The sequence below is a fragment of the Ovis canadensis genome, chromosome 7 (genome assembly GCF_042477335.2).
Source record: "Ovis canadensis isolate MfBH-ARS-UI-01 breed Bighorn chromosome 7, ARS-UI_OviCan_v2, whole genome shotgun sequence".
Classification (NCBI taxonomy): domain Eukaryota; kingdom Metazoa; phylum Chordata; class Mammalia; order Artiodactyla; family Bovidae; genus Ovis; species Ovis canadensis.
Genome location: NC_091251.1, coordinates 38,096,300 through 38,168,388, shown reverse-complemented (window position 1 = coordinate 38,168,388; position 72,089 = coordinate 38,096,300). Strand labels below are relative to the sequence as shown.

The window sequence follows — 72,089 nt, the reverse complement described above, 5'->3', positions numbered from 1 at the left end:
TCGCTATGTATACATTGTTGTTATTGTTGTTCAGTCATAAAGCCATGTCTGACTCTTTGTAACCCTGTGGGCTCATCAAATCCCATGAATTATTCCTTTCATAGCTGGAAGTTTGTTCCTCTAATCCCCTTTACTTATTTCATTCATCCCCTTAGCACCCACCCCATCTGGCAACCACCCATTTGCTCTAAGAGTCTGCTTTTATTTGTTTATTTTGCTTTTTAGATTCCATGTATAAGTAAAATAATATGGTGTTTGTCTTTCTGTGTCTGACATTTCACTTAGCATGATAGTATCAAGTTCTTGCAATGGCAAACTTTCTTTTTTTATGGCAGGGTAGTGTTCCTACATATACAATCACATCTTTTTTATTTCATTTTATCAATGGACACTTAGGTTGCTTCCATAACTTGGCTATTGTAAATAGTCCTGCAATGAACATAAGGGTGTATGTATCTTTTCAAATTAGTGCTTTCAATTTTTTTTTCAGATAAATTCTAGGTATTTATTTTGGAACTTGAAATTTCCAGGTCACATGGTAGTCTTATTTTTTTTTTTTAATTTTTTGGGGAAGATCCAGTGTTTTCCACAGTGGTTTCACCAGTTACATCCTACTAATATTGCATGAAGTTTCCCTTTTCTCTAATCCACAATGATGCTTGTTAATACTGCCTTTTTGATAATAGTCATTTGACAGGTGTAAGGTGGGTTTTGGTTTGCATTTCCCTGATAATTAGTGATGTTGAACATAGTGTTGTGTTGTCCATCTGTATGTCTTCATTGGAAAAATGTCTATTCAGATTTGACCTTTTTTAACCCAATTGTTTTTTGTTTTGTTTTGTTTTGTTTGCCATTGTGTTGTAGAGTGCTTTATTTGTTTTGAATTATAAGCCCTTATCAGATAGATTTGCAAATATATTCGCCCATTCAGCAGGTTGTCTAAAACACTATTTAATCTATATTCATCTTTACTTTCCAACAATCTTATGATCATCAAGCTTGCCATCTATTGAGGTAAACAAATGAAGAAGGCAATATTATGTGTTAAGCTATTATAATTAAGTAGACTGCCACAGAGTGAGGAAACTGTAGAAATATATGTAATTTTTAAACAAGAATATTGTCTGGGATGAATAATAATTTATTTATATTTTTTTGCTCATTTTATTTAGTTTTCTTCTCTTATTCAGCTGGACAAGACTTCCAATAAGACACCAAACATTAGTGTTGACAAGAAGCAGTTTTTGTTATTTCCAAACTTAGGGACATGGTAGAGGGATTTCCAATATTTCAGCATCAACTATATGCTATGATGGAGATGTTTTGCATTAATCACTTATCAGAATGAGTAATTTTATTTCTAAATCTACAGCTAGGAGTTTTATTATGAAAGTGTATTTGATTTAATGAAATGCTCTTTCTCTATTTATGGAGATGTTTGTATGATTTTTCCTTTCTTAGCCTAGTGATTGATTTCCAATTGTTAAATCAACCGTGCACTTCAGGTATAAAATTAATTTGTTGCCATATATTGTTCATGTCAAATTTATACCTGCTTCATAGAAGAATTGGGGAATTCATCTATAAATTCATCTAACCCCTGGTCTGAAACCCTTTCTCTGTACTTTGTAAACCTCTTAGAAGAAGAGAAAATGCAGAAGAAATACAGAAATGACCTGATAAGTCCCCCTGAAAGCATGCTAATTGGGCCCCTTGATGATATTTCTATTGAAAAGATAATGGGGTGCTTCATCTATGGAATCCTTTTAAGCAAGATACACTTGTCCTGTCTAGGTTGCTAGTGACAAATCAGCCTATAAATTTATTTGCTAGAATTGAGCTGGAAAATGTCAATGAGCTATGCAATTATCAAATTAAAAGTTGAAGGTGCTTCATGACCAGTATAAGCTCCCTTTGTAAATCATGTTCAGTTCAGTTCAGTTCAGTCGCTCAGTCGTGTCCGACTCTTTGCGACCCCTTGAATCGCAGCACGCCAGGCTGTTCTGTCCATCACCAACTCCCAGAGTTCACTCAGACTCAACGTCCATTGAGTCAGTGATGCCATCCAGCCATCTCATCCTCTGTCGTCCCCTTCTTCTCCTGCTGCCAATCCCTCCCAGCATCAGAGTCTTTTCCAACGAGTCAACGCTTCGCATGAGGTGGCCAAAGTACTGGAGTTTCAGCTTTAGCATCATTCCTTCCAGAGAAATCCCAGGGTTGATCTCCTTCGAATGGACTGGTTGGATCTCCTTGCAGTCCAAGGGACTGTCAGGAGTCTTCTCCAACACCACAGTTCAAAAGCATCAATTCTTTGGCGCTCAGCCTTCTTCACAGTCCAACTCGCACATCCATACATGACTACTAGAAAAACCATAGCCTTGACTAGACGGACTTTAGTCGGCAAAGTAATGTCTCTGCTTTTGAATATGCCATCTAGGTTGGTCATAACTTTCCTTCCAAGGAGTAAGCGTCTTTTAATTTCATGGCTGCAGTCAACATCTGCAGTGATTTTGGAGCCCCCCAAAATAAAGTCTGACACTGTTTCCACTGTTTCCCCATCTATTTCCCATGAAGTGATGGGACCGGATGCCATGATCTTCATTTTCTGAATGTTGAGCTTTAAGCCAACTTTTTCACTCTCCTCTTCTACTTTCATCAAGAGGCTTTTTAGTTCCTCTTCACTTTCTGCCATAAGAGTGGTGTCATCTGCATATCTGAGGTTATTATCATGTTATATGTATGTTATTGTTTGATTCTTCAGTTGTTTAATCTGCTTCAAGGTGCAACTTAACATTGGTATGAAAAACCTTGGGGACTTGGGGTCTCAGAATTCTCCCTGCATGACCTTTGACTACAGCTGCCAGCATCCTTTGAATTGTTAATAATCTTGACAGTATTTTAACAATGTCAAAATTAATAATTTTATAGTATTTCAGACAATCTTATTCTGTTCTTTTACAGGGACATAAGTGTTGCTTCTCTTTCTCATCTCAGGAGAAGTTTATGTAGAAGATGTTTCCTTTTTCATACTGTGCAGTGTTCATCAGGAAAGTCATTTAGGCTGCACTTTTCTGTGTGGAAAGCTGTTTCAGTCAGGGATCAGTTGGCAAAGAAGAAACAAGATACTTGAACATAATTTAATATAAAAAGTAAGCAGGTATAATATTGCCAACTAGAGGTCTGAGAGAGTAAAAAGAAAACTTTATTAACATGAAGGTAACAATTGTAGGCAGCAGCTACTGCTCACAGGGTGGGGAACAAAGTTTAAAAATTAAAATGATAGAAATTAAGTGATGTAGGAAAAGATTCCTATGGAGTGAAACTCCCTTTTTGGAGGGATTATACTTACCTCCTACTTTTTCTCTGAACTCAGAAGTGTGGCATGTTAGATTCTGAGTCTCAGATATTTGAAGATAGGGTGCCAGCTTGCTGGTGCTCTTACCTCTGATGGAACAGAATGAGTCTAGTTCTGAACCTGCCAGGAGCCAGGGTGAGGAACGCCACCCATGGCAAAGATCATGAGGAAGGAGGCTTGGCATACGCAAAGGCGTGATCAAGCCTCAGGAAACCACTGTTCCTGAGCATCTACCCCCAAAACCAGGGTCTGCCTACTTTACTGTTTCATGCTCTCACCTATACCTCTGACTTTATGGGGGGCTGAACCCCATTACCTCTCTCAGAGAAGGAGTTAGCTTACAGCTCCAAGTCAATAAAAATTCCTGGGCGTGACAAGAGTGTTTCAACTTACGAACTCCTCTGAAGGTTATCTACCCTGCCTGTACGGGTTCATCCAGCCCCATGTGATTGTTTACAGCCTCCCAATGGTGAGAGGCATGAGATGTTTTAGACTTACTAAAGGCAGATTCTTTTGGGAAGTTAGAAATTATTAGTATAGTGAGTTGGTTAGCAATTATATTGAAGAGTTTTTTCATTTGTTGTGCCAATCAGTTCAGTTCAGATCAGTTCAGTTCAGTCACTCAGTCATGTTCGACTCTCTGCAACCCCATGAATCACAGCACTCCAGGCCTCCCTGTCCATCACCAACTCCCGGAGTTCACTCAGACTCGCGTCCATCAAGTTAGTGACGCTCTCCAGCCATCTCATCCTTTGTCGTCCCCTTCTTCTCCTGCTGCCAATCCCTCCCAGCATCAGAGTCTTTTCCAATGAGTCAACTCTTCGCATGAAGTGGCCAAGGTACTGGAGTTTCAGCTTTAGCATCATTCCTTCCAAAGAAATCCCAGGGTTGATCTCCTTCAGAATGGACTGGTTGGATCTCCTTGCAGTCCAAGGGACTCTCCAGAGTCTTCTCCAACACCACAGTTCAAAAGCATCAATTATTCGGCACTCAGCCTTCTTCACATCCAACTCTCACATCCATACATGACCACAGGAAAAACCATAGCCCTGACTAGATGGACCTTAGTCGTCAAAGTAATGTCTCTGCTTTTGAATATATGATCTAGGTTGGTCATAACTTTTCTTCCAAGGAGTAAGCGTCTTTTAATTTCATGGCTGCAATCACCATCTGCAATGATTTTGGAGCCCAGATAAATAAAGTCAACCACTATTTCCACTGTTTCCCCATCTATTTCCCATGAAGTGATGGGACTAGATGCCATGATCTTCGTTTTCTGAATGTTGAGCTTTAAGCCAACTTTTTCACTCTCCTCTTTCACTTTCATCAGGAGGCTTTTTAGTTCCTCTTCACTCTCTGCCATAAGGGTGGTGTCATCTGCATATCTGAGGTTATTGATATTTCTCCCGGCAATCTTGATTCCAGCTTCTGTTTCTTCCAGTCCAGCGTTTCTCATGATGTACTCTGCATATAAGTTAAATAAGCAGGGTGACAATATACAGCCTTGACGTACTCCTTTACCTATTTGGAACCAGTCTGTTGTTCCATGTCCAGTTCTAACTGTTGCTTCCTGACCTGCATACAGATTTCTCAAGAGGCAGGTGGTCTGTTCCCATCTCTTTCAGAATTTTCCACAGTTTATTGTGATCCACACAGTCAAAGGCTTTGGCATAGTCAATAAAGCAGAAATAGATGTTTTTCTGGAACTCTCTTGCTTTTTCCATGATCCAGTGGATGTTGGCAATTTGATCTCTGGTTCCTCTGCCTTTTCTAAAACCAGCTTGAACATCAGGAAGTTCACGGTTCACATATTGCTGAAGCCTGGCTTGGAGAATTTTGAGCATTACTTTACTAGCGTGTGAGATGAGTGCAATTGTGCGGTAGTTTGAGCATTCTTTGGCATTGCCTTTCTTTGGGATTGGAATGAAAACTGACCCTTTTCTGTCCTGTGGCCACTGCTGAGTTTTCCAAATTTGCTGGCATATTGAGTACAGCACTTTCACAGCATCATCTTTCAGGATTTGAAAGAGCTCAACTGGAATTCCATCACCTCCACTAGCTTTGTTCATAGTGATGCTTTCTAAGGCCCACGTGACTTCACGGTCCAGGATGTCTGGCTCTAGATGAGTGATCACACAATCAGGATTATCTGGGTCGTGAAGATCCTTTTTGTACAGTTCTTCTGTGTATTCTTGCCATCTCTTCTTAATATCTTCTGCTTCTGTTAGGTCCATACCATTTCTGTCCTTTATCGCGCCCATCTTTGCATGAACTGTTCCCTTGGTATCTCTAATTTTCTTGAAGAGATCTCTAGTGTTTCCCATTCTATTGTTTTCCTCTATTTCTTTGCATTGATCGCTGAAGAAGGCTTTCTTATCTCTTCTTGCTATTCTTTGGATCTCTGCATTCAGATGCTTATATCGCTGCTAATTCCCTGCCCTGGGTGTGACAAGGGTGTCTCAGGTCAAACCTCTCTGCTGACAGACTAGCTTGTGTGACAGGACTATCCATACTCCAGGATTATCCATACTCCCATACACATGATTGTTTACTACCTCTCAACCATAAACAGCACAGAGAGTTTGGAGTATTTTGATAATCTTAATTAGCATAGGGCTTTTCTCATTGTTGAGTCAATGATTGCCGCCAGGCCTCCATATCCTTAGGCACCTGGGAAATATTAATCAATGTATTTGGAATATAGAAAAGGAAATATAGTAGTTTTTGATGTTAACAATACTAGGCTTTTTGAGTTAATGAATTTTCTCTTTTGTAATAGATCACTGTACTTTGTTATAAGTCACTGTGTTCTTGCTATGCAAAAATGTAACTTTATCACTATCTTAAGACTAAATAGATCTTAAGGGGAACATTGGTGAAGGGTTTTCATTTGTTGGGCTGATGTTTGCTACTAAATCTCCATATTCCCTGCCCTTATAATGAATATAAGTAGTATATAGGAGAAATAAGTATTAACCCTTAAGATTAATCATGCTAACCTTTGGTTAAATAAATTCCTTTCTTGATTGTAACTCACTACACCCTCACCCTATAGGAATGAAACTTTATTTGGAGGGTGGTGTCTGGTTTCAGAAAAAACACCCTTGAAAGAAATGTTTTTTGGTTATCAGAAAGAAAGGATCATAAAATGTCAGCAGGCCTCATGGCCAGAAGATGATGTAGAACTGTAAGACCTTTTTTTTATACATTTATATGAAGCACCTGATCTTGATAAAGGTCAGGACTGCTGACCCCCGCATGACTCTGTATTCATCCCTATGTGTAACAAAAGGTATATAAGCAAACCTAAAAAATAAAGAAATGGGATCAGTTTCTGGAAAGACTGATTCCCCCATGTTGTTCTTTCTTGCTCCCTGTTTTTCTGGCTGAATTCCCATCTGGAATGTGGGTCCTCACCAAGCCTACTAATTTTGCCTGGGCTTCTAAGATCGGACCAGGGGGGCCTCAGTGCCTCCTCTCCTTTGGGAGAACGGAAAGACACCTGCGGCCTACGTAGGTGGTGATTGGTATTCCATGTAAACCAAGTTATTCAGCTTCTTTTTCTCTGCTAATTTTCAAATCCCTCTCTATCTGTAATTAAATAAGTTATTTCCAAGGACGCTGACTCCGTCCCCACCTTCGAATCACCCTGGATCCACCGGGGCTGGACCCCGGCATAAACCTGTAAGAAAAGCTGCACCCTGGGTTCAGCTCATGCTATAGGAAAGAACTATTGGTATAGCGACTATGGTAATGCTCACAAGCAGACGGAAAGCCCAAAAGAGCAAACAGGAAGGAGTCCTTTTATCCTTTTCTAAGAATACACAGAAGAACTGTACAAAAAAGAGCTTCATGACCCAGATAATAATCACGATGGTGTGATCACTCACCTAGAGCCAGACATCCTGGAATGTGAAGTCAAGTGGGCCTTAGAAAGCATCACTATGTACAAAGCTAGTGGAGGTGATGGAATTCCAGTGGAGCTATTTCAAATCCTGAAAGACAATGCTGTGAAAGTGCTGCACTCACTATGCCCACAAATTTGGAAAACTCAGCAGTGGCCACAAGACTGAAAAAGTTCAGTTCTCATCCCAATCCCAAAGAAAGACAATGCCAAAGAATGCTCAAACTACCGCACAATTGCACTCATCTCACACGCTAGTAAAACATGCTCAAAATTCTCCAAGCCAGGCTTCAGCATTACATGAAGAGTGAACTTCCAGATATTCAAGCTGGTTTTAGAAAAGGCAGAGGAACCAGAGATCAAATTGCCAACATCTACTGGATCATCGAAAAAGTAACAGAGTTCCAGAAAAACATCCATGTCTGCTTTATTGACTATGCCAAAGCCTTAGACTGTGTGGATCACAAGAAACTGTGGAAAATTCTGAAAGAGATGGGACTATCAGACCACTTGACCTGCCTCTTGAGAAATCTGTATGCAGGTCAGGAAGCAACAGTTAGAACTGGAAATGGAATGGCAGACTGGTTCCAAATAGGAAAAGGAGTGCGTCAAAGCTGTATATTGTCACCCTGCTTATTTAACTTCTATGCAGAGTACATCATGAGAAACACTGGGCTGGAAGAAGCACAAGCTGTAATCAAGATTGCAGGGAGAAATATCAATAACCTCAGATATGCAGATGACACCACCCTTATGGCAGAGAGTGAAGAGGAACTAAAAAGCCTCCTGATGAAAGTGAAAGAGGAGAGTGAAAAAGCTGCCTTAAAGCTCAACATTCAGAAAACTAAGATAATGGCAGCTGGTCCCATCATTTCATGGGAAATGGATGGGGAAACAGTGGAAATAGTGTCAGACTTCAAATTTTAGGCTCCAAAATCACTGCAGATGGTGATTGCAGCCATGAAATTAAAAGACACTTACTCCATGGAGGGAAAGTTATGACCAACCTAGATAGTATATTAAAAAGCAGAAATATTACTCTGCCAACAAAGGTCCATCTAGTCAAGGCTATGATTTTTCCAGTGGTCATGTATGGATGTGAGAGTTGGACTGTGAAGAAAGCTGAGCGCTGAAGATGTGATTCTTTTGAACTGTGGTGTTGGAGAAGACTCTTGAGAGTCCCTTGGACTGCAAGGAGATCCAACCAGTCCATTCTGAAGGAGATCAACCCTGGGATTTCTTTGGAAGGAATGATGCTAAAGCTGAAACTCCAGTACTTTGGCCACCTCATGAGAAGAGTTGACTCATTGGAAAAGACTCTGATGCTGGGAGGGATTGGGGGCAGGAGAAGAAGGGGACGACAGAGGATGAGATGGCTGGATGGCATCACTGACTCGATGGACATGAGTCTGAGTGATCTCTGGGAGACGGTGATAGACAGGAAGGCCTGGCGTGCTGTGATTCATGGGGTCGCAAAGAGTCAGACACAACTGAGCGACTGAACTGAACTGAACTGATGTATTAATATGATACATGTGTCCATATATGTATAGATTTTGCAGGGGCTGTCCTGTAAAACCTTCCCTAGAAACCTACAGTGAGTGAATGAGTAATTGTATTGTGTATGTTTTGTTTTAGTTTTTTGTAAAAGGCCATAGAGATTTTCCTTTAGTTTACCCTTAACTTTGCATTATACGATATTCATAGTGTAGCTATCAAATTAAATGTTATAAAAAATGCACAAATGAGCAGTGGTAAGTGCTAAATAGAACATTATCAATACTATTCAAGTTGTCTGGTCTTCTTCCAGAGTCCATCCATCTGCTAGCTGGAGCATTTAGCTTTGATCCTCTCAACTTGTAGCTTCCGTATAGATTCCAATGCATCTGCTCCAGGTGTTCTGTATCTTAGCCACTGGGTCAGAGAATTGAATCCTAAGCTGACATCTTTTTTTTTATATACATTTATTTTAATTGGAGGTTAATTACTTTACAATATTGTATTGGTTTTACCATACATCAACATGAATCTGCCATGGATGTACACGTGTTCCCCATCCTGAACCCCCTCTCCCTCCTCCCTCCCCATACCATCCCTCTGGGTCATCCCAGTGCACCAGCCCCAAGCATCCAGTATCGTGTATTGAACCTGGACTGGTGATTCATTTCATATATGATATTACACATGTTTCAATGCCATTCTCCCAAATCATCCCAACCTCTCCCTCTCCCACAGAGTCCAAAAGACTGTTCTATACATCTGTGTCTCTTTTTCTGTCTCACATACAAGGTTATCATTATCATCTTTCTAAATTCCATATATATGCGTTAGTATACTGTATTGGTATTTTTCTATCTGGCTTACTTCACTCTGTAAAATAGGATCCAGTTTCATCCACCTCATTAGAACTGATTTTAATGTATTCTTTTTAATGGCTGAGTAATACTCCATTGTGTATATATACCACAGCTTTCTTATCCATTCATCTGCTGATGGACATCTAGGTTGCTTCCATGTCCTGGCTATTATAAACAGTGCTGTGATGAACATTGGGGTACACGTGTCTCTTTCCATTCTGGTTTCCTCGGTGTGTATGCCCAGCAGTGGGATTGCTGGGTCATATGGCAGTTCTATTTCCAGTTTTTTAAGGAATCTCCACACTGTTCTCCATAGTGGCTGTACTAGTTTGCATTCCCACCAACAGTGTAAGAGGGTTCCCTTTTCTCCACACCCCCTCTAGCATTTATTGCTTGTAGGCTTTTGGAGTGCAGCCATTCTGACTGGTGTGAAATGGTACCTCATTGTGGTTTGATTTGCATTTCTCTAATAATAAGTGATGTTGAGCATCTTCTCATGTGTTTGTTAGCGATCTGTATGTCTTCTTTGGAGAAATGTCTATTTAGTTCTTTGGCCCATTTTTTGATTGGGTAATTTATTTTTCTGGAATTGAGCTGCATAAGTTGCTTGTATATTTGTGAGATTAGTTGTTTGTCAGTTGCTTCATTTGCTATTATTTTCTCCCATTCTGAAGGCTGTCTTTTCACCTTGCTTATAGTTTCCTTTGTTGTGCAGAAGCTTTTTATTTTAATTAGGTTCCATTTGTTTATTTTTGCTTTTATTTCCAGTATTCTGGGAGGTGGGTCATAGGGGATCCTGCTATGATTTATGTCGGAGAGTGTTTTGCCTATGTTCTCTTCTAGGAGTTTTATAGTTTCTGGTCTTATGTTTAGAGCTTTTATCCATTTTGAGTTTATTTTTGTGTATGGTGTTAGAAAGTGTTCTAGTTTCATTCTTTTACAAGTGGTTGACCAGTTTTCCCAGCACCACTTGTTAAAGAGATTGTCTTTAATCCATTGTATATTCTTGCTTCCTTTGTCGAAGATAAGGTATCCATAGGTTTGTGGATTTATCTTTGGGTTTCTATTTTGTTCAACTGATCTATATTTCTGTCTTTGTGCCAGTACCATACTGTCTTGATGACTGTGGCTTTGTAGTAGAGGCTGAAGTCAGGCAGGTTGATTCCTCCAGTTCCATTCTTCTTTCTCAAGATTGCTTTGGCTATTCGAGGTTTTTTGTATTTCCATGCAAATTGTGAAATTATTTGTTCTAGCTCTGTGAAAAATACCATTGGTAGGTTGATAGGGATTGCATTGAATCTATGGATTGCTTTGGGGAGTATACTCATTTTCACTATATTGATTCTTCTAATCCATGAACATGGTATATTTCTCCATCTATTAGTGTCCTCTTTGATTTCTTTTACCAGTGTTTTATAGTTTTCTATATATAGGTTTTTTGTTTCTTTAGGTAGATATATTCCTAAGTATTTTATTCTTTTCATTGCAATTTAAGATTTTATATTGTATTTAGTTGCATTGTGTAGCTCACCTGCATGCAGCATATTCTGATAAATTCTCTTTTCGTTTTTATTCTATTAAATATTTTCTAATTTTCCTTGTTATGGTGTCTTAGATATACATCATTAAAAGTGGACATTTAACTTCCAGATACATGGAGTTTTTAAAGATAGTTAATATTAATTTTTCATTTTGATATTAATTTCTCATTTAAATGCTTTCTTCTCTGCAATCACCCTCTGGATTTCTTCAGTATTTTAATTTAATTGAGGTTTTCAATGGCTAAGTCAAGGATCTCTCTTAGTAAATGTCACATTACACTTGAAAGTATGTGGGTTATTTTCAAATATCTTTTGATATTGATTTCTAACATAACTCCACAGTAATAAGAGAACAGACTTGGTATGATTTATTTTTTTTATTTTTATTTTTTTAATTTTTAGTTTTTTATTTTTTAAATTTTAAAATCTTTAATTCTTACATGCATTCCCAAACATGAACCCCCCTCCCACCTCCCTCCCCAGAACATCTTTCTGGGTCATCCCCATGCACCAGCCCCAAGCATGCTGCATCCTGCGTCAGACATAGACTGGCGATTCAATTCACATGATAGTATACATGTTAGAATGTCATTCTCCCAAATCATCCCACCCTCTCCCTCTCCCTCTGAGTCCAAAAGTCCGTTATACACATCTGTGTCTCTTTCCCTGTCTTGCATACAGGGTCGTCATTGCCATCTTCCTAAATTCCATATATATGTGTTAGTATACTGTATTGGTGTTTTTCTTTCTGGCTTACTTCACTCTGTATAATCGGCTCCAGTTTCATCCATCTCATCAGAACTGATTCAAATGAATTCTTTTTAACGGCTGAGTAATACTCCATTGTGTATATGTACCACAGCTTTCTTATCCATTCATCTGCTGATGGACATCTAGGTTGTTTCCATGTCCTGGCTATTATAAACAGTGCTGCAATGAACATTGGGGTACATGTGTCTCTTTCAATTCTGGTTTCCTCGGTGTGTATGCCCAGCAGTGGGATTGCTGGGTCATAAGGTAGTTCTATTTGCAATTTTTTAAGGAATCTCCACACTGTTCTCCATAGTGGCTGTACTAGTTTGCATTCCCACCAACAGTGTAGGAGGGTTCCCTTTTCTCCACACCCTCTCCAGCATTTATTGCTTGCAGATTTTTGGATCGCAGCCATTCTGACTGGTGTGAAGTGGTACCTCATTGTGGTTTTGATTTGCATTTCTCTAATAATGAGTGATGTTGAGCATCTTTTCATGTGTTTGTTAGCCATCCGTATGTCTTCTTTGGAGAAATGTCTATTTAGTTCTTTGGCCCATTTTTTGATTGGGTCGTTTATTTTTCTGGAGTTGAGCTGCAGAAGTTGCTTGTATATTTTTGAGATTAGTTGTTTGTCAGTTGCTTCATTTGCTATTATTTTCTCACATTCAGAAGGCTATCTTTTCACCTTGCTTATATTTTCCTTTGTTGTGCAGAAGCTTTTAATTTTAATTAGATCCCATTTGTTTATTTTTGCTTTTATTTCCAGCATTCTGGGAGGTGGATCATAGAGGATCCTGCTGTGATTTATGTCTGAGAGTGTTTTGCCTATGTTCTCCTCTAGGAGTTTTATAGTTTCTGATCTTACATTTAGATCTTTAATCCATTTTGAGTTAATTTTTGTGTGCGGTGTTAGAAAGTGATCTAGTTTCATTCTTTTACAAGTGGTTGACCAGTTTTCCCAGCACCACTTGTTAAAGAGATTGTCTTTACTCCATTGTATATTCTTGCCTCCTTTGTCAAAGATAAGGTGTCCATATGTGTGTGGATTTATCTCTGGGCTTTCCAGACTTGGTATGATTTAAACACCTTGAGTCTATGGAATTTTTGCAGCTTGTTTTATGTTCCTGGTTATGTTCCTGTATCTCTTGGTTTATAGTCTATGGTAACTTGAATAGAATTTTTATCTTGCTGTTGTGTGAAAATTGTACAAATTTTAATTATGATGAATTGTTTTGTGTGTTTTTCAGGTCTACTATATCATTCTACTTTCTATTTATTCTGTTAATTTTTGAGAGTTTTATATTGAAACTCCAGCTAAAAATCTTAATTTACTTAATAATAACTGTAATATATAGTAGAACGATATGTAAATTTGTCCTCTATTTTCCAAGTCTCCTGTAAATGTGTTATCATATTTTTATAATTAAAAAAATAAAACCTCAGTGGAAGCTAAGAAAAAAATTGTTTTTACTGTTATCATTAGATATCTTTCCCACTTAATAGAGAATGATGGTATTTCATAATGATCTTAATTTGCATTTCTTAGCTAACTAAAGAGGCTGAGTGTGTAGTCAGTGAAATAAATACTTGTTCAAACTGTTTGCCTATTCTCTAAACCCCATTGGCTTCTTTATCTTTTTCATTTATGTGTATGAGATTTTCATATTTTTGTATAAATTTATTTTGGGGGCATTTTTCTCATCTTACATAATCTTTGCTTTGAAGCAATAAATTATTAGTTCTTTAATGTAAGAAAAACAATAATCATAAAAGTCATTTATTAACATAAGAAATAATGTATTGTAAACACTTCTCCATGTGTAATTTAAGAGGAAAATTTTGAGGGAAACCTCTACCTTTAAACCAAGAGTTAACACTTGAAGACTGAAACTTTAAGAATTATGATGCGGAATGCAAGTGCAATGTATTATAGTTTGAATCATTTATTTGTTTTTCTCAGTGGAAGCAGATCACTCAAATATCTTTAGTATATTCTCAAGCTAAGTGAGAGTGGATAAATCATGTGTTTTTAGAAATCAGAATGATAAACTACTGAAAGTGGTTTAATAATATACAAAGTGCTTAGAATGGTTTGGGGAACATAGGTAATATTTAGTAAATTCTTAAAATTATTATTATTTTAAAACTATCCTTATCATTATTGTTATCACTGGGTAAATTTTTATCCTGTACAAAGAATTACTTAGGAAACATTTTATTTCCTCCAAATGGTAAGAATTTTAATGTTGTATTTTAATATATTTTCTTAGTGGAATAAATCACAGCATACATTTGGGAATATTTACAACATATTTCCAGTTCAGTTTATAGGTCAGAATATGTCCAAATTGGGGAGCACAAGGTGGAATTGCTGATTACATGAAAGATCTAAAAATTACACCTTGAATCCATATACTAACTTATCAGTATCTTTATGGCATTCTTAATCTCTTTATTTCTCAGTGTATAAATGGCTGGATTCAAGAGAGGTGTGATTACTGTGTAAAATACAGCAAGAAACTTGTCCACCCAAGTGATACTAGGTGGCCACAGATAGATGAAGATGCAGGGTCCAAAGAACAGCACCACCACTGTGATGTGGGAAGTACAGGTAGAGAGTGCCTTTGATGCCCCATGCTTGGAGCTAAGACGGACAGTCACCAGGATGTAGGTGTAAGAGATCAGCAAGAGAATGAAGCAAGTTGTAGCCAAGACTGCACTGTCAGCATTTATCAACAGTCTCAGAGTATGAGTATCCATGCAGGCCAGTTTGATCACCAGAGGAATATCACAGAAAAACCTGTCCACTATTCTGGGTCCACAGAAGGGAAGATCTAAAATCATAGCTAGCTGACTTATGGCATGCACAAAGCCAATGATCCATGATGTCAATACTAGCCAGATGCACTTCTGTCTGTTCATGATGCTAGAGTAATGGAGTGGCTTGCAGATGGCTACATAACGGTCATAGGCCATTGACACAAGCAGTACCATCTCACCCCCTCCAAAGAAATGCACACAGAGGATTTGGCTCATGCAACCCTCAAAGGAGATGGTTTTATTATCGTTTAGGAAGTCTGTGGTCAGTTTAGGAGTGGTCACTGAGGAAAGGCAGAAGTCAACAAATGAGAGATTGGCTAAGAGGAAGTACATTGGAGAATGGAGATGAGAGTCAGTGATGATTAAGAACACAACGAAAAGGTTGCCCAGGACGGTCATCAGGTAGAGTGCAGAAAATGGCAGTGAGAGGAATTTTTGGAGATTCCCTGAATCACAGAGTCCATGAAAAATGAACTCAGATACCACAGACTGGTTTGCTTCTTCCATTTAGTTCATTTCTAATGTGACCAGAAAAAGAAATGAATTAGGAACTTCTAGAAAGAAGAACTTAAGGTTTAGGTGTAAGAGAGCAGATAAATTCTTCTTAGGTGCAGTCTTAGCATTATCCTGAGCTCAAAATTGAAAATAACATTTTATGAATTTATGGAAGGGCACAATCCTCTGACTAAATAAAGAAGCTAATTAAATGTAGAAGGACAGGTCAAAAACTTTATCCATCAGAAGTACAGTTCTTAGGGGTTATTAAAAACAAATATTCTGATTAAAAAGTTTAGTAGTAATGTATTTTATGAACAATTTCTCCAAGGCTTGAATATACCTTTTCTGCAGGGAGAATGCGTTGTTCTGAAATCTATTTAGAGGTTTTTTTATTTTTCAGAATCTATCTTGGGCAATGATCTAATGTTATACTTCTCATTATATTATATACTTTTTAGAAACAAAACAATTTCTAAGTTGATATGTATAGCAGATTGAATTAAACCAAGGTCTTCTACATACTCAGGGAGAAACTGTTCATCAAATGACTTCAGAAAAGATGTTTGTGTTCCAAAAGAACCCCTAGATGCTGACTACACTTTTACAGTGCAAAATATTTTCATGCGTTTTGATCTCTCCATGAAAGAAGATATCCTTAATATTACATATTCCTTAGCCTAACTCCATTTATTAATGCACATCGGCTGGTCCTTTGCCTTCACTGGCAACAGAAATTTCTTATTTCAGGGTAGCCTAAAGGACAGGCCAATTTAAACTACTTTTACTCCTGACTGCCCCTATGGGGGAAAATATATTAATAAATTCTAACTTCATTTGTACTTACACTATTCCTTTGCATAATTTAAATTGACCTCTGTGAACTGTGGACACATATATTTTCTATTTTCTATAAGCCTGAAAGCAAAGCCTTTATTTCCTTCCTTCTCCCCCTCTCTCTGTCCATCTGTCTCTCCCCACGTCCTTCCTTTCTCCTTCTTTATTTCTATTTCCCCTTCTTTAACGTCTCTTCATTTCTCTCTATATATTGTCCTGTTGTCATCTTCAGTCTAGCTACTAATGTTGACTCACTAGCACTTACTATTTACCAGGTAAGCACTTTAGAAACCTGTCTATTTTGTTAGTTATTCCTTCTATAGGACTTCAAACATTTTATATTTCAACCAGCTGTGTACAAAATTGCCTGTTTTTTTTTTTTTCACTTGTTGCCAATAGAATATTTTCTCAGTGGTAACGAGAAATGACATCTAAATGTAGATTTCATTTCTTACTGTGAGATTAAGCATCTCTCTCCATCAACACACACCATTTTAAAGGACTATTTGTCTTTCTTTTTGTTTTAACCTCCTGCTACTCTTCTGGGCACATTTTTACTTTGGACTTTGCTTTTCTTTCCTCAGAAAAAGTATGACTATTTTTAAAAATGAAAATCAGCATATGGATTATGGACTGTCACCATCTCAGTATTGAGTTTAAAATTATTTTACTTTGTTATTTTGGTAAGAACACAACATAAGATCTATGTTATTTTGGTGGGAACACAACATGAGGTCTAATAAACTATGTATATACATGTGTGCTCAGTTGCTCAATCATGTCGGAGTCTTTGTGACCTCATGGACTGTAGCTACTAAGCTCATCAGTCCAGCGTACTTTTCAGACAAAAATACTGGAGTAGGTTTCCAGACATTGAAACCAGGTCTCTTGCATTTCCTGCATTGGCAGGCAGATTTTATACAGCTGTGCCATCTGGGAAGCCCAAGAAACTATGTACACACATTATTTTAGCAATCGTGTTTCTTGCCCTTTTGTAGATGTGAAATTTGATTTTCCTACCTTAAGTTCGAAAGTTCTAAAACTAGAAAACAAACAGGTTTGTCTGACTCCAAAGCTTCCAGGATAGCTTCCCTACCAAAAATGGTTTCTATAGGAATCTTGAATTTGAGAAGACTAAGGAAAGTAAAAAAGAATTCTGAAATAAGATATTTAGTTCTTCAAAGAAGTGACTGAGACACCAGCAAATGTATATAGCCAATAACAATAGGAAAAGAAGTGAAGGTTTACATTAGTATAAATTCAGTTTTGTTTGTCTTTAAATCGTAGAGTACTTTGCTCTATTGATATTTGACTGAGGCTTTTTTCCATTTACTACTTTGATCAATGGTAGAGCAAATAAAATATAAAAGGAATTAGAAAATGTTAATATAAGTTGGGGGCTTCCCTGGTAGCTCAGATGTTAAAGAACCTGCCTGCAATGCGGGAGATCTGGGTTGGGAAGTTGGAGAATCTGTGGGAACTGATCTCACTAACTTGGGCCTCTAGGAACTTTTAAGATTGTAGAAAGGCAGTGTTTTTTGTTAGTTTGTGAAAGTGTTGTTAGGAATCCCAAAGTCCCAGGATTGATTGAGAAAACCTATAGTCCTTACTATAGGCACATTAACTAAATAACATCTTTAGAACAGTAAGCTTCATAGATAGGTATGAAAAAATGCTAAAGGGGGGGTGGGCGGACATCAAGTCAGAATAGAGGAGAAACATTGAATGCGAAAGTTCAAAAATCAGGTAGATTGGGATATACTTACCTTATACAGATCACCTCTGAAACCAAATCCTTTTCCTAACTGAGAAGGCTTACTCTAGATTTTTCTTTTAGTCTGAAATGAAATCCAAGAAATTTTCTGCCATTTCGCACAGCGTTGGTGAGAGTGCATCCTCAATGTGGCAAATGTACACTCTAAAGAGTAGCCTCTGAGTTTGGAAACTTTCCATATCTGTGTTTTAATAAAGCCAAATATTTGAAAAGTCTCTCCCTGTCATGCTCCTTGGGGATCCTTAGTCTTCAACTTTCCCTGAGGAAAAGTTGGGCTTTGCGTGCAGAATAAAATAATGCACCCTTATAAAAGCTAAAGTTAGTTCAGTTAATTACACCTAAAATTGTAAAAGAAGGAAGTTTAACAGAGTCAAATATTCTGAATTTAGGAGGATATAACTTCTTTCCTTTTGTTCTGCATCTACCCTGTCATGAAGAGAACTAAGATGCCAAAATCTGCCAGTCCCAGCAGAAGATAAATGACTTAGGTGAATGGGCAGATGACAGGAAGCTCACCCTCACCTCATCATTTTGCAACTATGCTCATGACTTAGGGGCTTACTTAAACTTCTGCTTTCTGGGACTTGAGAAGAATAGTAGGTCTCAATGTTCTCAATGCTACCTTGAGCAAAGTTCTGAATGTTAATGGTTTGTGTGTTAACCATGTTATAAGCATTTCTGTATGTGATGAGAGTGTTACTGAATTTGCAAGACCCTCTGCCTACACATCGAGGCCCATCAATACTAAACATTAGAATTCCGAACAGAGAAAGGTTTATTACAGATTCATACAAAGAGATGGGTGGCTTATGCCCTAAGAACCCCAAAGTTACCAAAAGCTTTCAGCAAGCCCCTTTAAAAACAAAAGGTGAGGGACAGGTGTGGTTAGCTGTTGCAGACTTCTTGGGGTCAGATCCTTTGTCCTTGAGGTCAGCTCATGGTCAGGTAATGATGTTCCTGTAAATTTTCATCTCTACCAGAAGAATGTTATTCTCTGTCCTGACCAGAAAGGGCAAAGTCCTAAGGCACAACCTTCACCCTCCAAGGTCCAGGTCCTGACTAAGAGGAGGGAGAGCTCAGTTGGCAGCTCCTTCAGGGCCAGGTTCCCACATCCTGCCCAGCTGTCATCCCTAAGGGAGCCAGGCACCCAACCCATCTGGCCCTCAGTCTCCTCAGGCTGCACAAATGGGGAGACCAGGTTTCACAGACTGCAACTTACACAGATGGCTGTGCAAGTTGGAGAGACAGGGATGAGGATGAGGTTCACTGCTGCCTCAAGGCTTGGGCCAAGCTAGTGGAGGGTCTGTGAGAAGGCAATGGCAACCCACTCCAGTACTCTTGCCTGGCAAATCCCATGGACGGAGGAGCCTGGTAGGCTGCAGTCCATGGGGTCGCTAGGAGTGGGACACTACTGAGCAACTTCACTTTCACTTTTCACATTCATGCACTGGAGAAGGAAATGGCAACCCACTCCAGTGTTCTTGCCTGGAGAACCCCAGGGCGGGGGAGCCTGGTGGGCTGCCATCTCTGGGGTCGCACAGAGTCGGACATGGCTGAAGTGACTTAGCAGTGGAGGGTCTTAATGAGGGAGCCCCATGGAATGTAGTCCCTAGTCTGTTCCTTGGATCCGCCAGCTCACCTGCTGGCCCAAGGCTGGATAAGCTGGAGGGCCTTCCTGGAGAAGGCCTGAATCTGCCTCTTATCTCACTGTCCAGCTGATGACCACCACACCACTGACCCTTGACTGCATTATTTCCCCAATGGTCCCTCATTGACAGTTAGCTATGAGCAGGGCCCACTGCAGTGCTGACCAATAGCTGAGCAGGACAACTAACAGTGGCTCATAAGACAGTTGGTTGCTTGTGGCTGGGGCCACTTAGGCACCCAGCAAGGTCTAAGCAAGACCTGTTGCCTAGTAACAGGTGCAGAGTAAAGAGACACAGCAATGGCTACCTACTAAGGGCTGTGCTCATCCAACTCTGTTACAAGAAGACTGTGGATGCTTTTTAATTTACTACTTTATTAAAGATATAATATACAGATACAGCATTACTTATAAGCGTCGAGCTATTAATGATATATGTTCATGTATATCATTAAGCAGTTATTAAAGTACCACTTCTGGAGAAGGCAATGGCACCCTACTCCAGTACTCTTGCCTGGAAAATCCCATGGACGGAGGAGCCTGGTGGGCTGCAGTCCATGGGGTCGCTAAGAGTCAGACAAGACTGAACAACTTCACTTTCACTTTTCACGTTCATGCTTTGGAGAAGGAAATGGCAACCCACTCCAGTGTTTTTGCCTGGAGAATCCCAGGGCCTGGGGAGCCTGGTGGGCTGCCGTCCATGGGGTCGCACAGAGTCGGACACGACTGAAGCGACTTAGCAGCAGCAGCAGCAAAGTCCCACTTCATCTGTCCCCTCCAAATCTCATCCACTCTCAGAGGTAACAAATATCAGTCTTGTAGTGCATCCTTCTGTTCCTATTCCTATCAATAGTGATAGATGTACATATCAATGAATGCCATTAGAGATATTTTTCTTTATCTTTTTTGGTTGGAAGTTTTGATTTTAAATAAATTAAAAGTCAAAGACCATTTTACTAAATCCCAATTTATTTCCTTTCCCTTATTGTCCCTACCTCTCTCCTCCTTATTTGCTGTCTCAATTTCTCCCTCTCAAAGTTTTGTTTATCTCTTTCATTTCTAGATCTCAAAATATTCAAATGAATATATTTGGCTTACCACCCATTTTGTGCCCTGAGGTCTAGAATCCATAACCATCCCAGTTTTTGAGAACACATAGAGTCAACACTAATTCAGTTGCTTGGGTACTACCACACACCTTTTAGGTATCATCTCACTAACTATGATGACATATAGAGCTGTTTACAAAGGAGAAAACAGGCAAAAGAGGCTAAGTGACGTTCCTGGGTCTTATTAAGTGAAAGACCAATGAGAGTTTTGTAGTTACACGTATATTGGGTAACCATTGCACCATGATGCATTATAGTCTCATTTCACATCATATTCTCCTGTGTCTCTTTTACTCAACCACACACAAAATCGCTGTCTATGAAACTATTGGTTTCTTTTCTGTCTCTGTATTTTCCTTTTTCCAAAATAGCATAAAAATGGAATTGTGCAATTTGTTCTCTTTTGCATTTGGCTTTTCTTACTCTGTACTTGAGATTCATCCATTTGATGCATATATTAGTCATTCATTTTCACTGATAAATAGTATTGCATTGTATGGATATCCCCAGTTTAGTATATTAAGAGTTGGCTCCAACTTTTCATGATTAAGAGTAAATATTCTTTCATAGATTTATATATTTAACTATTCTATTTCACTTCAGTAAATACCAAATAGTGGGATTTGGGGGTCATCTGGTTAGTTGTTCATTTAATAATGCAACTCTTCCTAAGAATCCTACTTAAAAAGGTGAAATGGCCAGTATCCATATGAAAAAAATATTATATAACTGTATTTATCATTACAACCTGTTTAAAAGTTTTTTCTAATTTAGTCTTTGTTCACTCTCATAGTATGTAAAAAAGTAGTTTTCTGCCTTCAACGTTGCCAGCAGATGGCAAAGTTTGAAAAGTGAGACTGGAATTAGAAAATATTGGAAGTCAAATACTCTAATTTTCTCTTGTGAAGTCAAAAGGATATATTGGATGTTTTCATAGATTATAGTCTACTCACTCCTGGACACTTCAGATGAAAGAGATCCTGCTGCTGCTGCTGCTGCTGCTAAGTCGCTTCAGTCGTGTACGACTGTGCTACCCGAGACAGCAGCCCACCAGGCTCCCCCGTCCCTGGGATCCTCCAGGCAAGAACACTGGAGCGGGTTGCCTGAGTGCTGTGGATTACACCAAACCCCATGCCTGCTTTATTTTCTCAACGCTTTCCTTGAAAGGTGTTATGTGATTCACAAATGACAGAGTATTAATAATACCATAAAATTAATTCATGTTAGTAGACAGATAAAGATTACTTCCACACTTCAAAGAATACTGTAGCAATTCATTTTTTAAAGGACAGGATTTTTCAGGTTGGAGAAATAAAGCTTCCAAGAGTTTATATTTTTATCTTCAAATATGCAAGATAGAACTCTCCCTAAAGAAGTGTAAAATATGTGGAAAGCAAAAGAAAAATCAGGCAAAGAGAACCTGACTGTATTTTACATGCCAAGAGCTCCCTTTCAAATTGCATGATCTAGTCTTCATAATAACCCCATTAAAATGGATCTTATGTCGAAAGGTTATATCTCAGAATGTCTTGCAAGAAGTCACAGGGTTGAGAAATCACGTGACTGGGGTGGGCATCTAAGCTCCTCTGATTCCTCCTTCAGTGGTGCCATTCTGATATTGTCAATTCTAAAAGCTTAATTCTGTTTCCATGAAAACCTTAAAAGGTTTTCATAACTTCTGAGGCTTCCCTCTATATTCCTGAAAAAAACTATTAGCAAACAATATCATTGGTAATCAATTCCCAGTTTGGAAATTTCTGGGAATTAACATTTTATATCTCTGTCCAGGATCATCTCCTGTTATAGAATTGTGAATTCTTCCTGAATCTCAATATCTAGCTCTTGGACTGTAGAGAAGGCATACCTTTTGGTGCAGGAAGGACATTTGCTCTAGGGAGTCAAAAAGTTCCAGAACATAGCTGAGAAGAACCCCTTAATGTTTCTGATAACTTGAAAAAACTTCCAGAAAATGCAAGTTAGTATATATGGAAAGTTGATATTGACATAGTAAGAAAGCTGGTTTAACTGTGAGGGAGGAAGAAAGGCAAGGAGGAGGTTAAGAGATTGTTGTAGAGCATAAGATATATAACATTTGGAAACGTAATTATTTGGGATCAGATTCTTCATGGATAAAACTGATTTAAAGTTCTATTTAGGACCTGAAATACAGTCAGCTTGCAGGAATACAAACAATACATTGTCTCCTTTGAGAAATATTTATGGGACAGTGTTACTCTTAATGTGAATTATACTTATGGTGGAGAATAGCTTCCAGAGCTCTGTGAGTAGGTAGAGCAAGGGGATTTTACATTTCTATGTTTCTCTAAATTGAAAGCATTATCTGATAGCTTACCTTTTGTATCACATTCAGAGTCAAAATTTCGAAGTGAATTTAATTGTAACAATTCTAGTAAGGGAAGTAAAGTAGAATTTTAAAATGTTCTTTGGTTCATTTGAATTTTCTGTAGGTATGATAAAATTCTTTAGCTATAGTCTGTGCAAGCTTATTGTGGTCTATAGCTACAGTTTTTGTATTGAAACTATTTCACTTCCTTTCTTGAAGAAATAAGTTGGCTTTTGTGGGTAGCAGGTGGTGGTCATCTCTAGGGACTGATCTCAAAATCTGGTCATGGCTTGCAGAACCATGCCCATGGCTGAATGGTCCACTTCTAACTCTGTTTATGGGAATTGTAGAAAGCAGAGAAATATTTTATATCACTGATTCTCTGTGCCCAATTACTAGTTTGGGGTCTATTGCAATAAAAACTTTAATTACCACTTATCTAAGTAACAAAGCATTAATGGGAGGCTGCTTTTAAGTTTGCTTTTATTGGAGATAGTTCTTTACTGTCAGTACCAGAAAGCCTATTTCACATCTTTTCTCTGGTTACCCAGATACACAATATTCGCTATAGGGTATTCTTGGGATGCCAACAAATTAATACATCCTCTAATCATGAACAAATACTCCAAATACATTGTCCTTCAGCTGGGAGAATTCTAAGTCATAGAACCTATAGGGTCTCCTGGAGGACCACAATAAGCTTGCACAGTTATGTTAACATATAAGCATCCTTCCCTTTTCAGTATCATTTCTTCAGTCCTTCACTGGTGCTTCCAAAAATCAGATCCCAAATAAACTACTGTGATTAAATTTTGTCTTTGAGTCTTCTGAGGGACAGCAGCCTAAGTAACTAAGTAGAGTTACACAAAATATATAACCATTCAATGTGATGGTTCCCGACATTTCCCAAACCAAGCTAATTTACTTACAAATTTTATAAGATGAAGAGATTTTATTATGTTTGTTATTGTCAAAATAGTCACACTTTCAATTCAAAATGTTATTTAGTAGATATTCATGCTATTTCGGAGGAGGCGATGACACCCCACTCCAGTACTCTTGCCTGGAAAATCCCATGGGCAGAGGAGCCTGGTAGGCTGCAGTCCATGGGGTTGCTAAGAGATGAACATGACTGAGCAACTTCACTTTCACTTTCATGCATTGGAGAAGGAAATGGCAACCCACTCCAGTGTTCTTGCCTGGAGAATCCCAGGGCCGGGGGAGCCTGGTGGGCTGCCATCTATGGGGTCGCACAGAGTCAGATATGACTGAAGCGACTTGGCAGCAGCAGCAGCAGCAGCAGCATGCTATTTTAAAAATAATAAAATAATTACCTTATGTGGTAGATGGATATTTTCCATGGTAGCAAATGTAATGAATAAATACCACACAGATGTAGCAGAATTTTGTTCAGTGAGGTAGATGATACATCCAGTTTTGTCTATTTTAGGTGCTAGGTACCTAAGTAGAGGTGGCACTAGTGGTAAAGAACCTGCCTGCCAGTGCAGACGTAAGAGATACGTGTTCAATTCCTGGGTCAGGAAGATCCCCTGGAGGAGGGCATGGCAACCCCTTCCAATATTCTTGCCTGGAGAATCTTCATGGACAGAGGAGCCTGGAGGGCTACAGTCCATAGGGTTGCAGAGTCAGACACGACTGGAACAACTTAGGTTGACTCGCTTGCCTGAGTAGAGAAGTCGAAAAGACAGATGGATTATAGTCTTCAAGCTCCAAAGTCATATCTGATCAGCAAAATTTGACATGTCTTTTGATCAATCTTTTTATGGCTACCTTTATCTCTTTGTTCCGTAATGTATATATAATGGGATTTAAGACAGGGGTGAGAGCAAAGTCAGCAATGAAGAGGTATTTATCAATTGATGATCTGGGGAAAGGCCAAACATATAGAAACATGCATGGAGTGAAAAAAAGAACCACCACAGTGATGTGAGCTGACAAAGTGACAAATGCCTTGGATAAGTCTCCTGAAGAACGTTTCCAGACAGTGACCAAAATGAAGATGTAGGAGAGGATTAGCAGGAAGAAGGTGCCCATGCTCATGAAGCCACTGTTGGCAGCAACAATAAACTCAAATTTCACTCCATCTGTGCATGCAAGTTTTATGATCCTGGGAAAGTCACAATAAAAGCTGTCTACTTTGTTAGGACCACAAAAAGGCAAGTTTATAATGAAAGCAAATTGAGACATAGCATGAATCACCCCAATTACCCAGCCAGTGATTACAAATGAAACACATATTTTAGAGTTCATGATGTTCAAATAGTATAGAGGCTTGCAGATTGCTGTGTACCTGTCAAATGCCATGGCTATGAGTAACACCATTTCCACTCCTCCCATTATGTGGATGAAGCATATTTGTACCATACAACCTTGGAAAGAAATTATCTTGTATTCATTTAAGAGGTCTGTAATCATCTTGGGGACTGTGGTAGAAGCAACCCCCACATCAATGAAGGACAAGTTTGCTAATAAGAAGTACATAGGAGAATGTAAGTGATAATCAAAAATTACTAAAAGCAAAATGAAGAGATTTCCCAGGATGATCCCTAAATAAATCAAGGAGAATATCAACGTGAGAAAAACTTTCATTTCATAAGAACCAGAGAGTCCAAGCAACACAAACTCAGAAACCACAGAATCATTTGGTCTATCCATTGACTTGGGCAGAAGAGCTGATTACCAAATCACCTGGGGATAGAAAATGAAAAGTCATAATTAATAGTACAAAAGTAGACTTCTTATTCATCCTACTCATTTGTATTTTAATAAATCATTTAACTAGAAAAAAAAGAATATGGAAACATTATAAGAAGAATGATTACATCAAAATTTATGAAAATTTGAATGAAAGTAAGTGTGGTTACTTCTCTTCTTATTCCATTTTCAGATGCATAAAATTTTTTTTGCTTCTCAGGTTTTGGACATTTTCCATGATCATCTACCTAGGTGTGCTCTCATGTGAATAAATTTAGTCATTTCTGACACTTTTATATCAATGTTCTCACACAAAATTGCAAGGTACCCTTAGCTGAATTTATTTCACTGGTTAAATAGGAATCTTCAGATTGAAATTGTTTAATGTGTGTTACCTTGCTTCACCTGTGTATGTGTGTGTGTTTTGTTTTTTTCTTTTTGGCACAATTTATCAAGGAAGTAAGGTGTCCAGATAGTGATTTTTCATATTTGATTCATGAAACATTATCATAGTGCATATAGACCTCTATAATTCAATAAAAATATTGATTACAAAATACCTATTAGTAGAAAATGTTAAACAAATTAACAGATGACATTTATCAATATATCCTCTATACAAAGCTTTGCACTAAGCTCATTATCTCATTTAAACCTCATAGAATTCCATATAGAAATGCAGTTTTATTAGACTAATTTTACTAATGAAGTCTGCAGTGGACCAAGTGTCAGAGCCAGGACTTTTATCCAGAGCTATAGGATAACCATGGAAGTATGCACTTCAAGGCTAAAACCTTCCCTAGATCTTCCCCAGGTCTTCCCCATCATTCATTGTCATTGTCATTGCTCAGTTGCTAAATCATGTCTGACTCTTTGTAGCCTGCCAGGCTCCTCTGTTCATGGAATTTTCCAGGTAAGAATACCAGAATGGTTTCCATTTCTTTCTCCAGGGGATCTTCCTGACCTAGGGATGGAATTCACATCTTCTGCGTCTCCTGCATTGGCAGGTGAATTCTTTACCACTGAACAACCTGGGATGCCCCAAGGACCCATCAATTAAACTTAATTAAAAGTTTGTTTCCTTCTACCTACTAATGTAGTTCACAACTTAAAAAATATCAGATCAAATCTCTAATCTAGTGTCCCTTTCTAATCATTCTTTCCCTAACTCGTCTTTGGCTCTTTTGTTCATCAGTAAGTCGAAACAATTCAGTTTCCAAGATCCCTTATCTATAGAAAAACCCCTGGGATATGAATGCATTGCCTATTAATCAATTTTCAGTCACCATTTTCCTTGATCTCCTTGCAGGATGCGATACTGTTTATCACAAATTTGTTTATGTAACTCCCTCTACTGTTGGCTTCTTGGCTTTTGTAAAGCTAACCCTCTGCCATTTATTGCCAGCAGAAATTCCATTTGCTTAAGTATTGGACTGAAGTCTAAATTTTAGAACAGAATAGCCCTATCTCAAATTGCGAGCATAATATATGATTTTTCTAAACTAGTCACTATATTTTTCTAAACCAGTTACTGTTGCCATGAATTAGACTGAGATGGCACACGTGACCTAGAGCTAACTGTTCAATGAGATATAAATAAATGGGTGTTCGGAGGGCTTTCTTTCCCCAATGAAATGACAAATGTTCATGCAGAAAAAGTCCTTATGATCTATTTTTTCCCCTCTGCATTTAACTCAAAGGACATGACTAAAGGCGCAGCAACTGCAAAGTTCTAAAGCCTGTAAAATGCAAATAATATAGTAAAAATTAAGGGAGAATCTGGCAACCAAAGGGCATATTGAATCACTTAAAGCCAGCAACAGTCTCCTTTCAGATTTATTTTTGTAATGTGATAGAAATAAATTCCAAGTTGTTTGATCCTTTATAAATCAGGTTTTCTGTTAATTTGTTGAACACAATCACGCTGTGTCCATGACAGTCCTCCCATAATTATTCACTTAATTTTCTGATTTCTTTATGCCTCTCACTAACTCAGTGATCACTTCTCCTCTGCTCATTCTTAATTTCTGGTGTGACTCAAAGTTTTTTAATAAGCATTTTTTAAATTCAATATCAGTTTACTCATTTTAACAAGTACCTGTATTTTGAATTCTGAGTCTATAGCTTCAATTATACTCCAGAGTAATTTATCCAAAACTGTATATACAAATGAAAGCCACACCTCCATCTTTGAGTTGACATGTCAAAACTGAATTAATAATGTTGTCATTTACTCCAACACCTTTATAATATTGTTACTGTTCTTCCAGGTGCCTCATTGAAATGCCTGTGTGTCACTCTCCTCTGTCCTTTTATTTCCATCTCCACTTGTATAATTTTTATTCTCAAGTATTTTTAAGCTACTTTCTCATTTCTGTTGTCATTTTTCCTTTTGTTTCTAATCTACACATTTTCCCATCTTGATATTTGAATGATCTCTCTGATTTGTTGTCCCCAAGACTATCTCTTTCTATAGTCTATTTTCAGAGCTCATTTATCTAGAGATCAAGTATTATCACTTAGATTTTCTACTTAAAGCTTTTGGTGAGACTATCAAGAAAAAAAATGATTGATCCCACAACATAACACCTAAAGCCCTGAGAGATGAGAAAAATTTTATCTGAGAGTATTTTTATTGAAATTTTAGGAAAGTGAATGTACTACTTACTGAATAAATTTTAAAAATGATTTACATAAAAACTCAGTAAATTAGGAAGAATTAATTATTTTGAACAAACTGCTTTTAATATAATTTTTAAACCAACAATCAGCATAGGCATGAAACATTAAAATCAGGAACACAAAGAAGGAAGGCCACAATAACATGTTTCATGTACCATAGATGAGATTAAATCAAATAATACTATTGAAAGATAAGTATCAAAATTGCAATTATTTGCAAGTTACACAATTGTCCATCTCAAAAACCTAAGACAATTGAATAGAAACTATTAAATGTAGTAAAATATTTGAATAAAAGTGATGCTAATAACTTGATAAAATATGATAACAGAAGACATCATTTATGAGGGAAACAAATAAGCAATTTATGCATTTTACTGAGAAACAAACCACTCTGGAATACTTGAAGCCTTGACTTAAATGGAAGCTAAAAATAATGCTAACTTATAAAAAGACTCAAAATTATAAAAATATCAATTATTACTAAATTATTCTGAGCAATAACTGCAGTGCTCATTAAAAGTTCAGTGGAAATCTGGAACATAACAAAGTGCACCAAACTCCATTTAAAAAGCCCAGGGAAATGTTGAAGAGGGAACAGAATTGGAGTTAGAGGAGAAAAAAGAATGCTATCTGGAAAATATATTGGAACATATTATAAACCTCTACTAATTAAATGACGATCAGTTTGAGTAAAATTGAACAGATAAATGAACAAAACACAGTTAAGAATGATATACAAGTTAGGGAATTTAGTATAAAGGAAGAGGACATTACAGTTATGCAGGAGAATAAAAGTTTACTCAATAAATTCAGAGTACTCAATGGTTGTTAAACATGTAGCTCAACATTGGAAATATAAAAGTGTATTTTACTATATATGTTACCTAAAAGTAAGTTGTGAATGAAGAACTTAAATGTAAGGCTTAAACACAGTAGTAAAAGGATTACATTTTAATAAAGTATGTCATAGTTAATTTTTAAACTTGAAGTTGAAGAAATTTTTATATTTCCTAAAAATTCAGAAAGCAGATTCCAATTTTGTAGTTTTTTTCCTCAACAGAATAAATAAACTTGTTGCTATGGGATTCAGAAAGCAGTATGTTTTATTCTCAGCTGTTGGGAATGTGAAGTGGTATAAGCAATCTAGAGGGCAATGGAGTAACAGGGTAAAAAAAATGTATATATTTGTACTGTGACTCAGTAATCCTATGTCTTTGAATGAATTAAAATAAATGAACAAATGGGCTTCCCAGGTGATGCTGGTGGTAAAGAACCTGCCTGCCAGTGCAGGAGGGTGTAAGAGACATGGGTTCAATCCCTTGGTCAGGAAGATCCCCTGGAGGAGAGCATGGCAACCCACTTCAGTATTGTTACCTGGAGAATCCCATGCTCAGAGGATCCTAGCAGCTATAGTCCAAGGGTCGCAAAGTCGCACAAGACTGAAGCGACTTAGCATCAGTTCAGTTCAGTTCAGTTGCTCAGTTGTGTCCGACTCTTTGTGACCCCATGAATCGCAGCATGCCAGGCCTCCCTGTCCATCACCAACTCCAGGAGTTCACTCAGACGTCCATTGAGTCGGTGATGCCATCCAGCCATCTCATCCTCGGTCGTCCCCTTCTCCTCCTGCCCCCAGTCCCTCCCAGCATCAGAGTCTTTTCCAATGAGTCAACTCTTCGCATGAGGTGGCCAAAGTACTGGAGTTTCAGCTTTAGCATCATTCCTTCCAAAGAACACCCATGCACACATGCAAACATACAAATAGCTGAAATATATATTTTACTTAACAGCATTTCTTACAATACAAACTTTTTTAGAACAAGGTTTTAAGTGGATACATTTACACAATAGAGGTTTTTAAAAAAGATTAGTGTACACTAAGTTAGGTGTGACTTCCCTCATGGCTCAGACGGTAAAGCGACTTACTTACAATGCGGGAGACCTGGGTTCGATCCCTGGGTCGGGAAGATCCTCTGGAGAAGGAAATGGCAACCCACTCCAGTACTCTTTCTTGGAAAATCCCATGGACAGAAGAGCATGGTAGGCTACAGTCCACGGGGTTGCAAAGGTATACATTAACTAACATATAAAGATATATTGATAAGAAAGCATTTATAGAGAAAACAAATCTTTATATTTTCTGCTCATTCAGTCATTTCCTACTCCTTGAGGCCTCATGGACTGGGGCCCACCAGGCTCCTCTGTTCATGGAATTTTCAGGCAAGAATATTCCTGGAAGTGGGTAGCCATTTCCTTCTCCAGTGGATCTTCTCAACCAAGGGATCGAACCCACGTCTCTTGCATCTCCTGCATTTGCAGGTGGATCCTTTACCATTGTGCCACCTGGGAAGCCCATTTTTATTTTGGGGGATATGCAGATGGCATTTTGCATTAGTATCTGCTCCCCAAATTCTAAAGGTGGTGGGATTTTAAATCAATTTAGGCTTGTTTCCTTATCCCCAGCTTGTTTGGTATATTTTTAGAGATAATCTTTTTTTGTTTTCCTAATATAAAAGCCAACGTATCAAAATTAGTTGAGGGATAGGAATATTTATATTGGAGCCATTTCCAACACACAGTATAATGTGGATTTAGGAGCAAACTGTCTGTATCCCTAGATCCTCCATTTACTAGCTGTTCTAGGGTGAGATACTGAACTTTCTAATGTGTTAATTTTTTCCTGTTACAGACAGAAACTGAAAGTCACTAACTTATTTTTGAGGACTATATGAGTTGAAACAAAGCAAAATCAGACAATGCTATGACATATGTTGTTTAGTTGCTAAGTCACGTCTGATACTTTTGCAACCCTATGGACTGTAGCTCACCAGGCTCCTCGGACCATGGGATTCTCTAGGTAAGAATACTAGAGTGAGTTGCCATTGCCTTCTCCAGCTATGATATACAGTCAGTGCTAAATAAGTATTATTTGTTATAGTGTATTTGTAGGTGTGTGCTGTCGCTTCTGGAGAAGGCTATGGTTACCCCCTCCGGCACTCTTGCCTGGAAAATCCCATGGGTGGAGGAGCCTGGTAGGCTGCAGTCCATGCGGTCACTAAAAGTTGGACATGACTGAGTGAGTTCACTTTCACTTTTCACTGTCATGCATTGGAGATGGAAATGGCAACCCACTTCAGTGTTCTTGCCTGGAGAATCCCAGGGCCGAGGAAGCCTGGTGGGCTGCCGTCTATGGGGTCGTACAGAGTCGCACACGACTGAAGTGACTTAGCCTCAGCAGCAGCAGCTAAGTCGCTTCAGTTGTGTCCGACTCTTTGTGACCCTATGGACTGTAGCCCACCTGGCTCCTCTGTCCATGGGATTCTACAGTCATGAACACTGGAGTGGGTTGCCATGCCCTCCTCCAGGGGGGATCTTCTTGGCCCAGGAATCGAACCTGTGCCTCTTCTGTCTCCTGCATTGGCAAGTGGGTTATTTACCTCTAGTGCCACCTGGGAAGCCCGTTATATTGTATAGCAAGTGCTAGGTAATTTAGATAATTTTCAGAAAACCATAGGAATAATGATTGAATTCCTCTGGTAAAAATAAAGGTAGTATCCTTTTTTATATTGTGTCAGTAGAAATAGAATAGCCATTTTATTTTTCTGATCCTAATGTTCAGAGAGAAAAAGGATGAAAAAGTCAAGATATTTCACATACCATGCCAATAAAGAACCGTAGCATTTTGAATAATATTTTACATTCATCTTATAATGTATTTTTAACTATGAGAATAATACCAAAAGGATACAAACAAAATGAGTAAATATCACTCAGATAAAATGAGTCAACAAAGAAAAAAAGGACAGAGGGAGAAATCGATTGTGGAGAGTAAAGAAAAAGATACATAATTATGAAATCAGATTCTGTAGTTATAAAAAGTAGGTCCACTGACCTGCCCACGCTCAAATTTCACCCTCAGCAGATTCAAGGGATTGAGAAACACTGAGAGATTGTCTCCTTTTCAGATTCATCATCATTGCTTAAGATAAATAGCTATAAGTGACTCTTACCATCAATGCTGAATCTATTAGCATGACTGGGAATTAATTACCAATTTCTGCTTCGTGTATTACTGCCCTTTGCCTTTCAGTAGCAAAGGGGTTTCTTTTTTGTGACTGTCTTATACAATAGACATGTGAAAGCTCCTTCCACTCTTGATTGTCCTTGATGGGAGAAAATGTAAACTCAAAGTTCATTTGGTCATGAACTATTAATCTGTATTACTTTTAATGATTTCTGTGGAAAACATTTTTTTTCTCTATGCCAGAGAGTTAAGTACTTCCTTCTTACTTTTCTTCCTTCCTTCTTTCCCTCCCTCCTTCTTTCGTTCTGCCTCCTTAACCCTCTTTCTTTTCCTTCTTTTCTTCATTCCCTTTCCCTCCTTTTCTTTCTTCATCTCTCTTAATACCTTCATCTCTCTCTTTTTCCTTTACCTTTTTCAAGCCTGGAACTGGATGATTATGATGTTGACTAACTAGTACTTGCTATGTACTACTCACTGTGCTTAATACCAATATTATTCTTTTCAATAAGCACAGCACTTACTGCAATTTCATAGATGAGAAAGCTTGATTTTTCCATTTCATAATCTATAAAGTGACAGAACTGGAGTATAAATGGAGGTCTGTCTAACTCCAATGTAACTTCTTTATTAGAAATGGCTTCCAATTTCTAAAGACTAAGAAAATAATGATTTCTGAAATAAGACATTTTGCCCTTTGAATAAGTAACCCAGACACAGACATATGTAAAGGCCAATAACAGTAAGAAAAGTTGTTCACATTTATAGTAAAATAATTTTAACTTCATCCTTTATCTTCACTGGACTGTACTTAGGCCCCTATTAGTGGTAAGGACTGAGGTTTTTCTGTATTTATCACACTGATCAAATGGTTGAACAAGGAAAATGCAAAAACAATCAGATGACATCAGGATAATTTGGAGAGTCTGTAAGAACAGATGTTTCTCAACCAGGGTAGCTGGGAACTGCTAAGATTATAAAAAGCAGAGCTGTTTTTTAGTATGTGTTAACCGCTGTTGGTAATCCAGAAGTCCCAGGGATTAGTTAGGAGAAAATGCAAAATTCCCCTAAGCACATTAACTGCATCACACATTTAAAACTAAGTTATGTAAGGATGTGTGAAAACATACTTAAGAAAAAACAAAGAATTTAGTCTTAAAATAAGGGAGAGGCATTAGTGAAATTTCAAAAATCAGTTAACTGGGATATACTTACTCTGTAGAGATCACATCAGAAATCAGATTCTTGTCTCTGTCTGAGAAGGTTTTCTCTATGTTCTAGCATGAGTCTGAAATGAAGTCCAATTAATTTTCTGTCATGACCAGTGCTGGTGGGAGAGCACGCTCTCAGTGTGGCAAGTTTACACTATAAAGTGTAGCCTCTGGGCTTAGAAACTTCCCGTGTCTGTTTAAATAGAGCCAAGTATTTGGAAAGACTTTTCCTACCTGCTCCTTGGGGATCTTTTGCTTCCTGCTTTCTCTGAATTGAGTGTATCATGTAGTTATGCACTATTTTTCAAGTTACATCAGTTAAAATATTGCTAAAAGGTTATTGCATGTAAAAAAAGGAAGTTTAAAATATGTCTATTCTGTTTTTTTCTTTTGCCCTGTATCTACCACGTCATGAAGTAGAATAAGATATAAGCTCTGGCTCCAGCAGAAGTTAGATGAGTTATGTACATGGGCAGGTGACAGGGAGCTCATCAGTAAAATGTGCAACTGTGCTCATGACTTAAGGACTGCTATGGACCTCTACTTCTTGGTCCTGCAGAGGAATAAGTCTCAACAGTCTCAGTGCTTCCTTGACACTGAAAATGTCCATTATTGGCCCTTTGTTTCTTCTCCCTCTTTACTGTCTGGCTTTTCTCCCTCTCCAAGTTTTATCTCCTTAATTTCTAGAGCTCCTGAAATACGAACACACTTATTTTGCTTTACCAGACATTTTGTGCCTTGACCATCTCAGTCTGAGAACATTAAGACTCAACACTTATTCACTTGTTTGGGTGTTAAACACAATTTTCAGGCGTCATCTAATTATAAAGACACTTAGATACATGAACAGAGGAGAATACAGGCAAAAAGAGGATAAATGATTTTCCCTAGTCTTAGACTCTTAATAACAAAAGACTAGTGAGTGCTAGTACTGAGGATAGGATGCTGGTTTAGAGCAGAGTTCGGAGTATGACTTGTCTGGAACTTGAAAAAACTTTGTAATGCAATACAGTATTTCTGAAAAGCTGGTAATGTTTTATTTATTTTCTTGGGTGTTAGTTGCTTGACCATTTTCATTTATGAAAATTCACATTGTACATTTACAATTTCCTTGCTTCCTACTTTTCCAGCTTATCATTGTCTATTATTTCTGCCACTGTCTGTCTCAGAAGTAACAAGCTCATTCTAGAATGAATAGCAATCTGAAATGAGCCAGTTTGAGACTATGTAAGAACTATAGGTTCATAAAGCAAAAGGAAGTGATGACCTTGTAATTTGTCACCACACAATTTTGAAATTACAGCAAAAACATGCTATAGGAGACTTCTGATCTCTCTCTGACAGATAAAGAGCTTGTAATATGTCACTCATATTTTTAAATTATGAAAAATACTGGACACTGAAAATCAATGACTTTTTTGTTTCTATAACTGATACAAAAAAAGTCCTAAGACAAACTGGCCCCTGATGCCTGAAGAGAGAGACATATTCAGGGAAACATAGCTGAGGACAACCTAACTAGAGGAGAAGCCACAGGGACCATAAACTGATAGGGAGACTTGAATGATGATTTTCATGATTTGTTATAGGTTGAGTCTGGACTGCCATGAGAAACTCATGAGGGCCACGTTACTGGGGTGGGACACATTTTTGTGAGCTTTACCTCCAGGAACCCCACCGGGTTCTCAGTGTAAAGATTTGAGAAAGATCTTTCCCCAGTGGTTATGACCGGGGAAGGGAAAAGTTAAACATTGTGAAGAATACCCAGAGCCTTCTCCATAATGAAGGGCAGGTAAAGGACTTTGTCCGAACACAATTTAAAAATTTTTCCAAGCTAGGTAAGGAAATCATTCCCATGCCAACCCTCTGCAGTTTTCCCGTATCAGCTAAGAAAACAAACTGCAACATAGTTAAGAAAAAATCAAAAAAGCAAGAGAGTTCCAGAAAAACATCTATTTCTGCTTTATTGACTATGCCAAAGTCTTTGACTGTGTGGATCACCATAAACTGTGGAAAATTCTGAAAGAGATGGCAATACCAGACCACCTGACCTGCCTCTTGAGAAACCTATATGCAGGTCAGGAAGCAACAGTTTTAGAACTGGACATGGAATGACAGATGGGTTCCAAAGAGGGGAAAAGGAGTACGTCAAGGCTGCGTATTTTCACCCTGTTTATTTAACGTCTATGCAGAGTACATCATGAGAAATGCAGGGCTGGAGGAAGCACAAGCTGGAATCAAGATTGCTGGGAGAAATATCAATAACCTCTGATATGCAGATGACACCACCCTTATGGCAGAAAGTGAAGAGGAACTAAAAAGCCTCTTGATGAAAGTGAAAGAGGAGAGTGAAGAAGGTGGCTTAAAGCTTAACATTCAGAAAACGAAGATCATGGCATCTGGTCTCATCACTTCATGGCAAATAGATGGGGAAACAGTGGAAACAGTGGTTGACTTTATTTTTCTGGGCTCCAAAATCACTGCAGATGGTGATTGTAGCTATGAAATTAAAAGACGTTTACTCCTTGGAAGAAAAGTTATGACCAACCTAGACAGCATATTGAAAAGCAGAGACATTACTTTGCTGACAAAGGTCCATCTATTCAAGGCTATGGTTTTTCCAGTGGTCATGTATGGATGTGAGAGTTGGACTATAAAGAAAGCTGAGCACCAAAGAATTGATGCTTTTGAATTGTGGTGCTGGAGAAGACTTTGAGAGTCCCTTGGACTTCAAAGAGATGCAACTAGTCCATCCTAAAGGAGATCATTCCTGGGTGTTCATTGGAAGGACTGATGTTGAAGCTGAAACTCCAATACTTTGGCCACCTGATGTGAAGAGCTGACTCATTTGAAAAGGCCCTGATGCTGGGAAAGATTGAGGGCAGGAGGAGAAGGTGATGACAGAGGATGAGATGGTTGGATGGCATCACTGACTCAATGGACATGAGTTTGGGTAAACCCCGGGAGTTGATGATGGGCAGGGAGGCCTGGCATGCTGTGGTTCATGAGGTTGCAAAGAGTTGGACAGGGCTGAGTGACTGAACTGAATTGAACTGAGGCCTCAAGAAAATAGATTGGGAATGTTGTTTTCAGGGAAGGAAACAGAGACAGACAGAAGAGTTAAACACATTGAAGAAACATTTACAAACCTTCATCTCTAAATCACAGACCCCCTATAAGATAGATATCTAATCTTAGAAAATATAGAGTGCTTCTGTTCCTTCACAAATTACCACCATAACAACAGGGATCCAGTATAGTAATAGTAGATTACAGCTGAAAGGAGTGAACTGCACAGATTCTTTCTGAGGAGGAATACTTAGGGAAATTCAGAGTCAAGGGAGGAGGGTAAAACAAGGACAGTAGAGATATTTGGTCTCAATGAGTTCAAGGGAAAAACAATATGCTTGATGATACCCAAACTGAAATGCAAAGAGAAAGAAAAAGAAATCAGAAGAGAACAGCTAAAATTGTGGGGCAAAGAAAAGAGACATAGTCAAAGCTATGGTTTTTCCAGCAGTCATGTATGGATGTGAGAGTTAGACTATAAAGAAAGCTGAGTGCTGAAGAATTGATGCTTTTCAAGTGTGGTGTTGGAGAAGACTCTTGAGAGTCCCTTGGACTGCAAGGAGATGCAACCTTATATGCTGACTCTGCATATAAGTTAAATAAGCAGGGTGACAATATACCGCCTTGACGTACTCCTTTCCCAATTTTGAATCAGTCCATTGTTGCATGTCTGGTTCTAACTGTTGCTTCTTGACCTGCATACAAGTTTCATAGGAGGCAGGTAAGGTGGTCTGGTATTCCCATCTCTTTAAGAATTTTTCAGTTTGTTGTAATCCACACAGTCAAGGCTTTAGCATAGTTAGTGAAGCAGAAGTTATGTTTTTCTTGAATGCCTTTGCTTTCTCTATGATCCATCAGATGTTGGCAATTTGATCTCTGGCTCCTCTGCCCTTTCTAAATCCAGCTTGTACACCTGGAAGTTCTCAGTTCACATACTGTTAAACTCTAACTTGAAGGATGTTGAGCATTACCTTGGGAGCCTGTGAAATGAGCACAATTGTACGGTAGTTTGAACATTCTTTGGCATTGCTCTTCTTCAGGACTGGATTGAAAACTGACCTTTTTTAGTCCTGTGGGCAGTGCTTTGTTTCCCAAATTTGCCGGCATATTGAATGTAACCCTTTAACAGCATCATCTTTTGGTATTTTAAATAGCTCATCCATAGCTGCTTATGAGTGTTTGGGGGTCTCCTGGAGAGACTTGGGTTGACAGTGACCTGCCGTGGGGTCTTTGTTGATCTGCTGGCAGCAGCAGTCCTGGGAGATGTGGACTGTTGGCATAAGTCCTCTTGGAAGAGGTTGCCATTAGCCCTACCACAGAGCCTCTAACCCTATCATAGAGATTTCAGATTCCAGGACTGGGCTGCCTTAGACCAAACAACTAACAGTGGGGGTGCACAGCCCCACTCATCAGCAAGAAATTGGATTAAAGATTTACTTAGCATGGCCCTGCTCACCAGAGCAAGGCCCAATTTTCCCCACAGCACAGCATGGCATGACCACATAAAAGAAAAAGGTCAGTTTCAGCTGGAAGAAAGAGGGAGTTTTGCATGGACTGTACTTACAGGTGAGAAGCAGTCCACAGAACTAAGAGCATGCACTTGTCCATTCAGTCTTAAGCAAGCAAGAGGACTAGCATTAACAAAATGGGCTTATCCAAGCAGTTCCAGAAAGTTGGAGTGTACTCTGTAGGGGTAAGGGAGAATGAGCTGTGAGACTGGAGATAGAGGATGTGTGTGTGTGTTAATCACTTCAGTCATGCCTGACTCTTTGTGACCTTATGGACTGTAGGCTCTTCTGTCCATGGGATTTTCCAGGCAAGAATACTGGAGTGGGTTGCCATTTCCTGCTCCAGGGGATCTTCCTGACCGAGGGATTGAACCCACATCTCTTATGTCTCCTGCATTGGCAAGTGGGTTCTTTACCTCTAGTACCTCCTGAGAAGACAGAGTATAGATCAGCTATATGAAGGAATCTGAACTTTTGAAAAGGAGTAAAGTTATTGAAAGAGTTTAGGCAGGACTATAAGCAATCAGATAACTCTTAGATTGCTTTCTATCTTTTCTTTTACTCTCAATAGCTTACCTATTTTTCCTGTTTATTCTCCTTTAAAAAAAAAACCCATCTCAATTCTTAATCAATCAAGAAATACATCAATACACATGCACACACATACTTCCAGAAAAGATGGTTTTTAAAACATAAGAATGCAAAGGTTACACCTCAAGATGGACCCCTTGCTTAGAATTTTTGTTATACTGATACTTTTGATTCAGAAAAGAGTTGATCATCTCTCTGTAAAGTTTCATCTCATTTTTTTCAATATTTGTGTTATATTTTTTCATTTAATATGCTCAGCATCTTGAATTTTTATTTCTATTTTATAAAATTTATGGTTTTTATTACAAATGTTAATTCTTTGTAAAAGTTATCTAAAATGCAGATGTAAGGATTTTAGGAAGTTCAAGTCACATATACTCATTCACAGTTTACTATAGTAATATTTCTTAAAGGTTAAACATTTATTCTTTAAGGTGTTTTTACAGGCATACAAATAGAATCATGCTATTCATTTTGTTCTACAAGATTTTTCACTTTAGGCCTCTGTAATATAGAATTATATCACTGCTTTTACTATACTATATCAATATCATAACCTCAGTGATTGTCCCATTTCTTCTGTTCAATTCTACTCTGATTTACCCAGTTATTGTCTGTACAATTCTAAATCTAGTGCCCTTTTGTCAGGGTCTGCTAGTATCACCCTTGTCATGTTTTATTTTGGCTACAATTCCTGTTCCATCTCCATAACCCTCAGGAAGCTCATTTCTGCCTGGCCTGGCTGCCCTCAAATCTGTTATTGGCTATAGTGTTTCCATGGTGGTGCTCCTACTCGCCTATGTGGTACAGGCTGTGCCCAGACTGGAAACTGGGCATGATGCACAGTGGCATAAGGAGAAGTGATGACCTGGGAAAGAATATGTGTTAGTGGTGAAGACCTGGAAGAAAGCTTGATGGCGGTAGTACAAGTGGGGGACACATGATATTCAATTCGGATGTCGACTAAGCATTAATAATGTTTGGTTATAAAAAGGAAAGGTAGTTTAGAAAACCTTATAAGGTAAAAAATAAATTAATATTTTAGTTAGAACCCTTTAAAATTGGTATTTTAGTTTTTTAATCTAGTGAAACACCAATTTCATATGTTTCAAACTGATAGTTACACACACACACACACACACACACACACACACACGCGCGTGCGCGCTGAGATCAACATTCTTTTGCTTATCCTTTATGTCTATTTTCCAGGCTTAAGTTTTTGAAATTGTGTTTTCTATAATTTTATTTTGTATGCTGCTTTTTAAAATTTAAGGTTCATTATAAATTTTTTCATGATGTTTTTCTACTTATTAGGTTGAGTGGTTTTCCCATTTGAATGCACTATTGTATTGAAATATAGTTTCTTATTGTTTTGAATTTAGGTTATATACAACTTTAATTTTTCTCATGTTGTGTAACATTTGCCACAATAGCTAAGTATTTTATCTCATCTGTTATTATTACCTTAAGAAAAATTTTTTGTAATGGGAGTCTTAACTATAAGGCAATTTTAAAATATTTGAAATAGATTTTGAAATTGTGTTCTGGAGAAGGTATATGAATTTGTACTCTTGAATTATATAGTATGAAAGAGTCTATGTTCTCACAGCCTCAGAACTTTGTTAACTCTGAAATTTTTCTGCAAACGTAATAACAAGTCCATAGTGTTTTGGTTTGTCATTGTTTTAATGACTATTTCCCCACATTTATTTTTTAAACTTATATAGATACTTTATTTTTTTTTTTATTTTTATTTTTTTAATTTTTAGTTTTTTATTTTTTAAATTTTAAAATCTTTAATTCTTACATGCATTCCCAAACATGAACCCCCCTCCCACCTCCCTATATAGATACTTTAGATTTTGAATCTTAAACTGTAATTTTTTTTTCTGCATGATTTGCACATGTGGACATATGTTTAGAAAGAGATTTGGTATATAAAGTATTATCTAAAAATAAGCCTCCATTTTCATGTATGTTTCTTTTATTTTTTAAATTATTAATTTTAGCTGCAGTTGTAAAATAAGATATTCAGTTTATTTTTGACAAGTTTGGTAAGCTGTATCAATACCCATTTATGGGCAAATTTATTATTTCTATACTGATTTGATAATGGCCCTTAGACTTCTAATCTGTCTCTCTCCCTTCCCTCTAATGTATTCTACTACATTCTTTTTTGTAAAAATTGATTTTTACTGGAATATAGTTGTTTTACAATGTTCTTTTAGTTTCTACTGTACAACAAAATGAATCAGTCATATGTATATATATAAGCATATATATATCCCCTACCATTTGGACTTCCTTTCAATTCAGATCATCACATTGCATTAAGTAGAATTCTCTGTACTATAAAGTATGTTCTCATTTGTTATCTCTTCTATACATAGTACCATATATATGTGTCAATCCCAATCTCCCAGTTCCTCCCACCTCTCTATTTCCCCCTTGATATCATATATTTCTTCTCTATGTCTATGTCCTTATTTCTGCTTTTCAAGTAAAATCATCAATAATGTTTTTCTAGAATCAACATATATGCATTAATATATGGCACTTGTTTTTCTCTGGCTTTCTTCATACTGTGTGACAGACTCTAGGTCCATCCACATCTCTGCAAATGACCCATGTTCCTTCCTTTTTATGACTGAGTAACATTCCACTGTATATATGTACCGTGTCTTTATCCATTCCTCTGTTGGTGGGCATTTAGGTTGCTTCCATATTCTGGCTATCGTAAATAGTGCTGTTGTGAATATCAGGGTGTGTGTATTTTTCTGAATTATGGTTTTCTTTGGGTATACATCCATTAGTGGGATTGCTGGGTCCTACTGTAGTTCTATTTTTAGTTTTTTTAAGAGTCTCCATACTGTTTTCCATAGTGTCTGTATCAATTTGCACTCCCACCAACAGTACATGAGGGTTCCCTTTTCTCCACACCCTTTCCAGCATTTATTATTTGTAGATTTTTTGATGATGGCCATTCTGATTGGTGTAAGGTGATACCTCATTGTAGTTTTGATTTTCATATCTCTGATAATTATTGATGTTCATGAGTTTGTTGGCAATTTGTTTGTCTTCATTGGAGAAATGTTTAGATCTTCTGCCAAGTTTTTGATTGATTTTTTTTTTTATATTGAGCTGCATGAGCTTCTTGTGTATTTTGGAGATTAATCCTTTGTCTGTTGCTTCATCTGCAAATATTTTCTTCTATTCTGAAGGTTGTGTTTTCATCTTGTTTATGATTTCCTTTGCTGTGCAAAAAGATTTAAAGTTTAATTAGTTTATTAAATTCTTTACTTTGCAGATACTCTAAATTTTTTAAAGCACAAATATGATATGTCACTATTCTGCCTCAGTGGGTTTCTATCACTTCTGAAATATGGATCAAATTCTTAGCACACCTGTGGAATTTTACCTTGATCAGATCTGTACTGGTTGTCTTTTATTTATTGCAAATTGTTGTTTCTTCATGTTTCACAACAGTTTCCATACCTTTCCTCTGGATAGATCACTTTTCCTATTTTTCCTCATTTACTTAACTCCATTCCTCACATAGATATTACCATGAACATCTTCCAGGTCAGGGTAGATGACATGACTATGAGCTTTTATAGTCCTCTAAGCACTTTTTTTTTTTTTCAAATATCATAGCAGCTTTTATTCATCTGGTTATGTAAGTGGTTACTTAATGCCTAGCTTCACAACTAGTTTAATGACAGACTGCATTTTATCCCTAAATGTGGCACAGTGCCAAGAACATGTGAGGTCTTCATGGTAGCTTCTTGATGAGTATTTGATAATGAATAAACTCTTGTATGAATTTTAAAAAGACATTTTGTGATCCAGAGTGAAGAGTTTCTTTAATATCAGAAATTAAAGCACAGTGATATCTATCAGTATCTCTGGCGTGTTCCTTTGTAACTAATTTTATTTGTTCCTTTCAGGTAAAAGTCATTCACAAAGTCAATGAGTAAAGCAAATTATTCTGTATCTGAATTTGTGTTCCTGGGGCTTTCTACCTCATTATCAGTGCAGCATTTCCTCCTTGCCTTCTCTACAGTGTTTTATGTAACAATTGTTCTAGGGAACTTTCTTGTTGTGCTAACAGTGACCTTTGACCCTCATCTACATTCCCCCATGTACTTCCTTTTAGCCAATCTCTCATTTATTGATTTGTGTTTTTCTACTTTAACAGTTCCTAAGATGATCTCTGACCTGTACTCTGGGCACAAAACCATATCCTTCCAGGGGTGTGCCACCCAGATATTTGTCCTTCACACCCTGGGTGGATCTGAGATGGTGCTGCTCACTGCCATGGCCTTAGACCGCTATGTGGCCATATGTAAGCCCCTGCACTACCTGACCATCATGAACCCTCGGGTGTGCCTTTTGCTTCTGTGTGGTGCTTGGGCTATTGGCCTCATTCACTCAGTGGTCCAGTTAGCTTTTGTGATCCATTTGCCTTTCTGTGGTCCTAATGAAATCGACAGTTTTTACTGTGACCTTCCTTGGTTTATCAAACTTGCCTGCATAGATTCCTACAGAATGGAATTCATGGTCACTGCCAACAGTGGGTTCATATCCATGGGCACTTTCTTCTTGTTGATCATCTCCTATGTTTTCATTCTGGTCACCGTATGGAAACGCTCTTCATGTGGTTTGCCCAAGGCCCTCTCTACTCTGTCAGCACACATCACTGTGGTGGTTTTGTTCTTTGGACCCTGCATCTTTGTTTACATGTGGCCATTTCCCACGGTGCCAGTGGATAAGTTTCTTGCCATTTTAGACTTTTTGGTTACACCCATCCTCAATCCTGCCATTTACACGCTGAGAAACAAGGATGTGAAGACAGCAATGAGCAGACTAAGTAATCAGCTCCTGAGTTTGAGGAAGGTCTCCTAAGTAACTCATGAGAGTGCAAATTACTTCAAACAACTTCATGTAATACAAATGTTTAAATAAATATATAAAAATTGGGGATTTTTGTTTTTAAAGACAGTCACCATTTTATAGTATTCAGACTAGACCATTGATTATGAGATTACATTGAATTCTCTGGGTAACAGGTTGTTTGTCAGCCAAATTAAAACCCTGGGAAATGTTTGGTGGAAGATTTTGAAAAAGCATCAGTTGCAGACTTTGAATCTTCTGAGTGTACAGCCTTACACATTAGAATACCTGAATTCAGTTATCCAATTAAATTTGAGCAATTGATTAACATAACTAATATTATCAAACTTTGTGGGAACTATGAAACGTCTAATTGTCCTTTAATTTTAACCTATGATAAGAAAAATTTATATTTTTTCTGAAAGACAAAAAAATATGTAAGGGAGGATTTAAAACCTGTGGCAATAAAATGGTGTAAGAAAAGTAGCAGACAGAAGTGATAAGGTAGTATAATCAGGGGAGATTGACAGATGTCAGGAGGAAAAGCATCAGAGAAAGACTCAGAAATATTATGTTTCACGAATTGGAAACTATGCTCCAATTGTTTGCCTTAATTTCAATGGACTCAACTCATCTCCATTTGGCCTAGGGCAGGGAAATTTATGTATACATTGCTGTTTCATGCTGTTTGAAATTGTGACTTAATCCATCAATGACTATTCCTCAAACATCGGAATGTATTGACTTGATCATATCCTGGCTGGTATTATTGTTATCCAACAACTGCTCTATCCAAATTGTTTGCTGACTATTTTTCTCAGGTAACTTATCTTTTATACTCCTTTTTGCCTCAAAACATGATATCAAATATGTGTTAGTGTGTATAATCTGTATAAATTACAAAACTGATTTAATTTATAGTTTGCTTTGTTAACTAGAAGACTGAGCCAAATTCCCTGCAAAACTATGTTTGAGTGTTTGTGATCTGAGATTCTTTTAGGGTTATACAATCAGTTGTGTATTTTATATTTTTCCTGTTTGTTGCTTTTATTTCTATTTTTAGTGGATGCTTCTTAGGTACATTAATTAAAAAGAACAGTGTAAACCCAGATTTCTATTTGAACAATTTATCTTACTTTTGAAACTAGCAAGAGAAGGGAAAAGACTGAAGTTGTAAGCACAAAAGTTCTGAAGGGCAAAACTGAATCACCTGAACTCTTCAGAGTGAGGAGACAAAGATCTTTTAAAATCATAATCCAAACTTGGAAAGAATATATTCATGGCACAAGAACAAACTGGAGTGTATCAAGTCTTATAAAAACTGCATTCAGATTCAAATAGGCTCAGTACTCGATTGGATTGAAGTGATCATACCTTAACCTTTTTTGCCTCATAGAGGAGGCAGTAGATAGGTTGTGGAGGAATATTATGTCAGAACTGCATGATCTTTTATGTACAATGTGTAAAATACAAAAAATAATTTTTTTTATAATGATTATGGGATATGCAAGAAGAAGGGATATATGACTGAAAATTAAGAGGAAAACAGTTAATAGAAACAGACCACAAATACTCAATTGTTGAAATTAGCAAAGAGTGTAAAATAACTTATAAAATCAAGAGCGACATTAGGAAGTTGAAAAACTGAATGTTAAATTACAGACAGAAACAGTATCTAACAAAGAACCAAGTTATATTTTAGAAGTGAAAAAGAAATATTCCTAACAAGATAGTGGAGGAGTAGTTGGAGGTAGAGTACATGTCTTTCCACAGATACATCAGGAATGCAGCTTCAGACACAGAAGTGCATGCACACCAGCTGAGAGTGGACAGGAGTACCTGACCAGAGGAAAAGAATATATAGACCCACACAAAACTCTGTAGGATGAAGGAACTAGGGGGAGAAACAGGAGAGTTAGTAGGACTGCCTGTCCTCGGCGAGTGGGGAAACTGAAGCGGGGATCCGATCCCCACATAGGGGCAATTGTCTGAGTCAGAGGAGAAACATTTAAGGCTGAGAGTGAAACAGCTGATCTGTGACAGCCTAAATTGAATCAGACAGTCCTTGCCACAGCCATACATACCCGAGACACGGATGCAGGTCTCCTCGAAGGCGCAGTGTCTGGGAGCTGGAGTTTAGGAATTGTGGAGCAATCCCAGGGAGAGGGCTGCTGTTGACTGAGGAGAGATGGATCGAGGGGATGTGAGGGAGGAGACTGTGGTGGGAAATGCCTGTGGAGGAAAGCCAGGCAGCCACAGAAGCAAGGCAATACTGCTGAGTCTTGCATTAGGGGATGCAGCCATCACCATAGCCTCTTTCTCCCCAGACACAGCATCAGCAGCTGAACAGAGAGGCTGGCCCATCAAATCCCTGACCACTGAACTAAAGAGCAGGATCCCACCCAGGGTGCACTTTTAAGTGCCTGACATGCTGATCTACAGAGTAGGACCCCAGCCAGGGGGGCCCTCTATGTGTCTGACCTTCCAAACAACAGAGAAGGACCCCAGGCAAGGGAGCCCTCTAAGTACCTGAACGGGGTTGAGCGGGGGGAAGCTATGGAGAAAGACTGGCCAAAGAGGCCTTCTGATCCCTAGCTACAAGGGGCTCAAAAAAAGACTCTGACAGGGCCATAGCTCCTGTGGCAGAGGTTTTCCATGTCCCTGCACACCAGGTGCCACCTGGGTCCCTACAAGCCAAGCAACATCACCACCTTCACGATCAACTCTCCCTGGGGCAGAGCGGCGACCAGCAAAAGGAGGCTGTGTCTCTGTGCGCAGGGTTGCTTCACTAGTGTCCAAATCTGTGACCCTGTAGACTGTGGCCTGCCAGTCTTCTCTGTCAGGGGAGGGGGTTCTCCAGGCGAGAATACTGGCGTGTATTGGCCAATACTGGTTGCCATACCCTTTTAGAGCACTGTATTTCCTGCTGCCCTAGCCACAAACTCCCCTGAGTACCTGGTGCTGCTTGAACCCCTGCGACCCAAGAAGCTGCACCACCTCCACACCTGGCCCTCACAGGGGCAAACCCAAGTCCTCCAGGGCAGCCTCAGGAGCAAACCCCAGTGGATGACCCACATACAGAAGTGAAAATAAAACCACAGCTGAAACCCAGGGTTACTGTGGCTAAGGAAGAAGACCCCAAACCTTCCCACTAGTTGTGCAAGCTGCAGATTAAATCCACACGATCAACTAGGCAGATTCTGCCTATGGAATATATATAAGGTCATTGAGAGCTCCCACAAAAGAAAAAGCACTAGTTCTGATACCTGTGGACATTGTAGGCAAGAACACAGAGAAATATGGCCTGATTAGAATCTGAGTTACCCCCATAGCATGTCCAGAGATCAGCATAGTGTTGGAGGGCATCGTAGGAAGATGAGATGGACTGTGACTTCCCAGCGAGGGAAAGGACTCTGACAGCAGTGACTCAACAAAAAGTGACTCAAACACTTACTATTCTCATGTTTTGACTTGATCTGTAGATTCTTTTGGATTTTTTCTTTTTCTTTTTCCTTTCTATCCCCTTCTGTTGTAGTTGTTGATTTTATTGGCATTATAAAATCTAATTAAGTTTTGAGCTTTTTTTTCCTCTGTCAAATTTTTTTTATTGTTGATATAAACCTCTGCTTCTACTTGGGCTTTTGCAGTTCTGTGGAGTTTTCCTTTTCTTTTCTCTTTTTGTAATTTTAATTTTTTAAGCCTAATATTTTTCCTAAATTTATTCCTTTGTTTGCTTTTCCTACTGTTCCTTTCCCCTTGCAGTTAATCTTTAATGTATATAAATCTTCTTCATCTACCTGTATTTAACTTTGCATATCTAGTCTTTCTTTTCTTTCTTTGCTTTCCTCTCAACATATTTGTTAGTTTTATTTTCATTGCTTTATTCCCAACTTGGCACTTTGCTTTAGTTTTGTTTTCCAGTTTGTGCTTTAGTTAGTTAGTTTTGTTCTGGTAGATATAATTTTTGGTTTCCTTTGCTCACAGGGTCAATCTATTGTACTTTATTTTTGTTGGACTGTTTTGATTTTGTTTATGGGTATATATGTATATGTGTATATTCAGTTACAATCTGTGGAGTTTTCCTTTTTTGTTTCTCGTCCATTTTTTTTCTCTTTTTTTATAACTTTAATTTTTAAAAACCTATTTTTTGGGGCATTTATTCCTTTGCCTTTACTACTGTTCTTTCCCCCTGGCAGTTAATCTTTAATGTATACAAATCTTCTTCATCTACCTATATTTAACTTTGCATATCTATTCTTTCTTTCCTTTCCTCTCAACATATTTGTTAATTTTGTTTTCATTGCTTTATTCCCCACTTGGTACCTTGTTTTAGTTTTGTTTTCCCGTTTGTGCTTTAGTTAGTTTTGTTAACTGATAAGTATGAATATTCATTTACATTGTTCACCTGGTCAATCTACTGTACTTTATTTTTTTGGACTGTTTTGACTTTGCTCATGGGTGCATATGTATATGTGTATATTCCATTATTTTAATTATTATTTGCCTGATTTTCTTACTGCCATTTGTCTGAGGTTCATCTTTGGTTTCTCGCTTTTGGATATTTGTTTTAATCTCACTTAATGCCATAACAAAACACTTATGGAATCTTCATTTCTGACCAGAGATAAAGCCCCGCGTCTTTAGAGTGGGAGCACTGACTCCAAGACCCTGGACTATCAGAGAACCAACCCTGAAAGTGAAAGTGAAGTCACTCAGTTGTGTCCGACTCTAGACCCCATGGACTGTAGCCTACCAGGCTCCTCCATCCATGGGATTTTCCAGGCAAGAGTAGTAGAATGAGTTGCCATTTCCTTCTCCAGGAGATCTTCCCAACCCAGGGATTGAACCCGGGTCTCCTGCATTGTAGACAGATGCTTTACTCTCGGAGCCACCAAAAGTGAGAACTCACACAAAGGAAACCACTTGAAAAGAAGACCTGGTATCACCCAACCACCAGTAGCACCCTGTGCAGGATGCCTCATCTAAACAACAAACAAAACAAAAATAAAAACCCAATCATCAGCAGACAAGATTACCAGCTCACTCAGCCTTGCCCATCAGAGGAAAAACAAACAAACAAAACTCAGCACAAATCTCACCCTATAGGAAGCTTACACAAACCCCTGGACCAACCTTAGGGGGACAGAAACCAAAAGGAAGGAAGAATTCAACCTTGAATCCTGGGAAAACGAGACCTCAAGCACAGTAAGTTTAAAAAAATAATAATAATGAAAAGGCAGAGAAATACTACACAAATGAAGGGACAAACTAGAAACACAGAAGTCCAAATAAATTAAAATGAAATAGGCAAACTACCTGAAAAAGAATTCAGAATAATGATAGTAAAAATGATGAAAAACCTTGAAAACAAATGGAGAAAATGGAAGATAAATTAACAAATACGTAGAAGAATTAAAGAATAAACATACAGAGACAAACAAAACAATAACTGAAGTTAAAAATACTCTAGAAATAATCAATAGCAATGTTATGCCCAGAGTCCGAGTCCCCAAAACTGAGAGAATAAGACGTCCACAGCAATGCAAAAGCATGAAGAGGTTTTATTTCCAGCTCGAGCTAGGGCTTTCACCACATCCAGCACAGTGGAGTGGAGCAAGGAGCCCTGAGCCCAGATTTACAGCAGTATTTATAGGTTTTAGAACAGAGAGTTGGCAAGGGCTGATTGGCTGCAGGAGTTTCCTAGTATTTACTAATTGGCTAATCTTTATTGGCTGCAGGGGTTTCCTGGTATTTACTAATTGGCTATTGGCTGCAGGGGGATGTCTTTCACATCCTGATAAACTCAAACCAGGTTATGGGGAGTATGCTGATTAGACAAGTCCTGGCATCCGCGGGGATGACCTCACTGGGCAATGACTCAGCCTTTCCCATGAGTCCTATCTTAGTCCCTGAAGCCTATCATGGCATTTGTTAGGTCCCAACAAGCAAAATATCTGAAGTAGAAGAACGAATCAGTGAGTTGGAAGATAAAATGTTGGTTATAACTTTTGAAGAGCAGAATAAAGTAAAAATAATGCAAAAAACTGAGGATAGTCTCAGAGACCTCTGGGACAATATCAAATGCACCAATATTTGAATTACAGGGGTCTGAGAAAAAGAAGAGAAAAAGAAAGGTTATGAGAAAATTTTTGAAGAGATTATAGTTGAAAATTTCCCCAACATGGAAAAGGAAATTGTCAATCAAGTCCAAGAGGCACAAAGTGTCCCATACAGGATAAACCCAAGGCAAAACACGTCAAGACACATACTAATCAAACTAACAAAGACTAAACACAAAGAAAGAATATTAATAGCAACAAGGGAGAAGCAACAAGTACCATCCAAGAGAAACCCTATTCGCTTAACAGCTGATCTTTCAGCAGAAACTCTGCAGGCCAGAAGGGAATGACAGGATATATTTAAAGTACTGAAAATCTACAGCCAAGATTACTGTACCTGGCAAGGATCTCATTCAAATTGATGGAGGAAAAAAAATCTTTCCAGACAAGCAAAAGTTAAGAGAATTCAGTACCATTAAACCAGGTTCACAACAAATGTTAAACGGACTTGAATAGTCAAGAGATACAAGGGAAGGAAAAAAAAAATATCTACAAAATCACCCTCAAGCAATTAAGAAAGTGGCAATAGGAACATAATATCAATAATTAAATGTAAATGGATTAAATGCTCCAACAAAAAGACACAGACTGGCTGAATGGATTCAAAAACAAGTCCCATATATATGCTGTCTACAAGAAACTCACTTCAGACCTCAAGACACACGTAGACTGAAAGTGAGAGGATGGACAAATATATTCCATGCAAATGGGAAGCAAAAGAAAGCTGGAGTAGCAATCCTCATATCAGACAAAATAGACCTTAAAGAAGATTACAAGAAATAAAGAAGGACACCAATACAGTGTACTAATGCATATATATTGGATTTAGAAAGATGGTAATGATAACCCTGTATGTGAGACAGCAAAAGAGACACAGATGTATAGAACAGTATTTTGGACTCTGTGGGAGAAGGAGAGGGTGGGATGATTTGGGAGAATGACATTGAAACATGTATAATATCATATAAGAGACGAACTGCCAGTCCAGGTTTGATGCATGATACAGGATGCTTGGGGCTGAGGCACTGGGATGACCCAGAGGGATGGTACAGAGAGGGAGGTGGGAGGGGGGTTCAGGATGGGGAACACGTGTACACACCCATGGTGGATTCATGTTGATGTATGGCAAAACCAATACAATATTGTAAGGTAATTAGCCTCCAATTAAAATAAATAAATTTAAAGTAAAAAAAAGAAGGACCCTACACAGTAATCAAGGAATCAGTCCAAGAAGAAGACATAACAATTGTAAATATCTATGCACTCAACATAGGAGCATCTCAATACATAAGACAAACACTAACAGGCATAAAAGGAGAAATTGATAGTAACACAATAATAGCAGGAGACTTTAACACCCCACTCACACTAATGGACAGATCATCAAAACAGAAAATTAATAAACACAAATCTTAAATGTTACATTAGATGAGGTGGATCTCATTGATATCTTCAGGACATTCCATCCAAATGCAGAAGAATGCACCTTCTTCTCAAGTGCACATGGAACATTCTCCAGGATAGACTACATCTCGGGTCACAAATTAAACCTCAGTAAATTTAAGAAACTTGAAATTGCATCAAGCATCTTCTCCAAACACAATGCTATGAGACTAGATATCAATTACAAGAAAACAACTGTAAGAAACACAGACACATGAAGATTAAGCAACACATTTCTAAATACCAACAAGTTAGTGAAGAAATAAAAAAATTTCTAGAAACAAATGGAAATGAAAACATGACAACTCAAAACCTATGGGAGGCAGTGAAAGCAGTCCTAAGAGGGAAGTTTATAGCAATACAATCCTACCTTAAGAAACAAGAAAAAGATCAAATAGACAACCTAATGTTGCATGTAAAACAACTGGAAAAACAAGAACAAAAAAACCCCCAAAATTAGTAGAAGGAAAGAAATCATAAAGATCTGAGCAGAAATACATAAAAAAGAAATGAAAGAAACAATGGTAAAGATTAATAAAACTAAAAGCTGGTTCTTTGAGAAACAAACAAAATTGACAAGCCTTTAGCCAGACTCATCAAGAAAAAGAAAGCAAATCAAGTCAACAAAATTAGAAATTAAAAAGGAGAGGTTACAACAAACAATGCAGAATACAAAGGATTATAAGAGACTATTATGAACAACTATATGGCAATAAAATGGATAACCTGGAAGAAATGGACAGATTCTTAGAAAAGTTCAATCTTTAAATACTAAACCAGGAAGAAATAGAAATTATGAACAACCCAATTACAAGCATTGAAATTGAAACTATGATCAAAAATCTCCCAAAAACAAAAGCCCAGGACCAGATGGCTTCACAGGATAATTCTATCAAATATTTAGAGAAGAGCTAACTCCTATCCTTCTAAAACTCTTTCAAAAAATTGCAGAGGAAGGAACACTTCCAAACTCATTCTTCAAGGCCACCATCACCCTGATACCAAAACCAGACAAAGACAACACAAAAAAGAAAACTACAGGCCAGTATCACAGATGAACATAGACTAAATAATCCTCAGAAAAAATTTTAGCAAACAGAATTCAGCAGCATATTAACAAGTTCATACATCATGATCAAGTTGGGTTTATTCCAGGAATGCAAGGAGTCTTCAATATACATAAATCAATCAATGTGATACTCCATATTCACAAATTGAAAGATAAAAACCACATGATAATCTCAACAGATGCAGAAAAAGCCTTTGACAAAATTCAGCACCCATTTATGATTAAAACGCTTCAAAAAATGGGCACACTTCCAAATAGTAAAGGACATATTTGAAAAGCCTGCAGCAAACATTATTCTCAATGGTGAAAAACTGAAAACATTCCCCCTAAGATCAGGAACAAAATTAATGTTTCATCAGTGTTAGTCAACATAGTTCTGAAAGTCCTAGCTACAGCAGAGAAGAAAAAGAAATAAAAGGTATCCAGATCGGAAAAGAAGAAGTAAAGCTCTCACTGTCTGCAGATGGCATGATACTGTACACAGAAAACCTTAAGATAGTATGGAAAAATTGCTAGAGCTAATCAGTGAATTTAGCAAAGTTGCAAGATACAAAATCAATACAGAGTTGCATTTCTATATATTAACAATGAACAATCAGAAAAAGAAATTAAGGAATCAATCCCATTCACCATTGCAACAAAAAGAATTAAATATCTAGGAATAAACTTACCTACGGAGACAAAAGAACTGTACACAAAAAATTATAAGACACTGATGAAAGAAATCAAAGAGGACATAAACAGATAGGAAGATATTCCATGTTCCTGGATGGGAACAATCAATATTGTGAAAATGACTACTACCAAATGTAATCTACAGATTCAATGCAATCCCTATCAAATTACCAATGGCATTTTTCACAGAACTAGAGCAAAAAATTTCACAATTTGTATGGAAACACAAAAGACCCTGAATAGCCAAAGCAGTCTTGAGAAAGAAGAATGGAGCTGGAGGAATCAACCTTCCTGACTTCAGGTTATATTACAAAGCTACAATCATCAAGAGAGTATGGCACTGGTACAAAAACAGAAATATACATCAGTGGAACAAGATGGAAAGCCAATAAATAAACCCATGTACCTATAAGTACCTTATTTTTGACAAAGGAGGCAAGAATATACACTGGGGCAAAGACAGCCTCTTCAATAAATGGTGCTGGGAAAACTGGACAGCTACATGCAAAAGAATGAAATTAGAACACTTCCCAACAACATACACAGAGATAAACTCAAAATAGATTAGAGAGCTAAATGTAAGACCAGAAACTATAAAACTCTTAGAGGAAAACATAGATAGAACCCTTGATGACATAAATCAAAGCAAGATCCTCTATGACCCAACTCTTAGAGTGATGGAAATAAAAACAAAAGTTACTAAGTGGGACCTGATTGAACTTAAAAGCTTTTGCACAGCCAAGGAAACTATAAGCAAGGTGAAAAGACATCCCTCAGATGGGAGAAAATAATAGCAAATGAAACAACTGACAAAGGATTAACTTCCAAAATATACAAGCAGCTCATACAACTCAATGCCAGAAAAACAAACAACCCAATCAAAAAATGGGTAAAACATCCAAACAGACATTTCTCCAAAGAAGACATACAGATGGCTAACAAATATGAAAAGATGCTCAATGTTGCTCATTATTAGAGAAATGCAAATCAAAACTACAAGGAGATATCACCTCATACCAGTCAGAATGGCCATCATCAGAAAGTCTACAAACAATAAATGCTGGAGAGGGTGTGGAGAAAAGGGAGCACTCTTGCACTGTTGATGGGAATGTTGATACAGCCACTATGGAAGACAGTACGGAGATTCCTTAAAAAACTAGGAATAAAACCACCATATGTCCCAGCAATCTCACTCCTAGGCATATACCCTGAAGAAACCAAAGCTGAAAAAGACACATGTAACTCATTGTTCATTGCAGCTATTCACAATAGCTAGAACATGGAAGCCACCTAGATGTCCATTGACAGATGAATGGATAAAGAAGTAGTGGTACATATACTCAATGGAATATTACTAAGCCATAAAAAGGAATGCATTTGAGTCAGTTCTGATGAGGTGGATGAACCTAGAACCTATTGTACAGAGCAAAGTGAGTCAGAAAGAGAAAGATAAATATTGTATTCTAACACATATAAACAGAATCTAGAAAAATGGTACTGAAGAATTTAATTACAGGGCAGCAGTGGAGAAACAGATATAGAGAATAGACTTATGGACACGGGGAGAGAGGAGGAAAGGGTGAGATGTATGGAAAGAGTAACATGGAAACTTACATTACTATATGTAAAATAGATAGCCAACGGGAATTTGTTGTATGCCTCAGGAAACTCAAACAGAGGCTCTGTATCAACCTAGAGGGGTGAGATGCGGCAGGAGATGGGAGGGAGTTTCAAAAGGAAGGGTAGATATATACACCTATGGCTGATTCCTGTTGAGGTTTGACAGAAAAAAAAGAATTCTGTAAAGTAATTATCCTTCAATAAAGAGAAAATGAGAAGAAATGTGAAATTATGAATTTTTTTTTAAGTCATACAGTCATGTCCGACTCTTTGTGATCCCATGGACTGTAGTCCGCTAGGCAACTCTGTCCATGGGATTTCTCAGGCAAAAATACTGGAGTGGCTTTAAAACAGAATGTTCAAAGCATAAGAAAAAAAATCAATGTTATTGAAGACAAGTTAATAGATAGTATACAAACTGAGTATGCAGATGCAGAAAAATTTAGAAAAATCAGAATACATATCATATCATATACACATACACACATGAAAATGGCAATTATTTTATTTAAGGGTTTATTCCTGAGATTCTCTATTGGAAATGTTACAAAATACACAAGACCATGTCATCTTTAAAAAGTAATGTGAAATTTGAAGTATATCTAGATCCATTGATTTCAGATAAATGGATATAAATTTTTATAAAATTTTGAGGCCCAGAGTAGTATGATTTCTGAAAAAAGTTTTTTTTTTTGTTATAGGTAGTAATGAATAATTCACAAACTCTGTACATAATCTAGTTTTTAAAGATTATGTGAATACTTCAGTGAATTAAATGGATAGTTTATTCCAAAACTAGATATTTTGACTCACCTGTGTAATGAACTGCCTAACCCACTTATGAATAGGAAGGGAAAAAGCAAAATCTCCAAAAGTTGTTAATACAGCCATCTTTGTGTTGAATATGTATCTCTTGAAGACACTGTTTCAGAAATGACTGAGACACGATGTTGGAGGCACAACACTCTCTCCAGATTATGATTATGACTCAAATTTCTTTCTGAATATGATTAGGAATACTTAATGATTCCCTCTTAGCTACCTCTCCAGAATGTAACTAGGATGTTAACTAATCAATAGACTATCTTATCAATTTGTAAAATAAAGATAGCAGTATTCAGTGCACTGGCTCAGTGGTACAGAATCTGCTTGCCAATGCAGGAGATGCAGGAGACGTGGGTTTGATCCCTGAGTAGGGAAAATCTGTTGTAGGAAACGGCAACCCACTCCAGTATTCTTGCCTGGAAAATTCCATAGGCAGAGGAGCCTGGTGGGCTACAGTCTGTGGCATCACAGAGTCAGACATGACTGAGCATGCACAAACCCCTGCATTCAGTGTATAAACTTATTTAAAAAAGAGAGAGAGAAGATCCAAATGAAATGCTTTGCTAAAAGAAATGCATAACAGATTAGAAAATTTCCAGGTGTGGTGGTCTGTGTTGAAGTAGCAGTACAGATAGTAATAATTAACATTAACATTGTTGTTAATTCTAAATCATTCTTGAGAACAACAAAAATCATTGCTCTAAAGACTGGCCAAATTTCCCAAACAGGGACTCATTTTGATAATTCTGGAATGCTATAGAATTGACACAAAACTTTAGCCAATAGATACACATGGTTTCCATACGTGAATTGGGAATTATCACATTCTTATAATGCGAGATCATGAAATACCAACAGAAATCCATAAGCTTATCATCATAGTCTCTTAATGGCAATTTTAATGTCTTTGTTTCTTAAAGTGTAAATGACTGGATTTAGTAGTGGTGTGATGGCTGCATAAAATACAGCAAGAAACTTGTCCACCCAAGTGATGTTGAGTGGAAACAGGTAGATGAAGATACAGGGCCCAAAGAATAACACGACTACTGTGATGTGGGCAGTGCAAGTGGAGAGCGCCTTGGATGCCCCATCCTTCGACTGATGGCAGAGAGTAAGCAGAATATAAGAGTAATATACAGAGTGAAGTAAGCCAGAAAGAAAAACACCAATACAGTATACTAACACATATATATGGAATTTAGGAAGATGGCAATGACGACCCTGTATGCAAGACAGGGAAGGAGACACAGATGTGTATAACGGACTTTTGGACTCAGAGGGAGAGGGAGGGGGTGGGATGATTTGGGAGAATGACATTCTAACATGTGTACTATCATGTGGATTGAATCGCCAGTCTATGTCTGACGCAGGATGCAGCATGCTTGGGGCTGGTGCATGGGGATGACCCAGAAAGTTGTTATGGGGAGGGAGGTGGGAGGGGGGTTCATGTTTGGGAATGCATGTAAGAATTAAAGATTTTAAAATTTAAAAAATAAAAAACTAAAAATTTAAAAAAAAAATAAATAAAAAACATAAATCATAAAAAAAAAGAGTAAGAGATCAGCAGTAGAATGAAGCAGATGGTGGCAAGTACCCCACTGTCAGCATTTATCAACATTTCTAAAACATAAGTGTCCATGCAAGCGAGCTTGATCACCAGTGGAATATCACAGAAAAAGCTATCCAATTCTCTGGGTCCACAGAAAGGCAATTGTACAATTATAGCTAGTTGACTTATTGAATGCACAAAGCCAATGATCCATGATGTCATTACTAGCCGAATGCACGTTTGTGTGTTCATAATGCTAGAGTAATAGAGTGGCTTGCAGATGGCCACGTAACGGTCATAGGCCATTGACACAAGCAACACCATCTCACCCCCTCCAAAAAAATGTCCAAAAAAAATCTGACACATGCAGCTTCCAAAAGAGATGGTCTTGTTTGCCTTGAGAAAGTCTGTGATCATTTTAGGAGTGGTTACTGATGAAAGGCATAAGTCAATGCACGAAAGATTGGCTAACAGGAAGTACATAGGGCAGTGGAGATGAAGATCAGCAGTAATTAGGAGAACAATGAAGATGTTGCCTAAAATGGTGATTAAATAAAGTGAAGAAAATATCACTAGGAGGAAGGCCTGGAGCTCCCATGAATCACACAGCCCAAGAAGAATAAATTCAGACACTACAGACTGGTTACTTCTTCCATTTAGTTCAGTTTCTTCTAATTTTATCTGAAGGAAAGAAATGAAAATATATTTTCTGAATAAAGCAGGTTTTTTATTTATTGCTGATGAAAGCATGTCCTTACATAGGTACTTTGGAAAAAAAATTGTGCTTTTCTTATAAAGCTCAATACTAACACATGCTATGGTCCAGCAATTTCAGTCTCATTTTCATGCTCAAGACAAATTCTTACAACTATATATATGGAGATATTTATAATTATGTACATAAGCAGACAATGGAATATTCAGAAACATAACAAATAAGGTATAACTATATAAAATGACAGATATATAGCTTTTTGAGACATCATAATGAAGAAAAAAGAGATTAGCATAATTTTTATAAAATGAATAGCAATAGAAAATGCTGTATTTTGTAGGAACTTCTATATATAACTATGTATTAAAAAATGATGTAAGTAACTCCAACTCTGGGCAGCTAAGGATCAGGATGAGGATACACATATTATCAGCTATATGATATTATAATTATTTAATATAATAGTTATAATATCAACCCACTCCAGTACTCTTGCCTAGAAAATCCCATGGACGGAGGAGCCTGGTGCTGCAGTCTGGGGTCGCTAAGAGTCGGACAGGACTGAATGACTACTTTCACTTTTCACTTTCATGCACTGGAGAAGGAAATGGCAACCCACTCCAGTGTTCTTGCCTGGAGAATCCCAGGGACGGGGGAGCCTGGGGCTGCCGTCTATGGGGTCGCACAGAGTCGGACATGACTGAAGCGACTTAGAGCAGCAGCAGCAGCATAGTTATAGTTTTATTATTAAATAAACAAGCAAATCTAAGATTGCCATTAGAAATGGTGTGAATATACTATGAATCAAGAATTATGATCAATTCAATGCCGTGGACCTGAGGTTTAATCTGGGTTTACGCTCCCTGTTGTCTGTAACTGAGGCTATTGATGATACTGTTTTTGTTTGGCTCCATGGAGTTATCAGGTACCAGTATGAAAATAAAAATAGAATTAGAAAGCTATAGATGTAGGAGGGGGTTTTAATTTTTTCCAGTGTGGTAAACAGGAATTTATTGAATATTTTCTTACTATGAACTGTGATCACTTTTGCATACTTCAGTGAAAAAGAAATAGATTGTAGGTGGTGTATGTTATATCAAAGAATAAAAGCTTATGCCAGCTTTTTCACTTAATATTAACTTAATGGGCTTTTAGTATTACTTTAGTTAAATTAGAAAGGGCAAAATATTGCTACTAGGATAATTATATTAAAAACTATATTAACAACATGTTAAAATTACTTATATAAATTAGCATGTAATTTTCAACTTTACCTTAAGTAGAAGTAACTGTAAAGATTCTAAGAGTATAATTATAAAATCAAATGAATCAGGCCAGAACTCACAAAAAAACTCAAGAAAAATTAAAAAGTAAAAATTTTTAAAATGGACAACTTTAATTGTTATTTTTGAGCTGGTAATTTCAGGGTCATGGGAAAATTAAACATTTCTGTTTCTTTCTATCTCCCTGTTACTCTCTCTGAATACCTCTTATTATGCTAGAAATTTTCACCCACATTGTCTATAAAGTAATCATCACATTAACCAAATAAAATAAAATGAATGAAATATATCGTACTATTCTGAGTCTAGGTCTTAGTGTAACCTGTTACAGTTTCAGAGCTGGGAAATAGCATGACTGGAATGCAATCCCAATGCTCTCTGATAACAGTCCTGCATCTGTGCTGTCTTTCTGAATCTCCTGTTCAGTTCCAAGAGCATAATTCCATTTCCAAGGTAACTATTGACTATTGTAGGCTTTGAGAGATTTCTTTCCATAATCTCTATCAGGTTCCTTCCTGAGTTAAACTAGTAACCACCACTTTTCTCAATATTTGGAAATTTCTGTTAATTATAATTATGTATCTGTGCCTAGAATACAGTTTTTCTTAACTCAAGAAAACTGTAGACCCTGATGATTGTGGATCTGTGAAGACCTGAATACTACCTCAAAGAGGGCACCTACGTAGCTGTAAGACTGTGTAGAAGTTACTCGTTTTGATGATGTAGAGAGTCCAGAACTTCCAAAATGTACCTTGGAGAAGAAACCCTTGATATTTCTGAAAGCTATGCATAATTCCAAACCATTCTAATTAGTGTGCATGGAAATATAGTATTAAAACATTTTCTTAAATAGGACAGAGGAAGGGAACTAAGGGAGAAGTTAAGAAATTGACAGAGTGTAGAGTATATCTTCTTACCAGAGAGACACCATATTTGACCACATTTTTTCCCCAGGATAAAGCATTCTCCATATTCTAAATAGAATCTGAAATAGAATCATATTGCATCAAAGCAAAGTATCCACCTTCTGTTGTGACCAGCATTTATGGGGGAGTGTGAGGCATATATTTAGTGTAGAGAGTGGCCTCTGGAGTAGGAAACTCTCAAACTATCCATGCTATGTTCCTTTGAGACCACTTTATTCCTGTCTCTCTAAATTGAGAATGTCATCTTGCCTTTTGTCAAGGTCATGGTGAGGACAATAATAAAGTTCTAATGGTGGAGTTAAGCACAGTTTTAAAACATTTCTTTGATTAACTTTTTAAAAAAGAAAAGCAGTATTCCAGAACTAAGTTGCCATTTCTAGTCCCAGATGACTTGGGTGAGTGGACATGGGCTGACTAGCAGAGGGAGATGAACTAGTTAGTGTGTGCATGCTCAGTTGCTCACTCAGTAACGTACACCAAGTATGCCCGTTGTAGAGCAGTCAGCCTTGGACTGCTTGTTTTACCGGGTTTTAATGAATAGAGCACACACACAATGAAGAATAGAGAGACAAGTTAAAGTGTCAAAATTTCTTTGATTATTTGAGCAATGATCCTGATTTAAGATTGAGTTCAAGGCAATATTGGGACTTCCCAGGTGGCTCAGTAGTAAAGATTTCTCTGGCCAATGTAGGAGATGCAAAAGACACAGGTACAATCCCTGGAAGGAGAAGATCCCCTAGAATAGGAAATGACAACCTACTCCAGAATTCTTGCTGGCACAGTCTTTTGGGCACAGAAACCTGGTTGGCTATAGTCCATCGGGTAACAAAAAGTCAGACACAACTGAGCACGCACTTATGCAAAAAGCAATATTATCAATATTCTTCAAAATAACAAAACAGTAAGGGAAGCCTACCTTTATTTAGTTTTTAAAAATATTATATAATTTTAGCCTTATGGACAAGAATCCAACACTTTAGAGATCTGAGAAGGAAATATGTCTCTATCTGCCCGTTGCTGCTAATTGTTTTTCATCAGAAGCATACATTTGTTCACATTTTGGTGGTTATATTTCACTTTTTTTCTATGCTGTTACATACTTACATGTGGACATGTCAGTGTATACATGTGGAGGAGTCTTTTTCTTTGGAAGATATAGAGTATGGAAGGACATTTTAAATTCTATTTATTTAAAATAATATTATGCATAAATATATTCCATTGTACTGGTTGTTTCAATGTAAATGTTTGTTTTTAAAGAAATAAACATGCTAAAGTAATAGTACTGCTAGGTATTTACCAAACTTGGTTAAAAATTCTGTTCATACAAAACCTGTGTTTGAATGTTTGTGACAGCTTTATTCATAATTATAAAAAACTAGAGACATCCAAGATGTCCTTCAATCTGTTAATGGTTAAATAAAGTGTGGTACATTTGTACAATGGGATGCTGCTGCTGCTGCTGTCGCTTCAGTCATGTCCAACTCTGTGCGACCCCATAGGTGGCACCCCACCAGGCTCCCCCGTCCCTGGGATTCTCCAGGCAAGAACGCTGGAGTGGGTTGCCATTTCTTTCTCCAGTGCTTGAAAGTGAAGAGTGAAAGTGAAGTCGCTCAGTTGTGTCCAACTCCTGGTGATCCCACAGACTGGAGCCTACCAGGTTCCTCCATCCATGGGATTTTCTAGGCAAGAGTACTGGGGTGGATTACCATTACCTTCTCCAGCAATGGGATATTATCCATAATAAAAAGAAATAATCTGTCAAGTCATGAAAAGATATAGAGGATACTTAAGTGTCTATTGCTACATGAAGGAAGCCAATCTCAACAGTCTATATATAGTATGATCCCACTTTTATGATATTCTGGAAGATGCAAAACTATGGAGACAGTGAAAAGTTAGGTGCTTGTCAGGGGCTCATGAGTTCATGGGAATGAATGAATACATGAGGCACAGGAGGTTTTAGTACAGTGAAATTTTTTATGATACTGTATTTTTGACTATATTGTCTTAGGCTTTTGCCATGTTATCTGTGAGGGACTAAATACAATGAAACCATAGAAACAATAAGCATGTGTATATTTCTAATACCATTATCCAGTAAAAGGAACCAGGGATTTTTGGAGATATGGCTATTATGGGAATAGGAATTTAAGATACAAGATAAACCAGGAGCATCTTTTAGTCCTAGGAAATAAGGAAATGCTCAAACATACATAAACTTAGAAAATTTGATGTGGATATATATCAAAGAGGCTTAAGAGCCAAATGAAAATGCTCCCATTAGCAGTATTTGACTATAATCCAGATTATAAAATAAATATCCATGATTTCATACTAATATAAATGATTGAATAAATTAGTACATGGAATAGGAGAGTAATCACCCATGCAGGAGAATTAGAGATAAATCATGTAGCACGCAACCCTGATCAAGGAGAAAATAATTCCTCATTACTTAAGCATGGGCTGAGTGTAGTGACTTTTCTCAAAATACAGTGTGAATAGCAGGGAAAGTAAATCTACACTGAGGAAACCTGAAATTTCAGTCATTGATCAAAGTCAAAATCATAGACGTAAATCATGGTAATGGTATAGACACAGTTGATGGGAGATGTCAAAAATGGCAGATCACCTGTGGTGTGCTTCCCCTGAACCGATCAGTTCACTTCAGTCACTCAGCCATGTCTGACTCTTTGCAATGCCATGGACTGCAGCATGCCAGGCCTCCCTGTTCATCACCAACTCCTGGAGTTTACCCAAACTCATGTCCGTTGAGTCTGTGATGCCATGCAACCATCTCATCCTCTGCGTTCCCCTTCTTCTCCTGCCCTCAATCTTTCTCAGCATCAGGTCTTTTCAAATGAGTCAGCTCTTTGCTTCAGGTAGCCAAAGTATTGAAGTTTCAGCTTCAGCATCAGTCCTGCCAATGAATATTCAGGACTGATTTCCTTTAGGATGGACTGGTTGGATCTCCTTGCAGTCCAAGGGACTCTCAAGAGTCTTCTTCAACACCACAGTTCAAAAGCATCAGTTCTTTGGCATTCAGCTTTCTTTATAGTCCAACTCAGACACGCATACATGACTACTGGGAAAACCATAGTTTTGACTAAATGGACCTTTGTTGGCAAAGTAATGTCTCTGCTTTTTAATGCTGTCTAGGTTGGTCATAACTGTTCTTCCAAGGAGCAAACATCTTTCAATTTCATAGCTGCGGTCACCAACTGCAATGATTTTGGAGCCCCCAAAATAAAGTCACCCACTGTTTCCACTGTTTCCCCATCTATTTGCCATGAAGTGATGGGACTGGATGCCATGATCTTAGTTTTTGTATGTTGAGCTTTAAGCCAACTTTTTCACTCTCCTCTTTATTTTCATCAAGAGGCTCTTTAGTTCCTCTTTATTTTCTGCCGTAAGGATGGTGTCATCAGCATATCTAAGGTTATTGGTATTTCTCCAGGCAATCTTGATTCCAGCTTGTGCTTCCTCCAGCCAGTGTTTCTCGTGATATGCTCTGCATAGAAGTTAAATAAGCAGGATGACACTATACAGCCTTGATGTACTCCTTTTCCTATTTGGAACCAGTGTGTTGTTCCATGTCCAGTTCTAACTGTTGCTTCCTGTCCTGCACACAGGTTTCTCAAGAGGCAGGTCAGGTGGTTTGGTATTCCCCTTTAAGAACCTGAACCCATAACTCTTGTGAAATTATGAGAAAAATATCAAATAAATTTCAGTGCAGTGATACCCTTCATACTTCTCAGTTTCTCAAAAAGTTAAACAGAATTATCATAAAACTCATCAATTCTCTCCTAGTCTTTAACCCCAAAGAATTAAAAACAGGTATTAAAAAAAAATCTTGTACATGAATATATAGAACTATATATATGGGCAAAAGTGTTCATCCAAATGTTCATCTGCTGATGAATGGATTGATAAATGTGGTAATCCATACAGAGGAATATCATTCAGCCGCAAATGTGTTTAAAATACACGTTTCAATGTGGGTGGAAATAGTTTGGAACTAGATCGAAGTGATGATCCCACAATATAATGAATGCCTAAATTCCATTGGTTTGTAGCTCTCAAATGGTTGATTTTACATAATGTTAATTTATCTTGATAACATAAAATATAATACTAAAAAGATAAATGAGCAAGTATTATCTTCCATTACTATTAAGACTTTGGTTATTAACTTTCCCTTAGCTCATTTTTTGTTCATAACCATTCTTGGCTAGTATGTACTTTTGATGTAAAAGAGAATGGTACAGTTCCAGCACTAAGTTTTGCTCATTTCTTTCTAGGCTGACTGTTACACAGAAATCAGTCTAAATTTTTGTAAAATGAGAATAATAGCATTTAACAAAAGGAATTTTAGTAATATGTGTTGAAATGTAGCTCTTATAATGCTAAATTTTATATGAATGGTGATATTTGATCTTCTGTGTGTACACATTGCTTTTCAGAGCAGTATTATAGAGTTAGAGATATTAAGCATGTACAGACTTCGTTAACAAAAGAAATCACCCTGAATGCCAGGGTACACAAATTATTTCCCCTTTTTTAGTATTAACTGAGAAGTCACAGTCTTATTTCTCATCAGGTGTAGAAGAATATTGGATTTCCATCTCACCATTTGGTTAGACATAATAAATGAGATCACACAGGTATCATACTCAGAAAAGTGAAAAGCTTAATAGGCATGTGAGCTCCTTTTTAATACGTCATGGCATTGATCTGAAAAGAGGCTGCATAGCACAGGGATTAAATTCATGGACTTTGAAATCAGAAAATAATTTCACTTGAAGGTTTTAACTTTAACCTTCTGACTTTTGCCAACATATTTAATATCTGTTTTTAAGATATTATCATGACCAAAATGGGTTTGGTAATTATATAAATGAGGTAAAACAAAAAAGCAGGGATAGGGATGCTGGGAATACATTGCATGAATATGCTTCTAATAGAATTCTAAAATAGTTTTTACTAATTGTGTTAATAGGCATTCCTTTTTCACTAGTATTGGTCTAAATGATATTTATCCATATGTATTAAAATGTTAGGACATCCTGACTTTCCTTGAAGATAATGCTGTCATAGTTTATTAATCACAGCTTCGTTTCACCTTTACTTTTTAAATCAAGCTTCTAATATTTTTTCTTCTCTTAATGGCATGGGAATTCAAGGTAGAGATCTCATAATAAACGGCCTGGGGACTCTGGTCACTGCATCATCAAAGGGCCACCCAAAAGTGTTGTTAGAGCTGGAGAAGTTGTAAGGAGTACTAACCACAGAGATCAAAGAGGGAAACACTTCTTAAGAGGTTCATTTATAGTGAAAATATTGTTTTCTGGGGCCTTTTTTGGGGAGTGAGGTCAGGTAAGTGGGGATAGTATAATTTAAGTGAATAGCCTGTTAAAATTACCAGCTGTTTTCCCTCTATGGGCAAAGTATAGCAACTCTGCTACATTTCAAAAATTCTCCCCCCTCCACCCCACCTCTTTGCTTCCCACTCTTTCTTTTTTTTTTTTTTTTTTTCCTTTGTTTTCTTTTTTTATTTTTTTTTTTATTTTTTATTTTTTTTTTAATTTTTAGTTTTTTATTTTTTAAATTTTAAAATCTTTAATTCTTACATGCATTCCCAAACATGAACCCCCCTCCCACCTCCCTCCCCATAACATCTTTCTGGGTCATCCCCATGCACCAGCCCCAAGCATGCTGCATCCTGCGTCAGACATCGACTGGCGATTCAATTCACATGATAGTATACATGTTAGAATGTCATTCTCCCAAATCATCCCACCCTCTCCCTCTCCCTCTGAGTCCAAAAGTCCGTTATACACATCTGTGTCTCTTTCCCTGTCTTGCATACAGGGTCGTCATTGCCATCTTCCTAAATTCCATATATATGTGTTAGTATACTGTATTGGTGTTTTTCTTTCTGGCTTACTACACTCTGTATAATCGGCTCCAGTTTCATCCATCTCATCCACTCTTTCTTATCTCTATTTCTGTTTTTCAATTCAACATACATTTGTTGAACCTTGTTGAACCTGTACAAGTGCCAGTCTTTCCAAGGGGAAGTTTTACTTTTCAGATTGCAAGAAGCTCTTCATGTGCCTGGATTGTATCTGAATTTACAGGGAAATTTTAAGATCTGGATTATATTTCACTTAAACTAGGAAAGACCTTGAGGATGACACCCCACTCCAGTACTCTTGTCTGGAAAATCCCATGGGTGGAGGAGCCTGGTAGGCTGCAGTCCATGGTGTCGCAAAGAGTCGGACACTACTGGAGCGACTTGGCAGCAGCAGCAGCAGCGGACCTTTGGAACTGGTATTGATGTGAATCATCTTTGACCTGTCATTTTTTTCATGGCAATTTCTGGAATGAAAATTGCTTTTTGATTCTACTGGCACTAGTTTTCAATGAGAATAATATAAAAAACCAGTGTGTTTACCAAGAAACTATTATCAGTTTTCAAGGTATATGCACATGCGTGCCCACAGCCATCCAACCCCTTGTCTTCTCTCCCACATTCACACGATTTCGTATGGTCAGCATTTCTGACTAAGACATAGTCCCTGCTCTCAAGAAGCTCATACCTTTGCAGAGGAGACAGAGAAACTAGTTAATTGTAAATTATACTGTCATGAAAAAGTTATCATGAGAACCTCACAAGTAAGATGTGATAGCAGGGTGGAAGAATATCTCATGCAGACTGGAGGAGAGAGGGAGCCATCACTGAGTAATAATTGACCGAATTTTTAGAAGAAATAATCGGCCAAGTAGAAAAGGCCAGGGAAAACTATAGGGCAGAACAAAAGTATGGATAACCCTGATATTAATGAAAGAGCAATAGTCCTCCTAGTTCAAGAGATTTGTGATTGGAGAGGTGAGATCAGAGGGAAATGGGTTGTAGACTGTTGCATTATGTGCCTTGCTGAGGCATTATGAAGAGAGAAGTTACTGAGAGTTTGTAATTGGTGAGCAGGCAAAAAAGACTCAGGAACCACTCCTAAGATATGCTGTTCTAACTGCTCCCTTTTTAACTGTTTGATATTCCTTCTTGCCTGCTTCTATTCTTTCCTATTTCTTTTCTCTATGGTCCCTGTCTCTTCTGTCTTCTCTCTCTCCTTCCTTTTCATCTTCTTTCTTACTAGTGATAATCAGCTAAGTGATAGATATATTTTATAATCCCTAGCAGTAGACTGCCACAAAGAGAAGATTTTTTTTTTCTTGGCCATTGATTTCTTATGGACAACACTTTCTGTTAAGGAGCTATTGTGATTTTCTATGAGTAAACAGTTGTTGACACACTTGTAAAACTTTATTTTAGTTTTTAATGCTTGATTAAATGGTACTACCATCACTACAATCTGAATTTGAAGGGTTATACATCTGGGACTCTTATTCTATATTTTCACACTAAATTTCATTTTTAAGTCAAAAGCTAATACCAGGTTGTTTTGAACCATTTGAATAATATAGAAAGATAGTCCTTAGGGGATTAAAACCACAGGTATCCTATTTTGAGGATCCACTATTTGTAATAGTCGATGTGCAGTTTTGGAAATTTTTTTCAAGTACAAACATAATTTCATAAAAAGAATTCTATTTTTGTCATTAGAGGCTCTTGCTTTAATCCAGTATTTGGATGGTTGCTTTAGTTGTTTCCAGTTATTTAAATACATATAAGAAACTGCCATCAGCATTTTACCAATTTAAGACATAGTATTGATCATCATGTAGCAATTTTTGCAGGAATTAATACTTGGCTATGGAAATACATACACAAACATCTTACTCTAATACTTTTGACTTCACATCTAAATGATGACAACCTTATGATTACTCATGAGAACAGATCCTGAATTTTCACATACCATCAAATTTAACTAGGTTTCTGAATTGCAATGATATCTCATGTATAATAGCATGCAGTGTTTTGCTTTCTGTGACTGGCTTATCTCACTTTTTCCATGTTTAATCACAAGTTACTCTTGCGCTTGTTGCAAATGGCAGGAATTTTTTTTTTTTAGGCCAAATATTATTTTGGTGTGTGTGTGTGGTATGTATGTGTATCACATTTGCTTTATCCATTTATTAATCATCAGAAAATTCATTTGTTTCCAGATTTGATTAATGTGAGTAGTGCTGCAATGAACACAGCATTGTCAATATCTCTTCAATATACTGATTTCATTTCCTTTGCATATGAAAGTACTGAAAAGTCTACATGAAAAGGTAGTTCTAATTTAATTTTTTGAGAACCTCAACACTTTTTCCACAATGACAGGCAGAATATTATTTTTATGTACTTTTTTTTGTCCCTTAAATTGAAAATCTTTCTAAATCTGTATATATAAAACTGTTTAATTTTTATAGCTTCATAGTATAACACAGTATATATATATATATATTCTGCAGTGTGATTAATGCATTCTCTATTGATTGTCATGTATCAATAGCATTCTATTATATATATGTGTGTACATGTATATATAAACATATACACATTTTATATAAATATAAGTGGTACATCAGCATAATAGTTGCTCTTGTACAGCTATGTCAAGAAGTAGATTTGTGTGTTTTAAACTCTAGTAAACATTGTCAACTGGTAATTCCATCAACAATGTATAATGTAGCTTTTATATTGAAATCCCCGTAATATTGGTAATATTTTTCATTCTCACCTGTCTCTGCTCTTTCTCTTTCTTTTTCCCTGTCAGTCGGTGAAGCAGAAAACTGTGTTTCCTAGTCACTGCTCATGATAAGGCTGGGCATCTGCCATTAGGTTCACTGGTCACTTGTACATGTTGTAATTGTTTCTATTGTGGGTGCCTGTGGGTGTATCCCCACTTTTTAAAGTTTGATCTCCTCCTTGTGCAGTTACTATATTGACCTTTCTATCAAAAGCAACATTTTATTTGACTAATGCCAATATTTCCTCTTCTTATTGAACTATATCAAATGAAGAGACATGTATTAATAATGCATTTTTAACATTAGAAGTTTAGAAAAGAGAAAAACAGGAGAAAATAATCACCTAATTTCCTACTACTAGTAAAAATTTTAATTAATACTTTTTTAAAAACTGAACTTTCTTTTGATCTTTGAAACCAAATTTGAAAATTTTTTATGTATTATGTTACATTTGGAAACAAAGTGAATAAACATTTTTTTGTATACCAGACTATGTATATTTTAAAATCTGCATATTGCATGATCAAAGCTTTTAGATAAGAGACTTGATTATAGCTTCTTTGAAATGTCACACCCACTGCAGTTAACTCTGATGATTGTCCTATTCATTCTCCCTTGTTCTGTCCAAGTCTACTTTTTTCCCAGTTATTGGCTATAAAATTCTCCATTCATTGCCCCTGTATCAGGGCCTCCTGGCACCACACCTGCAGTGTTCTCTTTTGGTTACAAGACCCGCTTCACATCAATCAATTACCCTCACAATGTCCTTCCTCACTGGCCTGGCTGCCTGCATGTCTATTCTTGGCTATAAAAGCTTCAAGGGGCTCCAATAGACTTAAGTTGCTTTCTCTCCGAGGCAATGAGGATTGTGCCCACAGGAGGGCCCAGGCATGGTTTGGAGTGCCAAGGGAGGAGTGACAAGAGAGAGCATGGTTGTTAGTGGTGTGTGGCCTGGAGGAAAGCTTAGTGGTGGCAGTGCAAGTGGGGGACTCCTGGTATTTAATTCATATGTGGAACAAGCATCAGCAATTTGGTTTGTTTGTTTCAAGATACAGTAGTTTAACAGTATGTCTAAAAAAATAACATGTATTAGGTTGAACTCTATAAAACTGACATTTGACCAAAAGTGAACTGACTGAAAGAACAATTTCTTATGACTCAAACTAATAAATGCATATAAGCCTGGAGAGGAACAATTTAGTGATAAGAATTAAAGATTTTCTATTTTTTATCTAGGCATACAAGTTTTAAAAATGGATTCCCTATATATCTTTCTTGTAAACTTCTCATTTTTAAAATGTCTATTATTCATACATTTCATATCAGTGAATTATGTTCCTATATATGAGTAATAGGGCTTCTCTGGTGGCTCTGCTGGTAAAGAATACACCTGAAATATGGGAGACCTGGGTTCGATACCTGGATTGGGAAGATCTGGAGAAGAGAAAGGCTACCCACTCCAGTATTCTGGCCTGGAGAATTCCATGGCCTGTATAGTCCATGGGGTCACAAAGAAGGGGACGACAGAGGATGAGATGGCTGGATGGCATCACTGACTTGATGGACGTGAATCTGAGTGAACTCCGGGAGTTGGTGATGGACAGGGAGGCCTGGCGTGCTGCAATTCATGGGGTCGCAAAGAGTCGGACACGACTGAATGACTGAACTGAAACAGATTGAATTTATTTTCTCTTTATCAGTGTATGAATATAACTTTTTCTTCATAGCCTCATCCATGATTTCATCAATTTTTAAACTTTTGAAATTAGTTAGTACAGAATAGCACTCAATACAATCTTAGTAACATTTCTTTGATTACTAGTGAGAATTTTGCTTTTTTAGGACTATCAGCTGTTAGGACATCTTCTGTGTCAGTGGTCTTATATTTTTTTCTCATTTTAAAATTGGTATACCACACTTCTTTTCTTTATCTATCTGGAGGAACTAATTTCATAATAGAAATATTAGTCATCTGTCTGATATTTTATAATGTATTTTTCAGTGTGCGTTCAGTTTTTATTTTATTGTGCTTATATTTCAATATAAGAGATCCCTATGTAGAAAGTGAAAGTGAAGTTGCATAGTTGTGTCTGACTCTTTGCAACCCTGTGGACTGTAGCCACCAGGTTCCTCCATCCGTGGGATTTTCCAGGCAAGAATATTGGAGTCTGTTGCCATTTCCTTCTCCAGGGGATCTTCCTGACTCAGGGATGGAACTTGGGTCTCCCGATTTGCAGGCAGACTCTTTACCATCTGAGCCATCAGGGAATCTCCATCTACATGTAGATATTTATACAAAACTAGGTATATATCTGTATCTAAGTATATAAGAACAGAATATTGTGAATATATATTTCCTTCCTCATTTGTTAATTAGAGATATTCTTTGAATGAATTTTCTACCTTAAACGTTTGCTTAAATATTGTTTTTCACTCTTTTAGTTTGTTGCCCTTTTAGATGTTTAAATATCCTTTTGAAACTTTCTTGAGTTTATGATGAGAGGCAATAATCTATGTATTTACAAGTTTATCTGTTGTACCAACACCATTGACTGACTAATTCACCCTCTCCACATTGATGTGATTTGATTCTTAATAGTCTCTTGAGGTCACTCTAAGTTTATTCTGGCCCTCTCCTTCCATTCTTTGCCTTTAGGCTTTTATAATTGTCTGAAAGCAGAAATATGATAAGCTGGAGCTGAATATTCCCCCAGATTTTCTACTGCTCTTGGTTAAAAAGCAAAATTCTTATCATGGATCCAAGATTTCATCCTGTTTGGCCTATTTCTCCAGCTTGATCTCAGTCATTCACAGTCTTGCTTTTGCATCTCAGGGCTTTTGCATATGGCCCTTCCAAAGCGGTAACTCCTATTTTGCAAAGTCTGAATAAGCATGATGGTAATGTGTCATATTGTTATCATAGCCCTCTGATATTTCCTTCAAATTAGTTGTCAGAGATGTACCTATAATTAAAGTTACTTAATACCAATATCTACTTGTATCTACCCATCTAGATCTAGCCTGTAAAGTTTCAAAAGTCTCAACTCCAGAAAAATAAACGACCCAATCAAAAAATGGGCCAAAGAACTAAATAGACATTTCTCCAAAGAAGACATACGGATGGCTAACAAATACATGAAAAGATGCTCAACATCACTCATTATTAGAGAAATGCAAATCAAAACCACAATGAGGTACCACTTCACACCAGTCAGAATGGCTGCGATCCAAAAATCTGCAAGCAATAAATGCTGGAGAGGGTGTGGAGAAAAGGGAACCCTCCTACACTGTTGGTGGGAATGCAAACTAGTACAGCCACTATGGAGAACAGTGTGGAGATTCCTTAAAAAATTGCAAATAGAACTACCTTATGACCCAGCAATCCCACTGCTGGGCATACACACCGAGGAAACCAGAATTGAAAGAGACACATGTACCCCAATGTTCATCGCAGCACTGTTTATAATAGCCAGGACATGGAAACAACCTAGATGTCCATCAGCAGATGAATGGATAAGAAAGCTGTGGT

The 72,089-nt window shown here is 37.5% G+C and overlaps 4 protein-coding genes across 4 annotated transcripts; 1 reads left to right on the top strand and 3 right to left on the bottom strand.

Moving 5' to 3' along the window:
• Positions 1–14,325: 14,325 nt before the first annotated feature.
• Positions 14,326–15,237, bottom strand: LOC138444133 (olfactory receptor 4K15-like). Its single transcript, XM_069597463.1, has one exon. It carries the CDS (start codon positions 15,235–15,237, stop codon positions 14,326–14,328), a length of 912 nt encoding a protein of 303 aa, XP_069453564.1.
• Positions 15,238–24,680: 9,443 nt separating this feature from the next.
• On the bottom strand, positions 24,681–25,619 carry LOC138444132 (olfactory receptor 4F21-like). Its single transcript, XM_069597461.1, has one exon. It carries the CDS (start codon positions 25,608–25,610, stop codon positions 24,681–24,683), a length of 930 nt encoding a protein of 309 aa, XP_069453562.1. The 5' UTR covers positions 25,611–25,619.
• Positions 25,620–42,703: 17,084 nt separating this feature from the next.
• On the top strand, positions 42,704–43,639 carry LOC138444131 (olfactory receptor 4F6-like). Its single transcript, XM_069597460.1, has one exon. It carries the CDS (start codon positions 42,704–42,706, stop codon positions 43,637–43,639), a length of 936 nt encoding a protein of 311 aa, XP_069453561.1.
• Positions 43,640–56,254: 12,615 nt separating this feature from the next.
• On the bottom strand, positions 56,255–59,896 carry LOC138444062 (olfactory receptor 4F4-like). Its single transcript, XM_069597396.1, has 4 exons — positions 59,843–59,896; positions 59,590–59,730; positions 56,935–57,608; positions 56,255–56,510 (listed from the first exon to the last, which is right to left on the bottom strand). Exons 1-4 carry the CDS (start codon positions 59,894–59,896, stop codon positions 56,255–56,257), a joined length of 1,125 nt encoding a protein of 374 aa, XP_069453497.1.
• Positions 59,897–72,089: the final 12,193 nt, after the last annotated feature.

What these genes read in the sequence shown, in the direction of transcription:
- LOC138444133 (XM_069597463.1), bottom strand. Translation starts at nt 15,237, where the DNA reads ATGGAAGAAGCAAACCAGTCTGTGGTATCTGAGTTCATTTTTCATGGA.
- LOC138444132 (XM_069597461.1), bottom strand. Translation starts at nt 25,610, where the DNA reads ATGGATAGACCAAATGATTCTGTGGTTTCTGAGTTTGTGTTGCTTGGA.
- LOC138444131 (XM_069597460.1), top strand. Translation starts at nt 42,704, where the DNA reads ATGAGTAAAGCAAATTATTCTGTATCTGAATTTGTGTTCCTGGGGCTT.
- LOC138444062 (XM_069597396.1), bottom strand. Translation starts at nt 59,896, where the DNA reads ATGGAGAATGCTTTATCCTGGGGAAAAAATGTGGTCAAATATGGTGTC. An exon ending in ACGTAGGTGCCCTCTTTGAG is followed by an intron (nt 57,609 to 59,589) that starts GTAGTATTCAGG and finishes TCTTTCCTTCAG; the next exon opens with ATAAAATTAGAAGAAACTGA. An exon ending in TTCATTCTACTGCTGATCTC is followed by an intron (nt 56,511 to 56,934) that starts TTACTCTTTTTT and finishes TCACTCTGTATA; the next exon opens with TTACTCTTATATTCTGCTTA.